At 46.7% G+C, this 70287-nt stretch overlaps 2 protein-coding genes, 1 long non-coding RNA gene and 1 pseudogene across 10 annotated transcripts; 3 read left to right on the forward strand and 1 right to left on the reverse strand.

Annotated features, from left to right (window-relative positions):
- The first annotated feature begins 7254 nt into the window (after nt 1-7254).
- Nucleotides 7255-40556, forward strand: CD177 (CD177 molecule). Of its 4 annotated transcripts, none has more exons than XM_043899332.1 (10): nt 7255-7310; nt 29822-29911; nt 29987-30127; nt 30364-30546; nt 31261-31380; nt 31580-31696; nt 36198-36338; nt 38967-39143; nt 39279-39407; nt 40038-40556. In XM_043899332.1, the coding sequence occupies exons 2-10, from the start codon at nt 29836-29838 to the stop codon at nt 40289-40291; spliced, it is 1338 nt and encodes a 445-aa protein (XP_043755267.1). In that variant the 5' UTR covers nt 7255-7310; nt 29822-29835; the 3' UTR covers nt 40292-40556. The 4 variants fall into 4 exon arrangements, with proteins under 4 accessions (XP_043755267.1, XP_043755270.1, XP_043755269.1 ...); XM_043899334.1 differs by lacking the exon at nt 7255-7310 and adding an exon at nt 12359-12367 and having other exon boundaries at nt 29825-29911; XM_043899333.1 differs by lacking the exon at nt 7255-7310 and adding an exon at nt 16084-16229.
- A 1048-nt stretch (nt 40557-41604) lies between these two features.
- Nucleotides 41605-51580, forward strand: TEX101 (testis expressed 101). Of its 4 annotated transcripts, XM_043899339.1 has the most exons (7): nt 41712-41735; nt 47937-48144; nt 49169-49269; nt 49410-49553; nt 49686-49874; nt 50944-51072; nt 51230-51580. In XM_043899339.1, exons 3-7 carry the CDS (start codon nt 49206-49208, stop codon nt 51463-51465), a joined length of 762 nt encoding a protein of 253 aa, XP_043755274.1. In that variant the 5' UTR covers nt 41712-41735; nt 47937-48144; nt 49169-49205; the 3' UTR covers nt 51466-51580. The 4 variants fall into 4 exon arrangements, with proteins under 4 accessions (XP_043755275.1, XP_043755274.1, XP_043755272.1 ...); XM_043899340.1 differs by lacking the exon at nt 47937-48144 and having other exon boundaries at nt 41605-41735; XM_043899337.1 differs by lacking the exons at nt 41712-41735; nt 47937-48144 and adding an exon at nt 48441-48532.
- A 2873-nt stretch (nt 51581-54453) lies between these two features.
- LOC122692114 lies at nt 54454-55707 on the reverse strand (annotated as a pseudogene).
- A 4240-nt stretch (nt 55708-59947) lies between these two features.
- Nucleotides 59948-68332, forward strand: LOC122690887. 2 transcript variants are annotated; one of them, XR_006340171.1, is made up of 4 exons: nt 59948-60124; nt 62654-62886; nt 67563-67598; nt 68234-68276. It is a non-coding gene; the product is annotated as an uncharacterized LOC122690887 (long non-coding RNA). The 2 variants fall into 2 exon arrangements; XR_006340174.1 differs by lacking the exon at nt 62654-62886 and having other exon boundaries at nt 68234-68332.
- Nucleotides 68333-70287: the final 1955 nt, after the last annotated feature.

A 70287-nucleotide genomic window follows, 5' to 3' on the forward strand; every position in this document is an offset into this window, starting at 1 on the left:
GCTTCCTGTTGCTCTAAGAGTCATTTATTCATACACACAGTCAGTGACACAAGAGACCTAGGAGGAGGGCATGGCAACCCTCTCCAGTATTCTTGCCTGGAGAATCCTATGCACAGAGGAGCCTGGTGGGCTATGGCCCATAAGGTTGCAAAGAGTTGGACAGGACTGAAGCAACTCAGGGAGCATCAGAGTCCCTAATGTATTTGGGTGGTGGCTTCCAAGAAGAAGAAGGTGTGGCGTTTCTCTGAAGGGCTCTCACCCAACACGTAGACCTGTGGAGGGTTAGTCCAACTGCTCCGTGATTTGTTCAAGGTCACGGTTAGTTCGCCTCCAAGCCAGAGAAGAACTCCAGTTTCCCGACCTGCTGGAATGCCTTAGTGGGCAGCTGCCTGGCTGCTATGTGCGCCAGTGGGGGGCGGGGCACCAATACCCTGGATTATCCAGAGGTAAATGTCTGGTTAAACCATGACTGCAAAAATCTGGGACACTTGCATTCTCTCTCTTTTTCAATTTGAACTTGAAATGAGGAATATGAGAGCCTGGAAAACCCAGGGGGCTGATGAGATGCGCCCAGACACCTGTGTTACCTCTTATCAACATGTTTCTCACGTGACTGCAGTGCTCTGATGCTGGGTTGGATTCTCTCCCTCAGTAAGGTCAGGGACCAGGTCTGATTCATCCTTGTGTCTCTAGCGCATCGCAGGCTCTAATAGATATTTCTTTTTAAAAAAATTTACTTATTTTAATTGGAGGATAATTACTTAACAATATTGTGATGGTTTTTGCCATACATCAGTGTGAATGAGCCATAGGTACACATATGTCCCCCCCCCATTCTGAACCCTCCTCCCACCTCCCTCCCTATCCCTCCAGGTTGTCACAGAGCACCGGCTTTGGGTGCCCTGCTCCATACATCAAACTCGGGCTGGTTATCTATTTTACATATGGTAATGTGTATGTTTCAAAGCTGTTCTCTCAAATCATCCCACCCTCTCCTTCTCCCACTGAGTCCAAAAGTCTGTTCTTTACGTCTGTGTCTCCTTTGCTGCCCTGCACGTAGGATTGTTGGTACTGTCTTTCTAGATTCCATGTATATGTGTTAATACACGATATTTGTCTTTCTCTTTCTGACTGATTTCACTAATTACTTCTTAAAAATAAAACAGTACCCTGGAGAAGGAAACGGCAACCCACTCCAGTACCCTTGCCTAGAAAATCCCATGGACGGAGGAGCCTGGTGTCCATGGGGTATCTCAAAGAGTCAGAACTGAGCGATTTCACTTTCATCAATAAATTACAATTTTCAAACTCAGAAAAAAAAAATAAAAAAATAAAACAGTAGAGTTTCCCTGGAGGCTCAGTGGGAATGATAACCTCGGGGTGTGGAGTTGGGAGGGAGGTTTCAGAGGGAGGGGGACATGTGTTTGCCTGTGGCTGATTCATGGTGATGTATGGCAGAAACTATCACAATATTGTAAAGTAATTATCTTCCAGTGAAAAGTAAAAGTTAAAAAAAAAAAAAAAAGAATCTGCCTGCCAATGCTGGAGACATGGGTTCTATCCCTGGCCCGGGAAGATCCCACATTCTGTGGAACAACTAAGCCCGTGCAATCACAACTCCTGAACCAGCGCTCTGCAACCCAGGATCGACAACTACTGAGCCGTCTCGCTGCAACTGCTGAAGCCGGAGCGCCCTAGGGCCAGTGCTCCGCAACAAGAGAAGCCACGGCAATGAGAAGCCTGTGCTCCGCAACTAGAGAGTAGCCCCTGATCGCCACAACTAGAGAAAAGCCCGTGCAACAGTGAAGAGCCAGCACAGACAATAAGTAAAAGAACAAAAAGTATACACGTCCAGAGTTATGGAATGACTGGGGCAGCAGCGTAAGTCAAGACTCCAATCTCCTCGGGTGAACTAAGGTGGAATTTCGCTTCTAAATACAGGAGAAGTGTTCAGTATGAGGACGGGGCTCATCCTATGGCTCTGCAGCTGTGCTTGGAATACTCCCAGGATATGAGTTTCTGCTCTGGTTGACATACTTCACTTGCCCATCAGAAAGTGACCGGAAAGCGTCGGGGAGCTTCAGAATACGTCATTTTGGAAATGGCTCAGGGAAGACATAGGGGGTGCATGGTGATTATTCACAAGCATTTGAAGTTCTGTTGTGTGAAAAGGTTTGAGACTTGTTTCCATGCCTACAGAGAGTAACAGGAGGCTTGGCGAGTCTGCACCAGACACATTTTGGCTCAGGATGAGAAAGAACTGTCAGAGGAAAGTAAATATCCTTGGACAACTACAGGTTTACTGGCAGAGTTCAGGCAGGAGCTGGGTGTCTGAAAATAGCTGTCACAGTGATTTGTTGTTTCTTGAAGATTCCAAGGGTAGAGCTTGGCTTGGAACCCAGGATTCCACTAATACTACATTTTATTAGGTATTATAAAATCTGCCCTTTGAAAAGTGACACTACTCTATGATGTCAGCCCAGGTCTCCGTGATTCTGGCTCCCAATCAGTGTAGATGGTTGTGCTTCTCTTACCTAGGCTGACACTTGGACGTCACGTGCTCTGCCAACCCTCCCGCCGCCTTTATAGCTGAGAATGGTCACCATCAAGTGTATTTACTGCATGTTCATGCCCACAAGGTGGCAGCACTGCCCCACTTGTGTTTCCAACCACTCTATTCTGTTAGACGCTCAGTCGTGTGACTCTGCAATCCCCTGGACTGTAGCCCGCCAGGCTCCTCTGTCAGTGGGGATTCTCCAGGCAAGAATACTGCAGTGGGTTGTCCTGCCCTCCTCCAGGGGATCTTCCAGACCCAGGGATTGAAGCTGCGTCTCCTGCATTGCAGGCAGATTCTTACTCTCTGAGCCATTACAAAGGCTCCACTCTATTCTGGGATGTGGGCAAATCTGAGAGCTCTGATTAGGATTAGAAAAAGGGTACAAGTGAAGTGACTAGGTGAACCTTTTTTTTTTTTCCCCCCTGCTAAGTGACAGACTTGAGGTGAGTCTCAAGAAATTGCTTTGTAAAAGTGGCAGGCACTTTAGGGAAGTGACTCAAGTTTTAAGGTGCTAATTGACCTCCCGATTATCTTGATCAAATACAGATCTGATTCTTCTAGTGGGGCCTGAGAGTCTGCATTTTATTTTTATTTATTTATTTTTTTTATTAGTTGGAGGCTAATTACTTCACAACATTTCAGTGGGTTTTGTCATACATTGATATGAATCAGCCATAGAGTTACACGTATTCCCCATCCTGATGAGAGTCTGCATTTTAAAAAATTATTTGTTTATCCATTTTTGGCTGTGCTGGGTCTTCGTTACTGCACGAGCTTTTCTCTAGTTGCTGCAAGCAGGGACTACTCTCAAATTGCAGTGCAGAGGCTTCTCACTGTGGTGGCGTCTCTCGTGATATAGCATGGGCTCTGGGCACGCAGGCTTCACTAGTTATGGCTCCTGGTTTCTAGGACACAGGCTCAATAGTTAAGGTTCACGGACTTAGTTGCTATGCAGCATGTGGAATCTTCCCAGACCAGGAATCAAACCTGTGTCTCCTGCATTGGCATGCAGATTCTTTACCACTGAGCCACTAGGGAAGCCCAAGATTCTGCATTTTTATTAAGATTTTGAGTGATGCCATTCCTACTGGTTATTGGACCACGCTCTGAATCATAAAGCTTAGAAGTCATTTACCTGGACCTTTATCAAGAAGAAAGTATAATTCAAAAGGATACTTGCATCCCACTGTTCATAGCAGCACTGTTTACAATAGCCAAGACATGGAGGCAACCTAAGAAGATGTGGTATATATACACAATGGAATATTATTCAGCCCCAAAAAGAATGAAATAATGCCATTTGCAACATCACGGATGGACCTAGAAATAACCATACTAAGTGAAGTAAGTCAGACAAAGACAAATATCCTATGATATCACTTACATGTGAAATCTAAAAGAATGATGCAGATGAACTTATTTACAAAACAGAAATAGACTCAGACAAAACAAACTTATATTACCAAAGGGAAATGGGGAAGGGATAAATTAGGAGTTTGGGATTAAAGTATACTTGTAATAGATAAGCAGCAAAGACCTACTGTATAGCACAGGAAATGATACTCATTATCTTGTAATAACTTACGATGGAAAAAAAATCTAAAAAAGAGCAGATTCAAATATATATTTGAATCGCTTTGCTGTATCCCTGAAACTAACACAACATTGTAAATCAACTATATTTCAATAATTTTTTTAAAATAAATTTTAAAAAGGACCACTTGTAAATTGTGAAAGAACAGAGAATGTGAAAAAAGAACAGTAAAAGAACTACGTGAAAGATTATCAGCTGGAAGAATGACTTAATTGCCTCTTAGCCACTCTATCTGAAAAACAAGCTACAGTTTGTTTCCCTTAAACTTTAGAGATTAATGGTGTTTACAGATATTTACTATGATGAGGACTCTGTGCTGGCCTTGCTGTGTGCCGGGTTCATCTGCTTCAGTCCTGTCCAATACTTGGTGACCCCGTGGACAGTAGCCCCCCAGGCTCCTCTGCCATGGGATTTCCCAGGCGAGAACACTGAAGTGGCTTGCCATGTCCTCCTCCAGGGGATCTTCCTGGCCCAGGGATCGAACCCGAGGCTCCTGTGTCTCCTGCGTTGCAGGCAGATTCTTTACCTGCTGATCCATCGGTGTAGTTTGCCATATATTGAAGGAGATGTCGAGACAGAAGCCAAAGTATCAATAATATATTGTAATTGGACTTCGCCGGTGGCACCGTGGATAGGAATCCACCTGCCAGTCCAAAAGATATCGGCTCAATCCCTGGTCTGGGAAGATTCCACATGCTTTGGGTCAAGTCACCACAGTGAGAATCCCACACATCACAACAAAGAGTGGCCCCGGCTCACCATAACCAGGAAAAGCCTCCGCAAAGCAACGAAGGCTCACTGCCGCCAAAAATAAATAACTAAAATAAAAATATTGCAATCAATTGTATAATGTATTCACCTTGTTTAAATTATCTGTATTATCTGTAGATGGCTTATAAAAGTGTTTAGTCTAAGTAATTAAAACTTAAAATTACTCCCCCCTTCCCCCGCCCAAAAACTCATTTAGATTAATTCTCCCTTCCCCCGATTTATGGATGAAGAAAGACTGACATCCAGAGAGAGAGAAGGTTTCTTGCCTGGCATAGCCATGACTTCGGCACTTAGCTTTGTACATTTTAACCCAAGCTTCTCACTCTCTTAGTCCACTTTTTACTCCGCTGTATGTTGTGGCCCTCTTTACTGTTGTGATGGCATCTCTGTAGCCTAAAACTCTCATTTTCACCACCATCCCCTTTGGTCTTTGCTCAGGGCACCACTTTGGTTAACCCGTGTCTATGGAAATAATCAATAGCCTATCTATAATAAGAGTAGAAAAGAGGTGTTTTTTTTTGTTTTTCTTTTTTGAGCCCAAGTGAGGATTGCAGCCTAGGAGACTAGCTACAGTCCATGGAGTCGCACAGAGTCAGACATGACTGAGCAACTGAACACACGCAACTTCCAGGAAGGCAGGCGTTTAATTGTTTTTTTGTTGTTGTTGTTGTTTGTTTGTTTTTAAGTATCCTGTTTCCTTCCTTCCTTTCTTCTCTCTTTTTTATTGAGGTATAGTCCATTTATAATGTTAAATTAGACTCAGGTATACAACTTAGTGATTCGATATGTTTATAGATTATGCTCTACTTATTATGAGGAGCTTACTAGGCGGCTTGGTGGTAAAGAATCCACCTGCCAATGCAGGAGATGTGGACTCTATCCCTGGGTCAGGAAGATACCCTGGAGGAGGAAATGGCAACCTACTGGGCGACAGTCCATGAGGTCACAAAGAGTGGGACACAGCTTAGTGACTGAGTATGCATGCAACCTTGTACAAGGATTCCATTTTCTCCACCTTCTTGCCAGCATTTGCTATTTATGGTATTTTTGATGGTGGCCATTCTGACCAGTATGAGGTGATATCTCACTTTGATTTTGATTTCCATTTTTTCTGATTAAAGATAAAGATATTGAGCATTTTTCATAAGCCCCTTGGCCATCTGTGTGTCTTCTTTGGAAAAAAAAGTCCATTTTTCAGTTGGTTTTTTTTTATACTGAGTTCTATGAGCTATTTATATATGTTGGATATTACTCCCTTACCCGTCATGTCGGGCTTCCTTCGTGGCTCAGTGGTAAAGAATCTGCCTGCAGTGCAGGATTCACAGGAGACGCGGGTTTGAGTCCTAGGTCAGGAAGATCCCCTGGAGGAGGGCAGGGCAACCTACTCCAGTATTCTTGCCTTGAGAATCCCTTGGACAGATGACCCTGCTGGGCTACAGTCCATAGGACTGCAATGAGTTGGATACAGGTGAGGGAGAGCATGCCCTCAACACACCAGCAGGCCTCTAGTGCTGGTCTAACGAGGCCAGGAGGGGCGGGCTGAGGAGGAAGTCGGAATTAACAGCTATGGAAAGAGGCAGATGGGGCTGCTATTGTTGAAAGGCTCCAATCTCTGAGTGTGTTTTCTGATGGTTTCTGCATTTGCAATCTCCTGCTCTTTGTGACCCTTCCGGGGACTCTCCCCACTCCTGCTTCTTCCTCATTACACACTCTTTTCCCAGTGCACCCTTCCCATGGCCAGAGAATGGCTGTGCAAACAGTTGACCGTTCAATAAAAATGGCATTTTATGGGGACGGGGATCCTGCCCCTGTTTCTTCCCTGACAGAGGCTGCAGTTTATAAAAGCAAGCTCTCATGTAGAGTGAGGTGTAATTGTGAGTGTGCTGTTAGGGAACAGGTGTCTAAGTGAAGGGCAAGACAGGAAACAAAAGGCTGAGTGTGGAATCCTGGAAATGGAAGGGGCAAAAATCCCTCTAGAAGGTGGATTTCACTAAGGAGACCTCAGAAATCTTAGGGTGTCCTCTGCAAAGATGGAATCATTAACATTTATTTGGGTGGGAGAGGAGATTAAATTATGTGGTACGATGCTGTCTTCTTCTGATGCTTAACTTCTCTGTCTCATTTTTGTTGTGTTTTTTTTAATTAAATTTTTATAATTAAATTTTGGCTGTGCTGGGGTTTTGTTGCTGAGCACAGACTTTCTCTACTCTTCATTTCGGCACAGGCGCTTCTCATTTCGGTGACTTCTCTTGTTGCAGAGCATGGTCTCTAGAGCACAGTCTCAGTAGTTGTGGCAAATGGGCTTCATTGCTCCAGGGCATGTGGAATCTTCCCAGACCAGAGATCAAACCCGTGACCCCTGCAGATTCTTTACCACTGGACCACCAGGTAAGTCCTGTCTTAGTTTTTTTTTTTTTTAATCTGGCAAAACATGAGTGATAACACTCATGGTATTTGCCTGGCACTTGGTGAGTGTGAGCTCTTATAATTATGGTAACAGGTGAAAGTGTCACCCTAGTCATCCGAGGGAAGGGATCTTGTAGCCGAGGGTCTGGGCAGGCCAGCTGGAGACGAACATGATGGGCAAGTCTTACCTTGCAGGACTAGAAAGACTAGGTAGCAGTAACTCAAGAGTGACATTCTGGAAAATGTCTTAATCTGAAGGCAGGGATATTCAGAAGGCACGGGGCTTGTGTCACAGTTATTGTCTCTGGGGCTCTGGGAATGTGTCCTAGAGTTAAATGGTTTTGCTGAATGCCAAGCCTAGCAACAGTCTTCAGAGGGGATGTCTTACACTCATTGTTGTGGCCCAGGCACTACTTTTGTCTGTGTACTATCCTTAATTATAATATGAAAGAGAAAGACTGAAAAAAGATGAAATAAGAAAAGGCATGTAAAAATTATCAGGGCAGAATTAGGACTGACAGGTATAAGTTATGAAGACGTCTATATAAGCTTCATGTAAACAGAAAAGGACTTTATTAAAAAAAAAACTGGAGTGGGCTGCCATCCTCTCCTCCAGGGGATCTTCCTCATCCAGAGATTGAACCGGCATCTCTTATTTCTCCTGCTGTGGCAGGCGGGTTCTTGACCACTAGTGCCACCTGGGAAGCCCCTTATAAAAAGAGGATCTCTCCATGTAAATGCAGTGAGCTATCTTGAGTGATATCCGACTCCATCTGAAGAAAGATGGAAGCAGAATCCCAGATGGGTTGGCGGATGCAGGGGGCACCAGGGAGTGTGAGCGTCTCTGGAGCCTGGATCAGGAGAGGGAGCGGATTCACTCCTTGGATCTCCAGAAAGAACACCATCTGCCAGACACCTTGATGTGAGCCCAGTGACACCATGTTGGACTTGTAACCTCCAGAACTGTACGAACAGGGGGAAAGTATATCGTCGTTAGGAATTCCCTGGTAGTCCAGTGGTCAGGGCTCTGTGCTCCCACTGCAGGGGGCACGGGTTCAATCCCTGGTTTGGGAATTAAGATACTGCATGTCACATGGACAAAAAAAAGGTATATCATCCTTGCATTCCGGGAGGTTACAGTTTGCCACCCCAGAAAAGGAAATTGTAAGAAACATGCCAAGTTGCTAGATTAAGTCTAGACTGTGGGTAGAAAGGGCTTCTCTGATGGCTCAGACGGTAAATAATCTGCCTGCAATGCAAGAGATGTGGGTTTGATCTCTGGATTGGGAAGATCCCCTGGAGGAGGAAATGGCAACCCACTCCAGTGTTCCTGCCTGGGAAATCTCATGGACAGAGGAGCCTGGGGCGGCGGGGGGGGCCTACAGTCCAAGGGGTTGCAAAGAGTCAGACATGGCTGAGTGGCTAACACTTTCACTTTCTATGGGTAGAAAATGGAATTCTTGGTGATAGTTTTCTGTTTCATACTTCATCTTAGTTTTCTAAAACAAAAAATTAAATATCATTATGGTGTGTAGTTACAAACAGAGGTATGTTCAACGAACTGTGGGCACCCGGCACTACTTGTCTGCGCGTGGACCTCTGAGAGAGCTCGCCGAGGGCCAGGCCCGGAGAAGGAAGGACTTCATGGTGGAGGAGCGGCTTGTGCCAGGGCAGGAAGCAGGGATGGGAGCCTTTGTCTGGGGCTGAGCATGAGACTCTGTTCTTCAGTCTAAACGTTCAATCAGGGACTTCCCTGGTGGTCCAGTGGTTCAGACTCTGCACTTCCACTTCAGTGGGTACAGGTTCAAACCCTGGTCCAGGAACTAAGATCCCGCATGACAGGCAGTGCAGAAAAAAAAAAAGTTCAGTCACTTGAAGGATCAAACCCAAAGGAATGGGTCTCTAGGCATCAAGGAAGATGGTCAGAGACGTTTTACGGAGTGAGACAAGGCATTCCGGCAACTCGAAATCAAATCAAGTGGTCTTGGTGGCTGGGAGGATGTGCTCATGAAATGTTTGTTTAAGGCTCAGGCCTTTCTGCTTTTCCCTCCTGTTTCTTGCAGTACTGAGAGGGGCAGGGCCCTGGTCCCCAAATGCTGCTGCTGCTGCTGCTAAGTTACTTCAGTCGTGTCCGACTCTGTGTGACCCCATAGACGGCAGCCCACCAGGCTCTGCCGTCCCTGGGATTCTCCAGGCAAGAACATTGGATTGGGGTGCCATTTCCTTCTCCAATGCAGGAAAGTGAACAGTGAAAGTGAAGTCGCTTAGTCATGTCCCCAAATAGGGCCCTTGTATTTTGCAGGGGGAGTATTTTTAGGGGTGGAGTGTTTTTTGTTTTTTTCTCTCACCAGCAGTTAGGGAACTGAGAGTGACTTCTTTTTCTACTAAGAAAACATTTCTAAAACAGAGCCATTGAATCTCATCCTGTGTCCTCCACCCTCCAGGGAGCCACTCCTTTTCCTGGTCTTCCTAGATCCTGGGGAACTCAGAGGCCTGTGTGAGAAATGAAAAACAAAACAAAAACCCGACAAAAAACAGACACCAGGGGTGAATAAGAACTATTGCAATCACCTTTATTTTCTTAAAGCATGTGGGTCTCTCTTGCTTCCTCTCCACCCTGATATTGTACTGCTAAGTCCCAATCTCTGGCTATAAAACTGGTTTCCTTGATCCTGCTGTAGTTTGATTCCATCCGTTAAGACAAGGGGCTTATTTTTTCCTCTATAGTCAATGAAGGAGTCTTTTGGGCCTAGAAAAGAGAACAGTCTCAAAGGCCCCTTGCTGAATCATCTAACTTCGGAGAAAACAAAACAGAACTTTAGTTCCACCCTGATGCTCCAGGCCGTTTGCATCTATCTGGGACTTATCAACCCCTGTCCAGAAACCTTCCACCCCCTACACCTGCCCAGAAGACTTATAGCTCCCTGTCTGGAAACTTTGCACCCCCTACACCTGCCCAGAAGACTTATCACCCCCTGCCCAACTACAAATGTCATCTCAACAAAAGAATACTCAAAATATCCCACCTGATTAACATGTCCCTTATCGCTTCCACAAACCTCCCTATAAGTATGAAGCCTCCCTCATCCCTCTCGGCGCTCAGCCTGGTCGTTAGGCCGACTGTCGCCCCTCCTTGCCTGAATAAAGGTAACCTACTTCTGTTGAGGTCGTCTTTCCTTTTCTGCCTCGCCAGAACTATACCCTACAGTCAAAAGCCCTCGTGTTTGTCCTCAGGAGTTTCCACCCTCAACTGGTGCCATGGTTTGAGGTTCCCTGTTCTGTTTCTTCCAGATCATCTTAGAATCTGCAAGCTTGTGGGGTAGGGGGGTCCTGTGTTGCGTCCAGGGAAAGGTTATGGAAATCCCAGACGGTTGCATTTGGGAGCATTTTCTAGGTCTGTTGGCAGAAGCAGCAGAAGTGTGGGCCAAGTAACCTGGGCCCTGGGGCTGGTGACTAAACCCTGACCTTGAATTAATAGATCAACTTTTCTAGGCTTTACCTTTGCCTGGAGCTTCCCAGGAGATGCAGGAGACATGGGTTCCATCCCTTGGTCGGGAAGATCCCCTGGAGAAGGAAATGGCAACCCACTCCAGTATTTGTGCCTGGGATAATCCCAAAGACAGAGGAGCCTGGCGGGCTACAATCCATGCGGTCATAAAGAGTCAGACATGACTTAGCAACTAAGCAACAACAATAAAGTTCAGTATTAATGAACTCTTAGTTTTCGCTTCTCTGAGAAGCTTTAAAAAAAAAAATCTCTCCTTCAATTCAAAATTATAATCTTGCTGAGCAGAGTATCCTAACTGGTAGGTTTTCCTGTTTCAGCAGTCTAAATGTATCTTGCCACTCCTTTCTGGTCTGTACGGTTTCTGCAGAAAAATCAGCTGACAGCTTTATGATGGTTTTCTTGTATGCAACTCTTGGTTTTTCTCTTTGTCTATTCAACTCTTGCCATTTTCATGATGGTATATCTTGGTGTGGGTCTGTTTGCGTTCATTTCGTTTGGGACCCTCTGTGCTTTTTGTCCCTGGATAGCTGTTTCCTCTTTCAGGCTTGGGAAGTTGGCAACCGTAATTTCACCAAGTGGCTTTTGGATAGCTTTCTCTCTTTTCGCCACCTGGGACATCTATAATGCTAATGTCCGTCTGCTTGATGCTATCCTAGAGATACTTTAAACTGCTCTCATTAAATTTTTTTTCTTTTTGCTATTCTGACTGGGCAATTTCCATTATTCTATCTTTTGTATCACTTATGCATTCTTCTGTATCACCTGGTCTACTGGTAATTCCATAGAGGGTATTTTTTCATTTCAGGTATTGTATACTTCAGTTTTGTTTTTTTTTAAAACGTATTTTCTAATTCATTGTTAAAATTCTCACTGTGTTCATCTAGTCTTTGCTTTTTTTTGATTTTTGTTTTTAACTGGAGGAGAATTGCTTTACAGTGTCATGCTGGTTTCTGCCATACAACGTGAATCAGCTCTAAGTATACACATATCCCTTCCTTCTTGACTCTCCCTCTCATTACCTCCCCCCTCCATCTTGTTCCTCTAGGAAGTCACAGAGCACTTTCATAGAACTAGAACAAAAAATTTTACAATTTGTGTGGAAACACAAAAGATCCCAAATAGCCATCTATCCTTTTCTGTAATTGTTACCATGCCTATTACCAATGCTTTGAACTCTTTTTTAAAAAAGTCTTTATTTTCCCACGTGGCACTTGTGGTAAAGAACCCACCTGCCAATGCAGGAGACATAAGAGCCTTGGGTTGGATCCCTGGGTGGGGAAGATCCCCTGGAGGAGGCCATGGCTACCCACTCTAGTATTCTTGTCTGGAGTATCCCATGAACAGAGGAGCCTGGTGGGCAACAGTCCATGTGGTCGCAAAGAGTCAGACACACTGAGGTGACTTATTGCTACTGTTTTATGCTTTGGTTTTTTTGGCCCTGAGGCATGTGAGATCTTAGCTCCCCAACCAGGGGTGGAAACATCACTCCCTGCTTTGGAAGGTGAAGTCTTAACCCCTGGACCACCAGGAAGTCCCTTGAACTCTGTATTTGGTCAATTATTTATTCTGTTTCATGAGTTGCATATCCAGGGATCTTCTCTTGTTCTTTCAAATGAGATATAAATTCTTCTATCTTCTCATTTTGCTTAACTGTCTCTGTCTGTCTGAAATTAAGTGAAACCGTTACCTGTTTAGTCCTCTTGCAGGACCGTCCCTATTTGTTTCACGTGTGTGCCCAGTGGGAGAGCTGAGTCTGATGTGAGCATCAGTCCCGTCTTTTCCCTGGCTGTGCTGACAGCCATCAACTTGGTAGGAGGCGGAGGGGCTAGAACCAGAGCCAGGCCTGAGCTGGGGCTTCTCTGCACAGTGGCCAGCATCACCGTATTCGGGCCGGGGGTGAGTCTCAAGCTGCTGGAGCAGAAACCCCGAGGGCCGGTTTGTAAGCGGCTCCGTTCCCTCTAAGTGTGTGTGTCCCTGCCCTTCCCAGCCCTGACACCCTCGCCCTAGGAGGGTGCCAGGGCTGGAGCAGGAGGAGCTGGGCTGGGCGCTGGATGGGGCAGGGTCACGTGCCCAGGTACTCCTAGGAAACCAGCCAGAGTCCTGGGCAGTTTCAATCTGCCGCCTCCTTCCTGTTCTGGGAGTCAGCAAGCGTGTGCACGTTCTTCAGTGACATTATCGGTTTCAAAGAGCCCCACTGTTAGTCCCACTGATGTTGAATCTTGTCTTCCTAGTTTTGGACCCCACGTCAGCAGCACCCAGAATGTGATTCGAACAGTTTGCTCCCCAGGGACGATCTCTCAGGCCATGTAGCCCCCATAACCCCCATTCTTCTCTGTGTCCCTTCCCAGGGGTGCAGGTCCTGACCTGATTGCTTCTCTTCTCTGCCTACCAGAGTCTGTGTGCATCTTTCTGCCAGCCTCACTATGTAGATGTATTTTTTTCAAACTTTACATTTTTTATTTTATACCGGGGTATAGCTGATTAACAATACCACAGTAGTTTCAGGTGGACAGTGAAGGGACTCAGCCATACATATACATGTATCCATTCTCCCCCAAAACCCCCACCTTCCACCCAGGCTGGCGCATAACCCTGAGCAGAGTGATGTGTGCGCTACGACAGGTTCTGGTTGGTTATCCATTTTGAACACAGCAATGTGTACATGACCTTCCCAAACTTCCTATCTCTTACTCCCACAAGGCAACCATAAGTTCATTTTCTAGGTCTGTGAGTCTCTTTTCTGTTTTGTAAGTTTGTTGGTATCATTTGTAGATGTATGTTTTGATGGGTCGTATGGAGAGATGAACTCCTTGTCCTTCTACTCTGCCATCTTAATCTCCCTTCAAGCTTGTGTACAAGTTCTTATGTGGACAAAGGTTCTCATTTCTCTTGCATATAAATGTGGGGGTAAAAGTGCTGGCTCTTATGGAGGCCTTGGGATCCGTAAGGAGAGACATGGGGGCTTCCCTAGCGGCTCAGTGGTAAAGAATCCGCCTGCCAATGCAGGAGGCATGGGTTCGACCCCTGATGCGTCAGAATAACTAAGCCTATACTCCACAACTGCTGAGCCTGTGCTCTGGAACCCAAGAGCCTCAACTACTGAGCCCATGTGTTGCAACTACTAAAGCCCTTGCACCCTAGAGCCCATGCTCCACAACAAGAGAAGCCACCGTAATGAAAAGCATGTGAACTGCAATTAAAGAGTAGCCCCCGCTTGCTTGCCACAACTAGAGCAAAGTCCACGCAGCAGTGACAACCCAGCATAGCCAAGAATAATTAAATAATTTTTTTTATAAAAAAAGAAGAGACCTTGCCTTAGAGAATAAGCTCACGAACACTTGAAGCACTTTGAATGACTCTTGCTGTTTAACTTGTTAATTTAGTGAGAGTCACATTTTTAGTTGGTTCTTTGAAGAATTGATGTTAATCAAATTTCTCTGTCTAATATAAGTGGGTGCGTGTTAGTCAGTTGTGTCTGACTCTTTGTGACCCCCTAGACTGCAGACTGCCAGGCTCTTCTGTCCATGGAATTTTCCAGGAAAGAATCCTGGAGTAGGTAGCCACTGCCTTCTCCAAGGGATCTTCCTTATCCAGGGATTGAACCTGGGTCTCCTGCATTGCAGGCAGATTCTTTACTATCTGAGCTACCAGGGAAGTCCCCATCTAATGTAAACTAGCCAACAAAGTTTAGCACTCCACTGTAGGGTGATAAAGCCCTTGTTGGGTTTATATGGAAGTGAAAAATTTCAACGGGGGGAGAGGGCCTGCTAGCTGATTTTAGCCATAATTAACTTTCTGCTTCCGTCTTTGCATCATGATGGGAATTTATTGTTCCTTTTGTATTAATCTTTTTTTTTTTTTGGCTCTTCTTTTTTCTTCTTCACACATCTAAGCCATATAGGCATATACTCCGCACACACACACACACACACACATATATATATATATGCACATATATAACCACATATACTCCGATTTTATTCCTGCTTTTCTCTTCTTCTTCAAACTCCTGGTTGCATCAAAATGTTCCTCAGTCTTATGTCAGTTAAGACAATAAAATTATGAGACTCAAATGAGTTATCAGTTTCCTTACAAGTATGTCATATCCAGATAAATATGGGCACCACTGCTGTGCATTTATTCTAAAAGTTCTGTCATTACTGAAGATATTTTGGCCGCTTATCATGTAGTGCATGCTGTGCAAAGTCACCTCCACCTCAGTTGTGTCCTACTCTTTGCGACCCCATGGACTGTAGCCCACTAGGCTGCTCTGTCCATGGGATTCTCCAGGCAAGAGTACTGGAGTGGGTTGCCATGCCCTCTTCCGGGGGAACTTCCCGACCCAGGGACTGAACTCATGTCTCTTATTAAATCTCCTGCGTTGGCAGATGGGTTCTTTACCACTAGTGCCACCGGGGTAGCCCATGTAAAAGTTACTCTCAAAACCTGTCTGAGCCCAATGAGAAAACTAGTTTCTCTTCCTTGTAACCACACTGAATGTTTCAGGAGTATTGCCACTCTGCTTGTATTTGTCTTCCTGTTTCCTGTTCACTTTTTAATGTGTTGCTCTAGTCCCCAAGCAAGACGAGTTCTGGGTTCAGTGGGGCTCAAAGTACAGGGCAAGGCTAATGGTCATGGAGAGCCCATCAGGGAAAGGAAGTTGGCCTGGTTCACAAGACCTTGACCTTTAAACAAAGCATGCTTACGCAGCTCTTTTTAGTCTGTCCTTTCCTGTGCCCCATTTCTGCTCTGTGATTCCTCACCCACCAATATAACAGAAAAGAGCCATCAAATCCTAGGGCTGGGTCATAACCTTGAATTGCCTAACTCTCGGGTAGCAGGGAGAACCATAGAGAGAGGCCCTTCTGAGGCTCCCTTTCCTTCTGCCCCTGGGTGGTTAGTTAATGTTCTACCAGCACTTCCCACTTGTCGGGGGCCAGGACTATACTCCAGCCCCACATCACTACTCAGGACAGAGGGCACTTTGTCCAGACAGCTTTGATTCCAGAGAGACCTGCATCTGAGCTTCACACTTCACCTTCGAGTCTGTGTCCTCTGTGGTCTTGTATCTTCTCAGGCCTCAGGCTCTGGCTCTTCACATTCTCTTCTCTTCCTCATTGTTCTTGGGGGGTGAAAATGAGGATGTCTGCTAATGGTGGAAAAATAAATTAGTTTGCACAGCAAATAACAACCTAAAGCTGGGCTTCCTGCCCATTGTGACTCCCTCTCCTCCCCAGAAGTTTCTGAGCACCCCAAACACCGGTGAGATGTGAGCTGATTGTACAAATCTGTCTCCAAGGTCTCCTCGGTAGTGGGGCTATGTTTGGAGGTTTTATGTCCTGGCTACTATCTTACTTGTGTTTCTCTTTTCCAGAGGAGTCTACTTCTTACTAGTAAGTATGAGGCCGATGGTCTACAGATTCATCCTCCTTTCACCCTTTATCAGTTGCGGAATAAGTGTTGCTGTGTCTGTTTGCATAAAACAGCGGTGGGGAGAGAGCAGGGAGGCAGAGGCTCGCGTGCCAGGGAGGGGAGCAGAGAGCACTTGAGTGGATGGACGGCTCTGCCGCAGAGTGAAGGGTGAGCGGCAAACAAGGAAGGGAGCCACAGGAAGCCGAAGAGTTGTAGGCAGTGAGAGTCTATCCCTAGGGGAACAGAGAGGGGGCTAGACAGAGCCTTTGGGTGGTCCCAGCCCTGCTGCCTGCAAGAAGAGTTGCCTGATCCCTGCCTATTATGGGCACATTCTGGGCTTAGGCTAGGTTCTGGGCTGCAGAGATCAATAGGCATGGCCCCTACTTTACAAGTGTACACTCTAACTAACCAAAAGAAGATAGTAACGAATAGAAATCAGATGCGGTTTTCAAGAAGTGTGGTATCGTGGGCTGAGATTACTTCTTCCATCACTAACAGCTAACGTTTATTCTTCCCCCATTTTCTTCCATGTGCTCTGCATATGGATTAATTCCCTGATTGCCGACAACAGACCTGGTAGGTAGGTATTGTTACAAGTCCCCTTTCATGGTGAAGAATCAGAGGCACAGAGAATACACACAGCTTGCCTGAGGTCTCACAGTAGGGACTCCAGCACGGCTGGTCTGGCTCTAGGACAGGTGCTCGGAAGTAATACAGCTTCTAGTAAGTCATCTGAAGACCACAGAGCTCTGCGACTTCACATTCACATGCCTTTGGGTCCACCTGCCCACCCCTTTGCCTGGAAGACTCTTTCTTACAGACTCTGGTCAAGGGAGACTCCTTTGACATCTTGTCTGACTCCGGTGTATCCCGGGGCGGTCAGTGTCCTCAGAGCTTGACTAGCACTTTGGGATATCTGACGCTTTGTGTTATAAGCTTCTGGAGAGGAAGTTCCTTTTTATTTTGGAAAATTTCAAAAATAGTTGCAAAACTGAAAGCAATAATATAATGAATCTACCTGTTACTTATCATGTAACTACAGCAGTGATCGTCCTGTGGCCAGTGTTGCAGCATCTATACTTCCTCTCCAACCTAGATTGTTTTTTTGTTTTATTTTTGGCTGTGATGGGTCTTTGTTGCTGCGTGCACATTTTCTCTAGTTGTGGTGGGCAGGGGCTACTCTTCACTGGGGTGCATGGGCTTCTCACTGCAGTGGCTTCTCTTGTCACAGAGCACAGGCTTTGGCACACAGCCTTCAGTAGCAGCAGCACACGGGCTCAGTAGTTGAGGCTCACTGGCGCAAGAGCACAGGCTCAGTAGTTGTGGGGCATGGGCTTAGTTGCCCCTCGGCATGGGGGATCTTCCTGGACCGGGGGTCCCCATGACCCCTGCCTTGGCAGACAGATTCTTAAACACCAAACCACCAGGGAAGTCCCAACCTGGATTGTTTAGAAAAAGTCCCAGATATCACGTCACTGCCTCTGTAAATATTTCATTTGTGTTACTAAAATAGAAGGGGTCTTTAAAAAACATAATCCCAGTATCACTGTCCCACTAAAAAGTTATACTTTGTTAAGTATCATAAAGTATTCAGTGTTTGAATTTTAGCAATTTTCTCACCATTTTTCCCTTCCCGTCTCATTCTTCTTTATTCTTTCATTTCCTCTATATCTCCCCTCCCTTTTTTACAGTCGAATTTTTTGAATAAAGATACAAATAAGGGCTTTATTTTGTAATCATCACATTGTTCTCAGCAAGTGACTTAGTGTTTGTCATATAGTAAATCCTCAGTAAATGATGCTGAATGAATGAACCATCAGAAGTCTATAACAAATCCTGGTTGAATTAGTGTGATCTTACTGTCGCTTTTGGTTGGTTGGTCAGGATGGCTTTTGGTTTCTGATGACTTTAACTAGGAGTTAACTTTGGGGCTAGCTACTATCAGTGCCTGTGAACGTTACTAAAGGTCTGAGGGCAATGTATGCACCTGTGACTCAGATTCACAGGTGAGCAGGGAAGGGGCCCTTGCTTTCTCATCTCTATTATTTGTCTTCGGAGTCTTCTAATAACTTGAGTTTGGACCGACCAGGTTTGGCTTTTTTGCTTCTGTAGAACAGAGACCCTGAAGGAGCTCCCTGAGAACAAGAACAGCTTCCGTATGGTGCTGTTGTCGGCAGCATTCTAGGATGGAACCTCAAGACTTACTCCTAATCCCTGGACTGAGAATATGTGATGAGTAATCCTGTGGGTGATTGTTATGTTACGTGGCCAAAGGGATTTTGCAGATATACTGTAAGTAGGGTCAGTCATCAGTTGACTTTGAGTTTAACAAAAAGAGATGTGATCTAAGTGGGCTTAATGTAATCACAGGAGCACTTTAAAAGCAGACTTTTTTTTAGCTGGCCTCAGAAAAGAAGTCAGTGAGATAAGCAGTACCAGAGGGATTGGATTTAAGGGATGTTCTCTGAGTTATTTCTCTGAGTCCCTGAGATAGAGGGAGCCTCATGCCTAGGACCTGAGAAGGTCTTCTAGGAGCTGAGAGTGTTTGTACCATGAAAATGCAGAGTTGCCTTATGGCCTCAGAACAGGCTGTTCCTAAACCGATGTGACTTCTAGCTGAAGGAGGTGGCAGGTGGTGGGAGGGTGGGGGCCCATGATTAAGACTTAAGGATTTCTCTTCCCTCAGTCTGTGGTCCAGACCCCAGTGCATTAGACCGAGGTGGTGGTGGGGCGGGGTGGGGGTGTTGAGGGGAGGCCTCAGTGCACTTCTGAAGATTTCTGCCAGTTCACAAGGCCTGAGTTTTGCCCAGGTGGGTCTCACAGGTGTGTGTCTAGGCGTCAGGCTCCAGAGGCAGGACGGACTGAGGCCCACAGCACCCAGAGCACCAGAGGCAGGGAAAGTCTCACCATAGGAGATGCCCGCATCCACAACAGAGGCAGGAGGGGGAAGGAGGTAGGATGAGGAAAGGGCTCCTGGAAGCTCAGCCATCTCACGGCTGCCTGGCTTGTGTGGCCTCAGAGGGGCCATGTCTCCGGGGGCTCTTCCATGACTAGGAAGGGTGTGAGGACCTGTACCAAATTGAGAATGGGGACTGAGATCACCTCTCATATTTCAGAAGGTAGGGGTTCCCTGGTCAGTCAGGGCACGTGGTGGAACAAACCAGTTCTCACTCAGTTCCAATCGGGCCTTTCGGCGCTCAGATATTTTTGAAGGCTTTGGAAATGCAAGAAGGACTGATGGTTACTGTTGTGTGTTATAACTTCCCACCTTTTCAGGGTTGCAGCTTTCTCTGGGTACCAAGTGTGACAGGTATGAATATGTGCCTCTCATGTGTCTTGGGGTGGGGATTTACTGATGGAAGGCCCTCTGAATTCACTGCCCCTTTGCACAGAGAACACGCTTCACACTGGCTCCCAGTTAGGGATGTGAATTCAATCCCAATCCTGAGAAATGATCTTCCTCCACGATAGGGCACGGATCTTCCCTGCCCTACCAGGGAATCCTGGGTTTCCAAACGAATCTCTACCTCTAGAATTTCTAGTGTTGCAGCCTCAGTTTGGGATAAGTCCTCACACCCTGCCTAGCCATGTAAGATTCCCTGGAGACATGGCCCTGGGAGAGACACTCACCATATTTCTATACATAAACAGTAAACAGTATGAAAAGGAAAATTTCAAAATTCCATGTACAACAGCGTCAGTGAGAATAAAATACTTAGGAATTAATTTAATCAGGTAAGTGACAGACTTGTACACAGAAAAACTAAAAGACAATTTTTAAAAAGGGGAACACATAGTAAAAGAAATTAAAGAAGACATAAATAAGTGGAAAGATATTCTGTGCTCATGTACTAGGAGACTTGATACTTCTAGATGACAATACTAATGAAAATGTAGTGGATGTATATGGGTAATGATTCCCTGCCCAGGAACTGAACCTGATTAGCCTGAATGAAAACCAGGAATCCTAGTAGACCACCAGGGGCTAGAGGCAAAGTTCCCTTGGCTTTACCCCCACTGAAAGCAAGAATGTGTCAAGGAGGCAAAAACTAAAAACAATAACAAGCTTTATTAGAGACACAGCATAATATGTGGCAGAACATACAGAGAAGCAGTTTGTTTATTTAAGATAGAAGCAAGGCAGAAATACACTCCCAGAGAGGAAGGCGGGTGTCCTGAATGAGAAGCACAGTTAAGACATGATTTAAATCAGTTATACAGGATGATCCTTCTGGGTCTATGTTTACCTTTGGCCAGTTATATAACTTCTTTTTCCACATCAGACCTGTCCTAGGATCCTCCCCAAGTCACATGGGTAACTTTTTGCTGAGATGGATCCCACTGCAGAGGCATGTCCACACGTATTATGGGGTGAGGCTCCCCCCGCCTCCCTTTTTGACCCCCAAGGAGCCTTCCTGCACATGTACACACAGGGAAGTTTTCCTTGACCTCAGGAGTGGTCGTCTTATCTCTACTTCAGCAGAGCTCAGCTCCTGCCACTAGCTCTATCCTCAGAGTGTCTGGGTGAGAACAAAGCTTCGATTTTACTCCACCGGACAGACACCAGCAGTTCGGATCAGGGGCCCATCCATCTCCTACATCAACATTGGTAAAAGCAATTTTAGAGGAAGAAGAGGAGGAAAGAAAGCAAGGAGGAGTGAGTGAAAAGTGAAAAAATAGAAGCAAAAAATAAAAAAATGTGGGCTTCCCTGGTGGTCTAGTGTTTAACAATATGCCTGCCAATGCAGGGAACAGGAATTCGATCCCTGGTTTGGGAAGATCTCACATGCCTCTGGGCAACTAAGTCCATGGGCCACAACTACTGAGCCAGCACTCTAGAGCCCATGCTCTGTAACCAGACAAGCCACTGCGATAAGCCTGTGCACTGCAGTGAAGAGTAGCTCCCCTGCTCTCTGCAACAAGAGAAAGCCAAAAGCAATGACGACCCAGGGCAGTAAAAAAAAAAAGTGTCCAGGGACTTCCCCGGTGGTCCAGTGGTTAAGAATCCACCTTCCAATGCAGGAGACACAGGTTTGATCCCTGGTCAGGGAACTAAGATCCCACATGTGGTGGAACAATGAAGCCCTCACGCCATAGCTAAGACCTGACACAGCCAAATAAAATAAACAAATAAGTAAATTAAAAAAAAAAAAAGTGTCCAGAGAGTTGAAGATGCTTGACCCAGAAGGGAAGAAGCAGTGAACAGGATAGAAGATCAAGGAAGTGGGTTTTTTCAGCAGATTGCTTTAGAGGATGTGGGGGGTGGGGGACAAAGCAGATGCAGAGGGGGAAGTTGAAGGCTGGCAGGGCACAGACAGCAATCCCATGAAACCATGAAACCATGTCTCTGGATGTGAATGTCCACTTGGCGAATGATTGTTTTAAATTCGTTAAAGTTCGAGTTCGCAGTGTAGAGGGAACTGGGGTTTAGGGTCAAGGTTAGGACTTAGCCTGGTCAGGATCAGGAGCTGATTGAGAAGATGTTGATAGAATGTGGGCTTGACCTGGGATCAGAGTTAAGAATCAATCTGGTTCTGGGATCAGAGAGGTTGATGTCTAAAAGAGAGAGGTTGATCTTTTGATATCACAAACCTGAACCTCGTTCTGGCTCTAGTATTTTCCCTCCTTCTCCATTCTGTAGCAAATTTTCTTTTGGTTTTATTTTTCATTTCTCTCCCTCCCCTTCTTTCTCTCTTTTTCTTAATCCCTCTTCTTTCTCCTCCACCTTTGCAACTCAGACTAGAAGAATTTAAACAGCTTGAAAAGTTGATTCTTTGCTAACTGAAATTGACTTTAGTCCCAACAGGAATAATTTAGAAACTAAAGGAGCATTAGTTAGTTCAAGGCTCTATTAATAAATAAGTAAAATCTAAATTCTAATACTTGTTTTTTAACCCACTGTTGATTTTTTGTAATGAATCAGGAACTTCTGTTTGATTTTTTTTTTTTTAAGACTAGAACAAAACAAGCTTTATTCAATGCCAAAGAATGGAGAAGCTGGAACCGGTTCACAAATTAACTTCTCTGAAATTGATTTTTAAAATCTTGTAACCTTATTTCACAAATATCCTTGGGCAAAAGCCTTAACTTTCTGTAAGAGGAAATCAGACTTGGCTAATCCTCAACAGGTTCTGAAAAAGTAAAACTGCAAGTTGATAAATGCAGATACATTTTAATATCAAACAGTAGGGATAGTAAGTTGTCAGTCATATAGGAAGTAGCCATAAATTAGAAAAAAGGACAAGCCATTTAAACCACAAAACAGTTATACTAGAAATCGTCCCCTTGGAAATATTAAAATGTTCTTCTAAGTAACTCCTGGGTGATTGTATTCAGAAAATAAAAACCGTAAGAATGTTTAAGTTTCAAATCCAGTATATTACAACATGGAACATCTTACAAAGTCTAATAGGAGACTCACAGTGCAGAACTCCTTGTTTTGGAGAAAATTCATGCCGCCTTCTGAAGATTGCAATCAGACATTTATTTGGAAAGGGACTCTAGGCTTGCTGTTATTGTTGTTTAGTCACTAAGTCATATCTGATTCTTTTAAGACCCCATGACTATAGCCTGCCAGGCTCCTCTATCCATGGGATTTCCCAAGCAAGAATACTAGAGCTGGTTGCCATTTCCTTTTCCAGGGGATCTTCCTAACCCAGGGATCAAACCTGGGTCTCCTGCATTGCAGGTGGGTTCTTTATCATCTGAGCCACCAGGGAAGCCCAAACAGATAAATAGAAACATATGTAGATTTATTATGAAGAATTGGTTCATGCAATTATGGAAGCTAGGAAGTCCCAGGATCTACTGTCTGTAAGCTGGAGGCCCAGAAAATTTGACAGTAACAGTTGAAACTTCAAGCCTGATAACTAGGGGAGCAAGTGGTCTAAGTCCCAGTCTAAGGTAGAAGCCCTGAAACAAGAAGGCCCAATAAGGTTGAAGGTGGGAGGAGAAGGGGATGACAGAGGATGAGATGGTTGGATGGCATCACTGACATGATGGACATGAATTTGAGTAAACTTCGGGAGTTGGTGATGGACAGGGAGGCCTGGCGTGCTGCAGTCCATGGGGTCACAAAGAATCGGACACGACTGAGCGACTGAACTGAACTGAACTGGTGTCCCAGGGCAGGATGCAGTGATGTCTCAGCTCAAGCAGAGAATGAATTCTTCCTTCTGCTATATATTTGTTCTACTCAGGCCTTCAATGAACTAGAAGAAACCCACTTGCTTCTACAAGGGCCATCTTTATTCATCTTTAAAGACACTTGCTCCTTGGAAGAAAAGCTGTGACAAACCTAGACAGCAAAATTAAAAAGCAGAGACATCACTTTGCCAACAAATGTCTGTATAGTCAAAACTATGGTTTTTCTAGCAGTTACATAAGAATGTGAGAGTTGGACCATAAAGAAGATTGAGCGCTGAAGAACTGATACTTTTGAACTGTGGTGTTGGAGAAGACTCTTGAGAGTCCCTTGGACAGCAAGGAGATCCAACCAGTCAATCCTAAGGGAAATCAATCCTGAATATTCATTGGAAGGACTGATGCTGAAGCTGAAACTCCAGTACTTTGGCCACCTGATGAGAAGAGCTGACTAATTAGAAAAAACCCTGGTACTGGGAAAGATTGAAGGCAGGAGGAGAAGGGGATGGTGGAGGACGAGATGGTTGGATGGAATCACCGACTCAATGGGCATGAGTTTGAGCAAGCTCCAGGAGGTGGTGAAGAACAGGGAAGTCTAGTGTGCTGCAGTCCATGGGGTCACAAAAAGTTGGACATGACTTAGTAACTGAACAACAAAAATCTTTATTCAGTACACCAATTCAAATGCCATTGTCTCCTGGAAACACCCTTACAGAAACACCCAAAAATCATGTTTTACCAGCTATCCGGGCACCCCTTACATGTGGCAAGTTGAACATTAATTACCACAGTGCCTTTTTATAAGGAAGGCAGAGCTAGTTGGCTCTCCTCCAGCTATGTGAGGATGCAATGAGAAATCTACCATCTGTAGTCTGGAAAAGGGCCCTCACCAGAACCTGATCACATGAGTACCCTGAGCTCTTCTGGCCCCCAAAACTGTGAGAAATAGGTCTATTCTTTTTTTAAAAAATTGATTTATTTAATTTTTGCTTCACTGTGTCTTCATTGCTGCAGATGGGCTTTTTCTAGTTGCTGCGAGCCAGGGCTACTCACTGTTACAGTGGGCAGGCTTCTCGCTGAAGTGACTTCTCCTGTGGAGCACAAGCTTCAGTAGTTGTGGCACATGGGCTTAGTTGCCTTTCAGCATGTGGGATCTTCCTGGACCAGGGATTGAACCCCTGTCCCCTGCATGGGCAGGTGGATTCTGAATCACAGGACCACCAGGGAAGTCCCCCCATGAAGTATTGCTTCCAACTAGAGGATGTATTTCAAGGCAAAGGAACTGAGGCAATTAACTCCCACCCATGGAGCTCACTGACCTTCCAGATGCCCCACTACACAGACACAGCTGGCTTATCAGAAGGGTCGAAGGGCCATGATGGCTTATCAAGGCACCAGCTAGAGAAGGTACCTTGCCACCCAACAGGAGATGCTCTAGGTCTCAAACTGGCCAGTCTATCGTGCCACCTCCCCTAGAGCCAGAATGCAGGGCTCCATGACACAGGGGAGGATAAGGGAGTGTGCCCCCCCATCAGTACACATGACAACCCACTTAAAGGATTCTGGCTCCTGGTCTCTGTGACCTTGGGCTTGGTGTGGGTGAGAAACCCAATCAGAGCTCTAATGACCCAGAAGCCAGGACTGCCCCCATGCTATCTTGTGTTCCTCGTGCTGCTGAAACAAGAGGCGGAGGAGACCACCAGAGGGAACGTGACCACCAGAGGGAGGCTGGTTTGCTGGGTCAAGGAGGACTACGTTTGGGAGCCAGGGGGTGCACTGGGGGTAATATTTACTTGTCTGTGGCCCTGTTCAGCATAAAGTATCCCAAAGCCAATAAAGACAAGACTATTGAACACTTACTTCCCTTAAGAATGAAACCTTGTGTCTCAACAATGTGGAGAGGCGGTGTTGGCAGGTGGTAAGAGAATGTAGAAGGGGTGGTAGAAGAAGGCGGTTCTCATCACCACCAGCTACACAGTCAGGGCCTTCGTAGCCCTTTTATAGGTTTTCCCCCATCTTCCTCTCACTGTGGTTCATGAAGAACTGATCATCTAAAGCTGTGGGTGTGTGACCCCTTGTCATTAGCACAAGATGATTCTATTATTAAGTAACAGATGGGAATTGTGTGTCTTCTGTATTGAGGACTCTGATTTTCATCTGGACAAAGGCAAGGCACTCTAGCCATTTACCCCAATTTAAATTTAGAAATTACCAGTTTTAGTAATAGCTGAACCTGTTCAAAATGTTAATAAAAGTTTTGTTGCATGGTAAAAAAAAAAAAATTGTGCTGTTTCCTTCTTCACATTCGTTCTCGCCCCTTCTCCCCCTGCCCTGTGCTGTAGGGACTGTTAGTGGGATCTCCCACCTTCCAGCTGGGTTCAGTCAATGCGGAGCCCCAGCAGGAGACCAGAGAGAGGACACTGAGTGAAGTTGGGGTATTAATTCCCCAGCTCCTTCCCTGTACTGTCGCTGTCAGCTGCGTGAATTTTTCAGCCTGAAGTTGGAGCTCCTGTCAAATAGCCATCTCCAGAGAGGGTTCTCTCTGAGTCTCTGCCTTGCAACCCCTCCGTGTTGCAGTAAAACAGCAACAGAAACAGTGGTATCCGAACCAGGAAACTGCTCTAACCCTTGAGTCTCCACAACAGTCTCATGCTCTTGCCAGTTGTCTCATTTAAAATCTCTTTTCAAGTTATGCAGGTGGAATGGGTCCCCTTTTGAGCTGGGGCCCTGACTGCTAGGGAGAATCTATATTGGTTGAAGTATACCTTCACCTCCCAGGTCATGGTCATGGGCACATACTTTTGGCTGCAGCACCCTGGGGCTTCCCAAGGTGGTCCTAGTGGTTAAAAAAAACAAAAACAAAGAAACCCGCCTGCCGATGCAGGAGACTAAGAAATGCAAGTTGGATCCCTGGGTTGGGACAATCCCCTGGAGAAGGGCATGGCAACCCACTCCAGTATTCTTGCCTGGAGAATCCGATGGACAGAAGAGCCTGATGGGCTACAGTCTATGGGGTCACATAGAATCGGACACGACTGAGCAGCTAACACTTTCAGATTTTCACTTTCACTTTTCACAAAAGGGCAGAAATGAGTTCCAGGCAGAGGACCTAGAATGTGCAAAGGCCAGGGGGTAGGAAAGTTGAGTCAAATAAAGTTCAACTGACTCACCTGGGTGATTAAATGAGCTAAGACACCTGATGTGCCCTGTACACAGTGAGTGTTACATAAAGGCCATCAGTTATACTCATTGCACACCAGTGTGGACACATCCAGGGTCTACCAACTTGGGCATATTAGTGGTAGAGTAATATTCTCTCCTCCTGACAACACAGGCAATCCATAACCTCAAGCCTTGATTACAGCTCTAGTGAGCTGTAATGGACAGGCAAGAAACCACACACATTTGAAGTATACAGTTCGATGAGTTTTCATGTGCACACACACTCTGTAAGGTCATCAACACAGTTCAGATAGTGAATGTATCAATTCCACCCAAGTTTCCACATGGGGACTTCCACATGAGGACGTCCTGGGTGGCTCCACGGTGAAGAATCTGCCTCGAAATACAGGGAACTCGGGATTCGATCCCTGGTCTGGGAAGATCCCACATCCCTCAGGGCAACTAAGTCAACTAAAGAAAAAGAGATGGGGAATCTGAAATTTTGAACAAGTTTACATGTTTACCTAAAATTTTTCCACCTGAGCCTTTGTAATCCCTACCTCCGTACTCAGCCCCACCCCGACAGTACCCAGGCACTCACTCACCTCCTCTCCCACCCCGACAGTACCCAGGCACTCACTCACCTCCTCTCAGTTACTATAAATTAGTTTGTACTTTCCAGAGTTGTATACAAATGAAATCTTAGAGTACGTTCTCTTTCTTTTCGTCTGGTTTCTTTCATCCTGTGTAATAATTTTTTATTGAAATGAAATTCACCAAATGGAAACCATTTTCAAGTGAACAATTCCGTGGCATTCAGTTCAGCCACAAAGTTGTATGACCACCACCTAGATAGTCTTAACACGCTTTCATCGCTTCCCAATAAAACTCTACTTATTAAGAGGTTGCTCCCAATTCCCCCATCCCCTAACCCCTGGAAACCACCAGTTATGTCTCAGTGGAGTTACTTATTCTGACTATTTCATATCCGTGAATCATACAATATGTGACTTTTTGTGTCTGGCTTCTTCCAGAAATGGCTACCTACTCCAGTATTCTTGCCTGGAGAATCCCATGGACAGAAGAGCCTGATGGGCTTCCGTCTATGGGGCTGCAAAAGAGTCCAACACAACAGCGACTAACAGCAACAACCTTATGGGCCTCTTTGCCCCCCTTCCTTCTCCCTCCAGGGACATTGCTTCAGTATGCGCACAACTCCAGAGGGCGCCATTCACACAGCAACACAACCCATACACATGTAGTGATGGCTCCCTTGTACCTTTCCTTCCTTCCTCCCTCTCTCCCTTCTTTCAATAAATATTTATTGCGCATCTAGGCTCTGCCATGTTAGTGGTGGAGACGCAGTGGCAGACGACCGGAACATGCCTCTGTCCATGGAGCAGATTTGAAACCTGCAAGACAGAGGCTTCCCTAGTGGCTCAGTGGTAAATCTGCTCTGTCAATGCAGGAGATGTGGGTTCGATCCCTGATCCGGGAAGATTCCACATGCCTCGAAGCAAGGCTGTGTGCCGCAACTATTGAGTCTATGCTCTAGAGACTGGAAACTGCAATTATTGAGCCCATGGGCCCCAACTGCTGAACCTGTGCACCCTAGCACCCATGCTCCGCAACAAGAGAAGCCACCGCAATGAGAAGCCCACACACGGCAACTAGAGAATAGCCCCTGCTCTCCGCATCTAGAAAAAAGCCTGCACAGCTACAAAGACCCAGGGCAGCCAAAAATATAAATAAACAAAATTATTTTTCAGTTAGTCAGTTCAGTCGCTCTCTTTGTGACCCCATGAACCGCAGCTCGCCAGGCCTCCCTATCCATCACTTGCACACGCAGAGAAAAATAGGACATATAAGGATGTTGAAATAAACATGTAATTGCAACTTTCATATTCATTTCTTTCTCCTCTACTGTTGTTCTCACTCTTTTCTCCATTTCCCCTCTCTTTCTCACACACTCACATCTGGCCTCTGCAGTCACGGATACACACCTCCTATTCTTCCCTGTCTCTTCCTACCCAGCATGCTAGAGCTGGTTTGTGCAGGTTTGCAAAAGCCAGTTGTTAAATATTTAGGAATTTTTCGAGCTGGTTGTTAAAATGATTGGTAGCTTAAAACCAGACAGGATAAGAGAATTTACACCATAGAAATAGGCTGATGTTATGATGCTGTTTTTCTGAAAAGCTGATCTTCTAGCACACCACTCTTCCATCTATTTCTGGCAAAGACATTTGCTTTGCCAAGGAATATCCTAATTCTTTGATAGATATTCAGTCTCCAGCACCGCCTGTCCCCTCCCACCCCTGCCTTTCCTCACCTCCCTCCTGGGTGGTGGGAACGCGGAGGTTCTAGGACCTGTGTTGTGCTGAGAGTGGAAAAAAGAGAAGAGGAAGCGTGAAGGAAGTTCGTGAAAAAGAGAATAAAAAGTGCAGCGGTGTAGGAAGGTGGCGCTAGTGGTAAAGAACCTGTCTGCCAGTGCGGGAGACATAAGAGACACAGGTTTGATCCCTGGGTTGGGAAGATTCCCCCGGAGGAGGGCATGGCAACCCACTTCAGTATTCTTGCCTGGAGAATCCCATGGACAGAGGAGCCTGGCAGGGTACAGCCCATGGGGGTCACAAAGGGTCAGACATGACTGAGCGACTCACACGCACACAGGAAGGAAAGAGAAGCAGGAATCCATGGGGGGCAAGGGTTCAGGTAGGGACAGCCAAAGGACCAGGCAAGACTCACCGCGCAGTGTCCTCACAGGCAGTTGGGTCATTTCCCCATCTCGGGCCAGAAGGTGGCCAAGCTGCTAGGAGATGAGGAAAGCGCCTTCTCAAACTACCCTGAAACAGGGTGGGGGTGGGGACCCACAGAGCTGGGCTCTGCAGGAAAGAGGGCTGGGGGCCTGGACCAGTGAGGTCTGGGGGTTAGAAGCCTCAGTCTCTAACTGTTGAGAGGGGCTGTGGGCCCAGACTCTTGGGTCAGAGGGGGAGCAGAGGCCTGAATCCTGGGTCTGAGGGAGGAGGGGCTGGGGGCCTGGACTCCTGGGTCTAGGGAAGGAAGGAGGACACAGGTTCTTCCCCCTGCCGGCTCCCCCCACCCTCGTCCTCCCCCCAGATCCTCACCCTACTCACCTCACCCCACCCCAACACCTTTAAGCTATGGAGACTCAGAGGGAGGCCCAGGCCTCGTTTAGCAAGACCCTTTCCTCCCCACCCTTTCCTGGACTACCTTGGGTGTGACAAGATATAAAAGTGCTGTTTCCTAGGAGAAAGAGTGGGAATGAGCTTTCCCGCCACCCAGACCATGAGCCCTGCCCTGATGCTGGCCCTGCTGGTCATCACCCTCGCCCTGCCCCGTAAGTGAGATTCCCGGCCAGGGAGGGGATCCACCTGGAGGCTGAGCTCAGATGGATTTGCTCCTCCCATTTCAGGAGCCAGGGCCCTGGACTGCCACTTTGGGGTAGCGGAGACCGTGCGGAATGTATCAGAACAGCCCTTGAGGTGGACGACTTCCCAGAAGAACTGTGGGGAAGGTTTGGGCTGCCAGGAAACGGTGATGATCGCCCAGAACGGTGAGACGGGCCCGCTCCTGACTTGCAGCCTCTCTCTTGGAGAGACGCCCCTATCACCCCACCCTCCAGTCCTACCTGCATTCTGTGTACAAACTCAAAAGACCGCTCCCCGAAATACCAGGAGCGGCGCCCACCTTAGCTGCCCAGGGGCCTCCTCTGCACCTTCGGGATGCACACCCTCCCTCTATGACCCTGGAGCCCTGACCCCACCATGGCCTGCTTCTGTCTCCGCGCAGAACTCTTCATGTATCTGGTGCTCCTCAAGGGCTGCACCGAGGCAGCCAATCAGGAGGCCCGTGTCACCGAACACTCTACAGGCCCCGGCCTGTCCATCATCTCCTACACGCGGGTATGCCGGAAGAATCTGTGCAACGATCTCGCCACCAGCCTCCCTCTCTGGAGCCCGCGCCCACCCAAAGGTGCCGGAGGTTGGGGGAGAAAGGCACTGCCCGGAGGAGGGGGGCAATGGGGTTGAGGGGGTTGGGGTGAGCACACAGGCAATGTTCTTTTGGAATCCCTCCCTGCCTCCCCTCAACCCCGTCCAGCCTCACCAGCAGGCCCTCCCCAGCACAGCTTCTTCTAACAGCCCCTTAGCAGCACACTGGACTGATGTTCCCTCATGTTCGACCACCCACCTCCGACTGCGGCTCTGGCCCTAACCTGCTGCCCACTCCTTCTTTTTCCCCTGGGGTTTGGGAACTTGCCCGTTGGGTTTCGGCATCTCCTCTTCCGAACTGAAATTGACCTGTGGTTTCCCATTGTCCTCTTCTGTCTGAGATCGTAAATCGGATTTCCCTCTGCCCTTTGCATTTCTCTACTCTTGGGCATCGCCGGTGGACATGGGCATCTTCCACGGTTCAGTGGAGCCGCTGGGTCCTACAAGGACCCCAAGCACCCCTCCCCTCCCCTTACCAGGCAGCCCTCCGCAGATCTCATGCTCCGTCCCCACCTTGGCCTCTCTCTAGTCGCGGGTCCTAATGCCCTGCTCCCCAGACCTTCCTGAGAGGAGCCCAGGGAGACTAAGGGAGCTGATTCTTGGGAGCTGTGAAAAGCCAAGGAGGGTGGAGGGAAGGCGCCTGGCCTGAATTCAGAGCCCCCTTATTCCTCCCTCCCTTTGTCTCTCGCCTCTCCAGTCCCGGGTTCTGTGCGGTGTCCAGTCTGCTTGTCCGCAGAAAGCTGTCTGTCGGCCCCAGAGCTGACCTGCCCGGCCGAGAGCTCACACTGCTACAATGGGGTCCTCCACCTCACTGCTGGTGAGCCACCGGGAGGTGGGGTCGGGGCCAGGGTTGGGAGAGGCGGGGGTGGCGGGGGGTGGGGGCCGAGGCCCAAAATCTGAGTCTCTTGGGGAGGAAAGGGAGGTGAGGATGGGGACGCTGAGGAGGGCGGGCCTGGCTTCCCCCTGAATGTTGGCTGGTCCCAGTAACAGTGTCTCCACCTTCTCCCACTTTCCAGGGGGCGGCACCACCAGACTCCCAGTCCAAGGATGCATTTCTCAACCAGGCTGCAACCTGCTGAATGGAACCCGGCAAGTCGGGCCCATCAGCCTGCAGGAGACCTGCTATCCTCAAGGTGAATGTCACAGCAGCAAGACCGAGCCAGGGGTGAAAGTTCTGGGGTATAATAACCCTGCGAAAGGCAGGCATCCAAACATATCCCACCAAAACCAGCATCACAGGTCGTTCAGATGTTACTACTCACTCAGGCAGGTGTGATGGGAGGGATTCTCCCAGTAGGCACTTCGGGCGAGGATGCCCGGAAACAGAGAAGGTATGTGGTCCAGGGAACAGATCTATAGGACAGGAGATCTATAGGACAGGTGTTTTTAATGATGCTGAGCCTGGCTCAGTTAGGACAGCCTGTCCAGGTGGGAGAGGAGCAAGGGAGCTAGGAGGAAGGTCAGAGAAGCAAAGAGGGTGGGCCACATCGAATGCCACTCTACCCATTGGCTGCAGGAGTGCCTGCTGGTTTCCCTGCTGGCAGTGACTAGGTGCTTCTGATTCCATTTCTCCACCTCCCTGACTTTGGGGGTCTCTGGCTTCCCCTTGACCCCCACCCCCACTCAGGCATCCCACCCTCGCCCAACCCCCACTCCTGGTACCGGAGGGCCCAGCAGCCCTGCTGCAGAGAAAAAGTGATCAGGAGGATGTCAAGGGTGCTTCGGGTGTGACAGGAAAAGTAAGAGCCAAACGAGGACACGGGAAGGGTTCCCACTCACCCGTGGAAACCCAGTCCAGGTGAAACACCCGTGGATGAGAGTGGCCGGGAGTGTCCTGATGGTGGGGAGCAGGATGAGGAGAGGGATGGGGCACGGAGGGAAGTGGGGTCTGGAGAAAGTGGGAGGAGGGTCCTCCCTGACCAAGCTTCGGGCAGAGAATTGAGTGAGTTCAGCAAATGTTCCTGTTTGGATCTCTCTGGCTGGACTGGGAGCTTTGAGGACAGAACCCAGATGTCCCTGACACCAAGGTTTTCAGCCTCGGGCAGTTCAAGGGCTGGGTAAGGATAGGTTCCCCAGGATGTGTTTGCTGACAGGAGTTCATACAGCATTCCAAGGTCTCCCTGACTCAGGGAGAGGACTCAGGTCAGAGGACTCAGACCCTGGCCCTGCCCTAAAGGGCCTCTGGGACTGGGAACAGAGATATCACACAGGTAGCCATGAGGCTGTCACGAAGGGGGCCTGGGGGAGCTCAGAGGAAGAAGATACTGATGTTCTGGGAGGGGGAATTCAGGGAGGACTTCACAGAGGAGGTGACCTATGACCCATGTCTTAATGATGAGCTGCAGTTCATGCATAGAAGAGGGAAAGGGCACAAACAGGCAGAGAGACAGTATGGGCAAAGGCTTGGAGGTGGGGGCAGCCCGCTGTTTTCAAGAAGACTCCCTGGGCTCTGCCTGAGTAGGGCTCATGGCGAGGATGAGGTACAGCTGGGAGCGGTGAGCAAAGACAAGTTTTCCAGGTGGACAAGGTGAGTGTGGGTGGTGAAGGCAGAGCCCTTCCAAGCAGAAGGAACGTCCTGCTGTGTCTTGGGAATGGATGTTGTTGGGGGAGCTGAGGGGTAGGTGGGGGTCCTGGTGGTGGGTCAGATATCTTCCTAGCCAGACTGATGGGGCTAGCCTTTCTGCTAAAGGCAGGGGAGCCATGATCAGGGAGGGACAGAGCCTGAATCTTTTTTTTAAATTAATGCTAGTTTACTTATTCGGCCCTCGTCTCTGGGACTAGCAGGAATATTAGGTAACATAATCCAGCAGACATTCAGAAACAAATCAGACACATGCCACATGCACCACACAACACACGATACACACGAGAGACACAACCACGCACTACATATTCCATGTACACACCACACACCTGTTTCCTCACCCCTCACACATCCCCCCCACACCACAAACGTCACACACCACACTGCACCACACGCCACACCCAGCACACACCCAACACCCAACACACACACACAGCACGGATATGCAGGACACGCACACACTCATACGACACACACCACACACATCACCAACACACTCTATCACTATACACGCACACCACACATCACATACCAGACACCCACCACACACATTTCACACATTCCCGTGCTACCCCACACACTCCACAGGCCCGCTACATATTCACACACCCCACGCATATCCCACATATGTGTGCTGCCCAAACCACACATGTATTACATAAAACACAGCCATTACACCACAAATGGATATTCCTCATATATTTCCCTATTTTGTTGGCTTTCCGCATCAGAGCCATATCTTTTTTGAAAGTTGTTTATTTATTTATTGATATATGTGGCTGCACTGGGTCTTAGTTGAGACATGTGAACTCTTAGTTGTGGCATGTGAGGTCTAGTCGCTGCCCAGGGATTGAACCCGGGCCTCCTGCAATGGGAGTGTGGCGTCTTAGCCACTGGACCAAAAGGGGGCTAGGGTGGAGCAAGATGTCAGGGAGGAAGTGCAGAACAGAAAGACATCCCAGGGACAGAGAACAGCTCCTGGAAGGCATCGGGGCAGGAGAGGACTGGGTGCAAAATGGGCCGCCTCAGGAGCCCAGACTGAAGAAGGACCAAAGGTCCAGGATTTCAACAGCCTTGACTGTCCCCCTAAGGACTGGATTGTGGTTCCAGCTAGAGCAGTGGGTCGGCCCAGCCGTTAAGAGCTTAGCATCTGAATGGAAAGACATGGGTTTCAGTCTGGGCTCTGCCACTGAACCAGCTTTTGAGGATTACCACTGCTCAGAGCCTCTCTCACTAAGTCCAGGGAGGAGGAGACGCTCACTGATGGTCAGAGGTGGCAGAGCATATGCAAAGGCCCCGGGGCAGGCGTGTGCCTCCATGTGTGGTTCAGAGAAGACCAGAAGTCAGTGGGACTCCAGCAGAGCCATCAAGCGGGAGCAGAGCAGGATGGGAGGACAGTGCAGGGGAGGGAGGGCAACTCAGGTAGAGCCTTTGGGGCCATTTCAAGGACTTAGAATTTTATTCTGAATGGGCTGAGGATCTACTGGAGTTTTCTGAGCAAAGGATCGATGTGAATCAACCTTTCTTTTATGGGCATCATTCTGAATGCCTGGTGGAGAATAGAGTAAAGGGGAAGGGGATATGGGGGAGGGGACCCTCCAGGGAGACTCAGGAAGGAGCAGGTGAGAACCAAGGGGTCTTAGACCCTGGTGGGAGCCATGAAGGAGGTGAGAAGTGGTCAGGTTGGGGAGGGATTTTGCAGCTTCAGTGGACAGGATTTCCTGATGGGCGCAACATGGGGTGTAAGAGAGGAGGGATTGTCGAGAATAACAGCAATGTCTTCAACTTGAGCAACTGCAAGAAAGAAGGTGCCATTGGCCAAGACAGGAAAGATGGAGGTAGGCAGGGAGGGAACCAGGCTGGGAGGGAGGCTGCAGGAGCGGGGGAATGAGTCATTCTCCTTCATGGGGGCTGTTGTGAAAGTTAACACATTTGTGGGTTACTTGCACAGTCAGCCCCGGGGGTTTCTGCATCAGGAGACACATCCCAGCCGATCGTATGATGGTCTCAAGAGACGGTCTAATGGTTTTCAAACTAGACTGCTGAGGGCTACAGGGCCTGAGGTGACCCAGGATGGTAATCAGTCCTCCTCTTCCCCATCACTCCCTGCAAGGAGCCAGAATAATGCCTGAGTTCCAAACCTAGCTCCTAACTCATTCACAGTGGGATATTGGGCAAGCTGCTTTCAAAACTCCGCTGTTTCTCTCTTTGAAAATGGGGGTGATACTCTGGTTTCTTTTCAGATCGAATAAATCTTTCGCCCCTTGAAAATGGGGGTGATGATGATGACAACCTGCTTGGGGTAGGGGGGTGCCAGGAGGAAATGAAGCAATCCAGGTGAGGTGAGCTTCTGGGGAGGGTTCATCCTTGGAAACAGATCACGGCGGCTGGGCACCTTTTAAGTGTTCAGTGCACACAAGGCATCTGAGTATTTCTTTAGAACATAGAGTTGCTCAGTGAAGACATAGATGGTGTCAGGCTACTTTCTTGTTTATCTAGATAAGGACCTTGAGGCCCAGAGAGGGAAGTAGAGATTGACTCAGGCTAAGGAAGAGCCATCTGTCTCCATCACAGCTGAAGGAAAGAGCAGCTGTCCTCAAGGGGGCATTGAGAAAGATCCCTGTAGTGTGTTTGAGCAGAAACAAGGTAAAGAATGAGGATGGGGCTCAGACTTCCAAAATGAAAGAAGTGAAAGTGTTAGTCACTCAGTCATGTCTGATTCTTTTGCAATCCCATGGACTGTAGCCAGGCTCCTCTGTCCATGGGATTCTCCAGGCAAGAATACTGGAGTGGCCATTCTCTTCTCTAGGGGATCCTCCTGACCCAGGGATTGAATCTGGATCTCCCACATTGCAGGCAGGTTGTTTATCATCTGAGCCACCAGGGAAGCCCTGAAGGTCCCTTCTAAATCTGAGGTTGAGGGACCCAGTGGCCCGACGGGCTTGCAGGGTGACTCAAGAATGTGAGCATCTTCCCAAGCGGAGGACCAGGAAGCAAGGCACACAGCAGGTGCCTGGCTCCCACAGACCCTGGTGATTCTTTCTCCACAGCCATTCTGACCTGTCATCGGGGGAGCATGCTGCGGATGTCTCCAAACCTGAGCCAGGACCCTGTCACGTGGTCCACAACTGGGGAGGAGCAGTGTAACCCTGGGGAGGTGTGTCAGGAGACCCTTCTGCTCATAGATGTAGGTGCGTGGGCTGCGCAAGAGGGCAAGACCCCTGCATGGGGTCCTGTGTCTCCCTGCCTTGGATTTTTAAAAAATTGATTAATTTATTTTAACTGGAGGCTAATTACTTTACAATATTGTAGTGGTTTTTGCCATACATTGACATGAATCAGCCATGGGTGTACCTGTGTTCCCCATCCTGAACCTCCCTCCCACCTCCCTCCCCATCCCATCCCTCCGGGTCATCCCAGTGCACCAGCCCTGAGCACCCTGTCTCATGCATTGAACCAGGACTGGCGATCTGTTTCACATATGATAGTATACATGTTTCAATGCTATTCTCTCAAATCATCCCACCCTCACCTTCTCTCACAGAGTCCAAGTCTGTTCTTTACATCTGTGTCTCTTTTGCTATCTCACATATAGGGTCATCATTACCATCTTTCTAAATTCCATATATATGCGTTAATATACTGTATTATTGTTTTTCTTTCTGACTTACTTCACTCTGTATAATAGGCTCCAGTTTTATCCACCTCGTTAGAACTGATTCAAATGCATTCTTTTTAATAGCTGAGTAATATTCCATTGTGTATATGTACCACAGCTTCCTTATCCACTCGTCCGCTGATGGACATCTAGGTTGCTTCCATGTCCTGGCTATTGTAAATAGTGCTGCGATGAACATTGGGGTACACGTGTCTCTTTCAATTCTGGTTTCCTCGGTGTGTATGCCCAGCAATGGGTCCTATCCTGCCTTGGATTTTTAAAAAATACTTATGTTTATTTTTGGCTGCTCTGGATCTTCGCTGCTGCATGGGCTTTTCTCTAGTTGCGGAGAGCAAGGGTTACTCTCTAGTTGCCGTGCTTCGGCTTCTCATTGCTCTCTTGTTGGGGAGCACAGGCTCTAGGGCGTGCGGGCTTCAGTAGTTGAGGCTCACAGGCTTAGTTGCCCTGCGGCTTGTGGGATCTTCCTGGACCAGGGATCGAACCTGTGTCCCCTGCATTGCAAGGAATCCTCCTTAAGTGGTTAAGGAATTTTAACCACTGGAGCACCAGGGAAGCCCCCTGCCCTGAATTCTGTGCACTAAATTTTCTGCCACGGTCCCTTCAGGCTTGCAATCCTAAATCCAATTCTTCCTCTGTCTGTGCCTTGGTTTCCCCTTCTGAAAACCGGGAAAAGACGATGGCAGTAATAGTAATCTACTTCACAGGGTGGTCACTAGGATATAGCCGGCAGTCCAGGCAAAGGGCTGAGAACAGAGCCGGCACAGAGAAAGCTTTGCTGTCATTTCAGTCCTGTCCGACTCTTAACTCATTTCATTCAAAGTCTAAGGAACTGCTGTTATGTGTCAGGCAGTGTTTTAGGTGCAGTAGATCCCGTTACATTTGCCTTCTTGTAGCTTTACAGGCCAGTGGGAAGCTGCAGGCAAAACAAAAGAGTAAGGTATCATGTATGAAGATAAGAGCTGTGGACAGAAGTCCAGTGGGGACGGGAGAACAGGAGAATGATGTGAAGGTTGCAATTTGTGCTCTGAAGGCTCCCTGTCAACTAAAAAACCCCCGAACCTAAAATTTTAGTTATTTATTCGGTGGGAATGTTATACACATTTGCAGCAAGTGGCAGGTAATCTGAATACGAAAAGATCACTGTTAATTAAGAGAAAACTAAATCTCTCTCATGAAGAGATTTAACAATCTTCTATCTTCTATAGGAAGATGCAAGTGTCCAGACTTGCTGAAATCATTTCCTTCATATTTGTGGTTGTCGTTCAGTCGCTCAGTTGTGTCCGACTCTTTGCAACCCCCTGAACTGCAGCAGCACACCAGGCTTCCCTGTCCTTCATTATCTCCCAGAGTTTGCTCAAACTCATGTCCATTGAGTTGGTGATGCCATCCAGCCATCTCATGCTCTGTCACCTCCTTCTCCTCCTGCCCTCAATCTTTCCCAGCATCAGAGTCTTTTCTAGTGAGTCGGCTCTTTGTATCAGGTCCCCAAGAGTATTGGAGCTTCATATGCATCTAGCTATCTGGGGCCAGTCCTGCTTTCTTTATTGTTCACAAACTAATTTCTTGTTTATCATAAGAGATGGCAAATGTGGTGGATGGCTGCCTCAGAATTCTCTCTCTCTCTCTGTCTCACACACACACACACACACACACACACACACACACAGCTCCTCAGTGCTTTCAGTGGGGAGGAAGTAGCTGCTGGCTTCCAAATACATGCCTTTGTTTCACCTGGGCTCAGAAATTTGCATTACACACACGCACATTTGCATTACACACACACACACACACACACACACACACACACACAGACACACCCAGCTCCTGCTGGCTTCCAAAAACCTGGCTTTGTTTCATCTGGGCTCAGAAATTTGCATTTGAAAAAGAACGTGTTGACTGGTAGGGCGTAGAGCAGAAAACATTTCACTTCCCACGGGAAATTCAGAGGACGTTCTACTCCGAAGGTGACATTGAGCCAGAAATGAGGGGCAGCAGAGCTGGGGGAGGACCCCGACTCTGGCCCCAGGCTTCCCCGTGCCCCGGTCGTCGTCACGTACCTGTCCCCTGACTGACGAGCCCCTGACTGCCGCCCTTGGAGCCTCCCTTCTCGCCGCCCAGCTTTCTCTCTCTCACCCCTCAGGACACAGGTCGATCTTGCTGGGGAGCAAAGGCTGCAGCCAGATCAGTACCCCAGCTATCACCATCCACTCGAGGCCCCCCGGAGTGCTGGTCGCCTCCTATGCTCGGGTCTGCTCCTCCGACTACTGCAACTCGGCTGCCGACAGCAGTGTCCTGGTCAACGCCCTCCCTCGTCCAGGTATGTGATGCCAGCGGGCTGGGTGGGGACCAGGGTAGGGAAAGACGGGGCCCCAGAGACACATCTCTGGGCTCAAGGAGGTGGCCGCGGCTAAGTGCAGGGCTGTGTGTTCCCAACTTTCTCTCTGCTCCCCAGCTGCCCCGGCCCCAGGACACCTGCAATGTCCCAGCTGTCTGGTCCTTGGATCCTGCTCAGAAAGCTCTAACGTGATGTGTCCTCAGGGCACCAGTCACTGTTACAAGGGTCAGATTTTTCTCTCCGGAGGTGAGTGCCGAAGGTCAGGTCCTGAGGAGGAAGGGGCTGGGGGCCTGGATTCACGGGGTCCCGAGGTGGGAGAGTGCTTGAGACCCTGGTGTTGTGGTCCTTGCGCGGGTTGGAAAAGGATTTCCAGATATGAGGCAGAGAGGAGAATAAAGTTTAATAGAGTGGGAAAACCAAACAGTGGGCTGGCTCAAGGGAGTGCCAAACCCCTTCTCAGGCTAGCAGCCAATTTTTACAGCCTCAAGACAGAAAATTCCTACTTGAATGGTGGCATTAGGTGATTGGTTAGGATGCTATAGGGTGGGTAATAGGGTGGGTATTTTACCTAATACCGGGTCAGGGAACTGGTCGGTTTAGATCCAGAGGCTCATGGCAACAGTTGCTATGGGGCTTGGTTAGTTCCAGAGATTTTTATCCTGTGACCTTGGTACAGGGCTCCACACCTGGCTCACAAGTTTGGGGGTGGAGGGGCTTGGGGACCCAGATTTTCTAGGTCTGAGGGAGGAGGGGACTAAGAGCCTGGTCTCTTGGTCTGAGGTGGAGTAGGGGAAGGTCTAGGATTAATAGGGTCTAGGAACTTAAGCATGAGGAGCGTTGAACGCTCTGTCTTCACTCTCTCTCTTCACTCTCTAGGTGGGGTGACCACCCCAGTGGGCATCCAGGGCTGCGTGGCCCACCCTTCTAGCACCTTGTTGAACCGTAGGCGGAGTATCGGGGTCTTCAACGTGCTTGAGGAGCGTGAGGGTGATGATGAGGTGGTTCCGCCTCCCATTTCAAGTGGAGCCGCCCCTGGCCCTTCCCTGGCTTGGGTGGTGGGGCTGGGGCTGTCCCTAGCCCTTTGGTGTGGGGCACCCTCCTTGCTGACCCTGTTCCCCCATGATCCTTAGCTCCTGCTGACCCCTACACCCCACCTCTCCCTCTGACCTCATAATTCAACAGCCTTGGACACTGAATCATGTCCCAGTCCTCATCACCACCCTCCCCGCCCCCCCCACCACACACACACACACACACACACACACACACACACACTATCTGACCTGGTGACAGCATATGGAAGGGCCTGGGAACAGCTGAACTGATCCTCTGGGAGGGTGGACATTCAATCAGTGGCCAGCTGTGTGTGATAATAAAGACACTGTTCTTTCCCCACATGCAGGGGTTTCTCTATGTGAGGGGAGGGCAGACTCCCAGAGATCTGACACGAGGGAGGAGAGGAAGCCGGTGAGAGAGTCACCCTCTCAGGTCATCTTTCACTGGTCTGGTCCACAGGCCCCCTGGACCAGTTTGGGTGGTAGCAGAGTCTTCCAGATCTTGCAGGCAGAAGTATTAGGGCCTCCTGGGAGGGCTTTGCAGGCAACTCAGCAGTAAAGAATCTGCCTGCAATGCAGGAGACCTGGGTTCGATCCCTGGGTGGGGAAGACCCCCCAGAGGAGGGCAAGGCAACCCACTCCAATGCTCTTGCCTGGAAAATTCCATGGACAGAAGAACCCGGTGGGCTACAGTCCATGGCGTTGCAAAGAGTCAGACACGACTGAGCCACTGAGCACACACATATAATGACTTGGGAAGTGAAGGTGTGCCAGACCAATGAAGCTTCTATTTTAGTAGCCAGCACCAATAGGGGGCTCACCCCACTTGAATAAATTGACATAATGGTTTGTGTGAAGCAGAGAGATGAGAGGATCGGCACCATTTCCTGAGGCTGATATCATTGGGTCTGTTATCATCCTAGGCTTGAAAGACTAAGAAGTCATTACTGTTGTTAGAATCTGGAAGGGGGTGGTGTTTAGAGAGGGCTGCCTGACAGGAGCCATGATCTCAGGCTGAAAAATCCACCCAACCCACAACGACGCTACAGGGAGGGAGCTGGGGAGTTAATACCCCAACTTCACTCAGTGTCCTCCCTCTGGTCTCCTGTTGGGGCTCCACATTGACTGAACCCAGCTGGAAGGTGGGAGGTCCCACTAACAGTCCCTACAGCACAGGGCAGGGGGAGAAGGGGAGAGAATGAATGTGAAGAAGGAAACAGCACAATCCACCCCTTGAGTCCGCAATACAAAAGACACACAGTTCCCATCTGTTACTTAATCATAGAATCATCTTGTGCTAATGACAAGGGGTCACACACCCACAGCTTTAGATAATCAGTTCTTCATGAACCACAGTGAGAGGAAGATGGGGGAAAACCTATAAAAGGGCTACAAAGGCCCTGACTGTGTAGCTGGTGGTGATGAGAACCGCCTTCCTCTACCACCCCTTCTACATTCTCTTACCACCTGCCAACACCTCTGGACATCGCTGGGACACAAGTCTTCATCCTTAAGGGAAGTAAGTGTTCAATAGGCTTGTCTTTATTGGCTTTTGGATACTTTATGCTGAACAGGGCCACAGACAAGTAAATATTACCCCCAGTGCACCCCCTGGCTCCCAAACGTAGTCCTCCTTGACCCAGCAAACCAGCCTCCCTCTGGTGGTCACGTTCCCTCTGGTGGTCTCCTCCGCCTCTTGTTTCAGCAGCACGAGGAACACAAGATAGCATGGGGGCAGTCCTGGCTTCTGGGTCATTAGAGCTCTGATTGGGTTTCTCACCCACACCAAGCCCAAGGTCACAGAGACCAGGAGCCAGAATCCTTTAAGTGGGTTGTCATGTGTACTGATGGGGGGGCACACTCCCTTATCCTCCCCTGTGTCATGGAGCCCTGCATTCTGGCTCTAGGGGAGGTGGCACGATAGACTGGCCAGTTTGAGACCTAGAGCATCTCCTGTTGGGTGGCAAGGTACCTTCTCTAGCTGGTGCCTTGATAAGCCATCATGGCCCTTCGACCCTTCTGATAAGCCAGCTGTGTCTGTGTAGTGGGGCATCTGGAAGGTCAGTGAGCTCCATGGGTGGGAGTTAATTGCCTCAGTTCCTTTGCCTTAAAATACATCCTCTAGTTGGAAGCAATACTTCATGGGAGGACTTCCCTGGTGGTCCCGTGATTAAGAATCCACTTACCCGTGCAGGGGACAGGGGTTCAATCCCTGGTCCAGGAAGATCCCACAGGCCACATGGCAAATAAGCTTGTATGCCACAACTACTGAGCCCCCATGCCCTAGAGCCCATGCTCCGCAACAAGAGAAGCCACAGCAATGAGAAGCCTGTGCACCACAACTAGAGAAAGCCCATGTAGCAAAGAAGACCTAGGGCAGCAAAAAAGAAATTTAATTAGCTAATTAATTAATTTTAAAAAACTTCATGGGATCCTGTAGCAATAGAGCAGACATTTCCTAAGTCCCCAGATGGCAGTGTTGACAGAAGCACTGAGCACAAGGAAGGTGGAACAGCATCAAAAGCATGTATTACCCTGTGGGGAGAAAGGTCAGTCTCGAGAGTCGGGTGTGCGTCCTGAAGAGTCCTGCTGGAGAAAGACATCGTAACAGGCTGAGATTGGCCTCTGCCTTTGTTGGGTTTGGGTACTGAGTGGAGGCCACAGCCAGGTCACCTGGAGAGAGTTAGCTCATTTGTTGTCACTGCATGGAGACATTAGTTAACTCACTAACCCAATAGAGTAGTAATTATATCCCCAGATGATTGAACTAATACCTCCAATCCTATATTCCCTGAGAAAAATATTGGCCCCATGAAACCTTTCCCTTGGTCCTGTCTAGTCTCACACCCTTAGAATCTGTATCAGTCAGGGTCCAAGCATGTGTCAGGAACCACATGCTAATTTTAACAGGTAAAGTTTTTTGTTTTGTTTTTTTTTTGGCCATGCAGCGCGCAGGATCTAGTTCCCTGACCAGGGATCGAACCCCAGTTAGTATAAAGAATCATTATCGGACTTCCCTGAGAGTCCAGTGGCTAAGACTCTGCCCTTCCAATGCAGGGGGCTTGGGTTCAGTCCCTGGTTGGGGAGTGAGATCCCACATACCACAACAAAGATTGAAGACCCCAAGTGCCACAACTAAGACCTAGCACAACAATATAAATAAAAATAAATATAAAAAAACAGGAAATATTTAGAAATAAAAGAATCATGAGGGAATTCCCTGGTGGTCCAATGGCTAGGGCTCTGAGCTTCCACTGCAGGGGACATGGTTCCATCTCTAGTCAGGAACTAAGATCCACAAGGCCAAAAACGAAAGAAAGAATCAGTATCTAGCAACACGGGGTGAGGATTAAGAGGGAATTGGTTACTAAGCCTAAAGAACACAGGGCTTTCCAGGTGGTGCTAGTGGTAAAGAACGCCTGGAGGATCCCATGGATGGAGGAGCCTGGGAGAATATAGTCCACAGGGTCGCACGGGGTCGGACATGACTGAAGCTACTTAGCATATGACAAAGATAAGAGATAAAAGATAATAGTGGATCTAGGGAGCAACCTTCATACTTGGGGCCAGAAAACAAGCTCTTCAGCCTGCAGTGTCCCTCTACCACCCTCTACCGGCAAAGCCTAACATTGTGCCAGGAGATGATGAAAATTGCTTGCAGGATCCAGCAGGGCAATGAAGAGAGAATCTGGAGCTGAGAGGCCATAACTGGCACAGAATCTGCTCACACACATGCTCTGGGATTCCTGCCTGTGCAAACTGGTGAGGTTCTCTAACGCTCTCAATGTGTGGCATGTTCATGCCAGACCAAGTCCTGCGCTTCTTTGGACTACATTAGAAATTCGTTCTTGTGGGTCTGGAGGAGAAGCAGTTTACTATGAGTGGTGTCTATCCCACATCTGAGGGTCACACTCCCTTAACACAGACTGGCAACATAGAACATTTACCTGGCAGTACATCTCTGCAACCCGTTCACTCAAGTCCTAGGCTTGGTTCTCAGCCATATCTGCCCTGTGACTATTGGAAACAAGAGATGCTCTGCCAAGGGAGTTTTCTGATTGTCCATGACATTTCCATTTGGACAGTCTCATCTTTCCATTGCTCCTCTTCCCCCATGTTTGCTCACTAGGGTCATTCGAAGAAACCAGCTGACTCCCCAATCAACCTGTGCACCACTGTTGCCATAGTAACAAAGTGCCACACCCACTTCAGCTCCCAATACCTTGCTTTCCATCTGCACTTATTTCACTGCTACCCCAGTGATAACTTGACCAACTATGAAATTGCCACAGGGCTTCTCTCACCTGTGCCCTATCTTTTTCCATCAAGGTGGTCATCCCTGTGCCTCTCCCATGTAGTGGAAACCTAACCCCAGAATACAATTTTGTTTGTCTGTTTCTGGATGCCACTGCTGATCCTAATTACTGAATTGGTCAGGGTCCCGGCTTCAGGTTCAGTCGCTCAGTCGTGTCCAGCTATTTGTGACCCTATGAACTATAGCCTGCCAAGTCCTCTAGGCTCCTCTGTCCATGGGATTTTCCAAGAAAGAATACTGGAATGGGTTGTCATTTCCTATTCCAGGGATCTTCCTGACCCAGGAATTGAACCCTCATCTCCTGCATCTTCTGCACTGGCAACAGATTCTTTACCACTGAGCCACCTGATAGCAGGAAATAAATTGTTCACCCAAGTTGGGTAACTTGAGTAGAATTTATTAAGGGGAGCGCTGATTACAACTGTTAATACTGGATCCAGGAAAGCCACAAAGGATGGTGCAGGAGTTGGGAGTAATCATATATTTTATTTAATTTTATTTATTTTTGGCCATGCTGCACAGCTTGCAGGATCTCAGTTCCCCATCCAGGGATTGAACCCAGGCCATGGCAGTGAAAGCCCAGAATCCTAACCTCTAAGCCACCAGGGAACTCCTTCATGTATTTTTAAACATATGATTGCAACAATATATAACAAAGAAGATTGCTCTGACCACAAATGCTCTACATCTGGGAGGTGCCATGCACTTCATAGATTTATAACTGGCATGAAAAGGCCCAGTACTGAAATTGGGGAGAGAGCTCCTTTCTATGTAAATCCATACTTGAACACAAAGCCATGTACACTCATGGTGTGCTGGTAAATAAACAACTGCCTCCCTGAAGGGAGAAATAAAAGCTCTGATCTGTAGCACTTGCCAATGTCCTTGGTGTAAATACTCCCACTGTGGCTGATTTCAAGCTATCACGATGTCCCTGTCTATGGAGTTGGGAAGAAATGACCATGCAGGAGACACAGGTTTGATCGCTGGGTTGGGAAGATCCCCTGGAAGAGGAAATGGAAACCCACTCTAGTATTCTTGCCTGGAGAATCCCATGGACAGAGGAGCCTGGCAGGCTACAGTCCACAGGGTCACAAAAGAGTCAGACATGATTGACAGACTGCGTACACACACACACCATACAAATGCAATAGTTATAAATAGCCTCGAGAGCATAGGTAATAGTAAAATAGTAGAGAGAGAATTTAGGAAGTGATGATTTTTGAGTATTTATTACCTTTGTTTTAAAATTTTTTTTAATTTATGGCCATGCTGGGTCTTCATTGCTGCAGGCAGGCTTTCTCTAGTTGCAGTGTATGTGCTTCTCATTGTGCTGGCTTCTCTTGTTGTGGGGCACAGGCTCTAGGGTGTGCAAACTTCAGTAGCTGCAGTGCACAGGCTCAATAGCTGTGGCACACGGGCTTGGTTGCCCTGAAGCATGTGGAATCTTCCCAGACCAGGGATCGAACCTGGGTCCCCTGGATTGGCAGGAAGATTCTTAACCGCTGGACTACTAAGGAAGTCCTACCTTTGCTTCAATATAATTTAGTTTTAAGTTGACAAAATTTAATCTTTAATAATGGCTGTATTTAGCAACTGGCTTGAAAAACTCCTGAAAATTGACTCTCATGAACCAGGTGGAGTCAGTCCCAGCACAGCATGGCCCACACCCCAGAGAGAGCCAATGAGTATGTACAAATGCTCTTGCACACCCTGCCCTGAGAGCCCTCAAGGATCCCCTGAGCTCTCAATTCTTAAAGAATAGATCCTTATTCTTCCTTCCATCTCTGAACCTGTCAGGGTAACCTCACCCATGGTGGGTGGGTAGGGGACCATATTGGCTCACTGCCGGAAGCATGGGCACCTCAATATCCAAGATTTGTGGTATGTGAGCATTGAAGCCATCAACACTGTGGGTCTCCCTATTATGTCTTGAGAAGTTACCCGAGACGACCAACACCTACAATTCCCAAGATGTGAGAAGGATGGGGACTTCCCTGGTGGTCCAGTGGCTAAGTCTCCACCTCCTGGTGCAGGGAGCCTGGGTTCAATCCCTGGTCAGGTAACTAGATTCCACATGCTGAAACTAACAGATCCCCATGTGTGCTAACTAAGACCCGGCACAGACAAATATAAAGAAATTAAAAAAAAAAAAAAAGAATTTCTACTGAGTTACTGATGGCTTTAAAAACTGAACCCAAAGAAAGATGTACTATATATAAATGATTAACATTTTAAAGCAGCACTAGCTCTTGTTAAAATGTCTGCTTTTAGTTACTTTATTCAGAGGTGGTTTGGGGCCATCTTAACCATGCCAAAAGTTAATTTAAAACACACAAGTAAAATACCATGTCTCCCTACTGGGGCTAAGTGAGCAGACACAGGCAATTTACTTTAGAATAGAGTAGGGGTGGGGGGGGAAGCCCTTTATTTAAGCTTGTGCATTTGGGTGCAAACAACCTTCCAGGGAGAAATACATGGAACAATGTCCAAAGCTCACAGAAAAAACGTCTTCCAGCCTCTCAATTCCATGGTACTTAGCTATGGCAGCCTCAGCAAACTAATTAACAGGCCAATGTGTTATTTAAGATGACCTTCACTACAGTTACTAGATGTCAAGTATGGAGGTAGGACTGAAGAGGCAGGGTGAGTGCTACTCAGAGGCATGGGAAGGGATGAGGGTCTTAAGATTCTGGAGCTCCAAGCAGGTGTCTATGCAGCTTCCAACCACCCTCTCTGCCCTCCAGTTCCCCCTAACTCATTGGTCCCGCACTGGCAATGGTGGCCAAGATCTGAGACCTTGCTCCAGACCTATAGTTACACAATAACCCGGGAAAACCACATATTGCTACAGATCAAAAGAGGTGAGTTCTGGAGGCCTGAGTCCAAAAGAAGGGAGTGTGGCTCGGATTCCTGGGTCCTGAGGGACAAGGTCTTTGGACCAGAATGCTCTCTTACTATGTATATTAACTCTTTCTAATAGTTACATGGATAACAATATTAATAATTATATTCTTAATGTTAACAGTCCCCAACTGGAAGCTTTTCATATATTTTCACATAAAGTTAAGAGTTTCACCAACACCATTCTTACTGTGGCATTTTCTCTGTGAAAAATACTCAGTTATACCACAAAACTCACAGAAACAATATTAAGTCTGAAAGAACACATGGCATCTTCGTTACATCCAGAAAACTTATATGTAAGTGTACATATATGTAAAATATATATATATATATATATATATATATATATATATATATTATATAATGATTTCCATCCATGAACAAGAAATCTGAATGATTCATGATGTTCATGATACTGACACCAATATGCGGGTTACAATGGCATTCTGCCGTTCAGGGTGCGAGAAATAACGCTGAAGCCAGCATCCCTCTATTCAGTCTTCCAGAAGACCACGGAGGAGGCTGGTGCCCTGGTGTGTACAGAGGATGAGGCCTGGGCTGAGCAGGAACCACTGCAAGTGAAGAGTGAGGGGACCAAGTTGACTCCCAATAGATATGGCCACTGGATGGATGCTGGGAAGGGGCCAAGCTGGTACCATGAGAGGAATTTGGGCTAGGAGAAGAGTTCGGGGGATGAAAGCCAAAGGTTTGCCTTCCTAGTGCGGCTGGGGAAATATGAACTCTATAGAACAAACTGAAAAGTTTAAGCAAGGTCATTTGGGAGGCACCGCCCCCGCACTGAGCTGGCCTAGCACAGCCAAGACCAGCGAGTTCTCGGTCCTCCAGTTACCCGCCACTCGCCATTCTGCGCATGTGTACCTTCTAAGCCGGTCAGGGATAGGCCAATGGGGGGGTGGCGTTCCTCCAGGCTCATCCAATGAGCTATCAGACGCTTTCGTGTCAACCAATGGGGCTTCGAGTGAGCTGTCGGGTGAAACAGGTCCCACCTTCTGTGCCTCAGCGAGCTTGAAAGAGAAAACCGGGTTTGGAGAGTGTGGCGTCTCAGGGCGTTACTTCAGCACCAGTATATTCTTGTGAGATTATTTGGAAGTCAGGAGGAATTTTGGTCCCTTAACGGGAAAAAGAGGGGCTGGAGACCCAGTTTCCAGGTTCCTGGGTAAAGATAAGGCTGGGTTGGGATAAAGATAAGGCGGGACTCCTGGAGTTAGCGGGGCGAAGGCTGGAGCCTTGCGCTCGTTGATCTGAGAGGGGGAGAGGCTGGGTGCCCAGAATCACGTGTCCTGCCAGAAAAGGTGGCTGAACCCAAACTCCTGGATCCTTAGTTAGGACCAGGCTGAGATCTCAGAATCCCGGGTTCGGATGAAGACGGGGGCAAGGAAACCTGAGCCTCCAGGGCGTAGGTTTGATTCTGGACTCCGGGGTCTGAGGGACGCGGGGCCTGTAGGCCAGATTATAGCTCAAGAGGTTGGAGGGTACGGGTTGTTGAGCTCGTTGGTCTGGGTGGCCGAGTCGGAGAAGTATAGCTATGGAAACTGAAACTTGTTAACTAGTTAAGTTGCCCAAACTCACAAGCTAGATAGGGACAGACCGACTTAAGAAGTCATCGTTTTATATATACCCGTAAACTCTGCCTTTTAGTCGTGCTTGCTTAGATTTTATCTTATTCCATGTGACTGAAAAGCTTCCTGTCCATGTCCATCAAATCACAGATCCTGCCAATTCTTCCAAACATCTCTAAAAGAAGCCATGGGAGCCTGTCACTTTCAGGGTCTGCTGCTCCTCTTTCTTGTAGGAGCTCCGACCTTGATCAGTATGTATTGGAGATGTGGGGGTGGGGGAGGGCGAGGGGAGTGGTTGGGTCAAGGAGGATGGATTTCTGGTGAAAAAAGAGTGATTTGGGGCCCCAGCAAAGGAGGACAAGTGCTCATCTTTATCTCCTTTTCTCCCCAGTGGCACAGAAATTGTTTTGTCAAAAGGGTACTTTTGTGGGTATCCAAGAGAATCCAGCAAACATGTTCAACTGGACCTCAAAGAAAGTTGAGACTTGTGACAATGGGGCATTGTGCCAGGAAACCATCCTGCTGATCAGAGCTGGTAAAATGAGAAAGGGGCGATTGGGCTGGTGGTGAGGGGGGGGCTATGATTATGTTCATGTTAAGACTGTTCCACCTTCCCCAGGCCAAACAGTAGCGTCCCCACCCACTTTCTTTCCTTTCTGTCTCACAGCAGGGACCAAGGCAGCTATTTTGGCCACTAAGAGCTGCAGCTTTGATGGGACACCGGCAATAACGTTTATCCAGCACGCAGCAGCCCCAGGCCTAGTTGCAATCTCTTACAGTAACTACTGCGAGGATCCCTTTTGCAATAACAGAGAGGGATTAGATGATATATGGAGGACACAAGAGACTGAAGAAGGTACCCTGCGAGGGAAGAGATGGGTGCTAAGGAAAACTCTATACACTCCTGAAAAGAAAATGGGAGGCTTCCTTCTTTGTGTTCTTACTTGGTTTAGGTTCAAGTGGGCCATACACAAAAGGACCTCAGACCTTTTGCTTGTCTCTCTTTTTCTGAATTGTCACCTCAAGATCTGTAAACAGTACTCCAAGCAGAGGGACATCAGTGAAGGCTGCAGTGTAAAGTGGATTTGGGGTTTATTAAGCAATAAGATGTCAGTGGAGGTTTCTGAGCAGGATGGTGGCATTGGTCTAACTGCTCTGGCTTCCCCATTGCCACATGGCCACAGCCCAGTTCCTGCATTTGTCCTCAAAGTCTACAGTAACCTGGCCACACCTACCTTTTCAGGTCATTTTCTTCTCTTCCCTCTCTCATTTATTGTGTTTTAGCTAGGGCAGGATTCAAAATATTTAACAAGGGAGATGGTACTGGCCAATCAGAATGGATGCTGGCTATAGAAAACAGTCCAGCCCTGCCTGTCTGTGCCTACCAGCTGAATATCAACACCTGGTGATTTCTCACAATTCCCAAATCCACCAAGCCAGCTCACACTTCCAGGCCTCTGTCCTTGCTGTTGCCTTTTTTATCCTCACTCAACCCCCATTTCACACAGCTAATCTCTGTTTATCCTCCATCTCAACTGAGGTATCTGTTCTGGGAAAAAAAATCAAATTATTTTAGGTAATTATGCATTCTTCCATTTCTTCACTACCGTACCTTGGCCAAAGTGCCCACAGAGTTGTATGGTAGGTAACTACTTACATGTCTGTCTCTTTCAGGACAATGTTCCTAGATGGCAGAAGCTGTGTCCTTTGCATATCTGTACCTCCACACCTATACACAGTTTGGAAGTCATGTTGGATTGTGTTCTGACAGCACAGATATCAGTTGGAGAGGGATGGGGAGGTGGTAGTAACAGGCCTTGAGTAGAGAGGCATCAGCAGGAAAGACTCGAGGAAGAGAAGGCAGCAAAGAGAGATAACTCCAGAGGCAGGACACATCCTTAACTTTCTCTCTCCTCCCTCTTCAGAAACCAAAGGGACAACAGGCCTCCGCTGCCCCACCTGTCTGGCTCTGGGATCCTGTTTAAGTGCTCCTTCTCTTGCCTGCCCCAACGATACAGATCGATGCTATCAAGGGAAACTTGAGGTCTCTGAAGGTAAGCTGAACATCTGATAATTTCAGAGGCCAGAAAACCTCAGGCATCTGAGTGTAGCCTAAGAGGTTCTGACACTGAGTTCCAGGAATGAGGTGAGGACTGGATTCCTCTCTGATTTCCTCAAACATCTATGTGTCTCCCCATCCTTGTTCCACAGGAAACATAAACTCAGTTTTGGAGATCAAAGGCTGTACATCCATCATTGGTTGCAGGCTGATGGCTGGGGTCTTTAAAGTAGGACCCCTGTGGGTGAAGGAAACTTGCCCCTTCAGGTCCATCTCGGCCCGAAAGGTTGACAGTGGGGCCACGTGGTTTCACACTTCAGTTTGGAAGTTAAAGCTATTGCTGATGATGTTACTGCTTGTCCTTGGAGGGAGTGCTTCTGGTCCCTAATCACCTCTTCAGACTGGTCATCAGCAGCTTGAGGAGCAGGTGGAGATTTGAAGAGCAGTTCCTGTGAATGTATTTGACATTTCTAATAAAGTTTCTGCTGTAATTTGTGTATGCCTCAAGACTAGAAGTGGTGTTATTATGCTAAGAGAGTCCTTAAAATTCATGCTGTCCAACCCACACATTTGCAGAAAGGGAATCAAAGATCTCAAAAACTTGAGTGAATTCCTTACACTTACATAGCTATGGACAAAGCCATAAAGTCTGGTATTCCTTTCACTGTAGTAGGCTTCCTTCTCTTGCTGGCTAGACAGGAGACTAACATTATCCTCCTCTAGAACACTCCCAACCCAGTCATAAGGCCAAAATCATGTGCTTTGGGGTTCTAATAATTCCCGGGGAGGTGTGTCAGAAAAAGCAGACTCCAATTCAGTTACAATGGGCCCTGTCTCCCCTATCCTGTTTGTTCCTTGCCCACTTTGCATCTTTCCTTTTCAACTCTGCTGCCTACTTAATGCCTCCTCAGTGGACAGAGAGAACTTAGGACGGAGCTAGGGCTCTGTAGGTTCTGGTCAGTGTGAGCCAAACAATAATTTGGATGGGGAGATGTTTTTTTTCAAATTCTTACGCTCTTTTATTTATTACTCAAGAATACATAAAGTCTATGTTATTGTAAAAGACTCCAGTGATACAGGAGCTGTATAGAGCAAAGTAAAAGGTAGAGTAAAGAGAAACAGACTTTAAAAAAATTTTTTAAAGCAGCTTTATTGAGGTTTAACTGACATACAATAAACTGCACTGGAGGTGGGAAGAGAGACTTTTATTGTAAACTGTTGACCCCTCCCACAAAGGACGGGGAGCCTGATCACAGCATAGTCCAGCCAAGTTCTTTCTAGAAAGTTCTCTAGTTCTAACTAACTTTTGGAGTTAAAGCCTCCCCACATAATTCTTAGGCATGAAGCTCTCTATTGTGTCAGTTTGGTAAATCTAAAGAGTGAGAAGAAACACCAACAAAATTTTAACTTAATGAGGGGACATAGAAATGTGGGAAATTACAAGCATTCAGAGCCATGACTGGTAAATACTATTCAGGGTAAAACACAAAATCAGAAACAAACCAAATAAATCAAAAAAGCCAAGTAGATGTTTCCCATAGGACACTTGTTTCTTTTTTTTTTTCATGATTAAATAAGTTTTTATTGTCACATTTAACTGCTTTGTCAGATATACATTGTAGATTTCAGTATGGCATAAAAATAAAAATATTTTCCTGAATGTCAAAATCTGAACAGAGGAGATGGCGATGGCACTTAAAAAAACAAAAATTCACACTGGTGCTGAAGCCACTAGAAGGTAAACACTGGAACACATTCGCAGACAAAGCAGTCTGAAGTGAAGTGATGTGAAAGTCGCTCAGTCATATCTGACTCTTTGTGACCCCATGGACTGTACAGTCCATGGAATTCTCCAGGCCAGAATACTGGGGGGTAGCCTTTCCCTTCTCCAGGGGATCTTCCCAACCTAGGGGTCAAACCCAGGTCTCCCACATTGCAGACAGATTCTTTACCAGCTGAGCCACAAGGGAAGACCTGCAACATTTCAAATCAAATGGCAGTGGTATAAGGCCAATAAAACTGGAGAGTAGGAAGATACAGAACCCGTTGAGTGGCTACCTGAAGAATGGCAGTTTGAGCATTTAATTTCCAGTCAGACTAAAACTTCTTTCTTACAAAATAAAACTACTTTTTCAGAACCTGGATTTTAAGCCTTTTTAACAACTTCCTTATTCTTACAGGTTGTAATTAGTCCAAAGAAAAGGCAGTTATAATCCATGGCATTAGCTTTGTGGGCTGACCCTGCCACAAACAGGGAAGGGGGTCTTGTCTTTTCCAAACCAGGAGCATGTCATACTCATGAACATCTGTTCATGAGAATGTCACACATTCTGGGCAAAACTAGAAAAAAGCAGTAAATAAAAATGTTAAGTGCATCCCCAAGGAAAGTCTCTACACATTCTGCAGCTATATGCCGAATGGTAACTTAAAAAAGTATGGTTATTCCAATTGAAAATGAATCTCTATTCAGTAACCAAGCTTCCCAAACAGTTTGTTAAATGTCTTTCTTCCACAAATAAGACTAACACTAGGATTTGTCAGAAGATCTACACAAGTTATCTCCCTTATGTACGAACTTGGCTAAATCCACAGTGTCTGGAGTCTATTCCTCGTAAAACTCAGGCAGGTCTAGAACATAACTCCAGTTATACTGTTGTGTGTCCTTCATTTAAGACTCCAAAACAGAGACTGTAAACATGGCTAGTGCAACATAGCAGTCACTGAAATTCCCCAAAAGAAAAATAAATAATTTATTTTATGACATACTTATTTGGATGATTACTTACTGGTAATTAGTATTCATACTTCTTTTTTTTAAGGCAACCATTTTAAGTGACAATACATATCAGGCTAGTAGAAAAAAGTGGAAACAAAACCCCCTCTTTTGATCTCATAAAGTCATACGGACAGAAGAAGGTACATCTGATTTGTTCCAATCTTTGAATGTTGCTGCTAAACTAGTTTTCCTTTGAAAAAGTAAATTTCAAGGCATGATAGTGCAAGAGGTAAGGTTTTGGTTTATAGAACATTTATAGACTAATTGTGCTTAGTCTCTAATTTCCAAATTATTTCAAAGAACAGAAACTGCATTGATAAATTTGTCTTTGCCTAAATTTACCAGTACATCATGAATTGCACCAGAATTCGGACAATTTGATTATCTTAATGACTGTTGTGAGCCTTGCACACTGCATCTGCAGGCGAGGACCCCGCATGGACCCCTTGGAGGCTCCTCCAAGGTCTGTGCCCCAAAACTCTTGTCTTGGGGAGTCCAGGGATCTGAGTAAGCAGTTCTTCCCCCAGAGGAAGTCCTCAAAAACTCTCTCAATTAGCAGTTAAGAGAAACAGGGCTAACTGGAGAGTTTCTTGCGTTCAGTTAAATCTGGGAGGTCTGAGCATTCCTGGAGCCCTCGTGAGGATGTGTCATGGGTCAAGAATCCCTTGAATGTGAGTATTCGCTATTAGAGGACTCTGTAGGGTCAATCAAATTTTCACAATCACTGTCGTCTGATTACTCAGCCCTGTCTGCAGCTGCTCTGTGGGAAGGAGGGGGTCTGCTCCACTTTCAGGATATTTCAGTCCAGCACTGGTGGAGGCATAACTGGAGGAGTCCATGGCTTGAGGTCGAGGCATAAAGATGCTAGTTTCCATGTGAGAATGACTCAGAGTACTTTCTTGGTTATTTGGGTGAAGATCAGAATTAGGTGGAGGCGGGTCTGAGGCCTCTGCATCTCCAGGTGTACTTTGACCTTCTGCTGTGAACCCTGGATAGCGCATCTGAGGGTTGAAGGTGGGGTCCACACTTTCAGATGGCATCTATCTGCTTACCGTTGCCTGCTGCAATCATCTTTCTTGTTCCTTTTCATTTTTCTTCTGAGTGGTCTGTCTTCTTAATTGGTTCACTTCTGCCTGACAAGATTCAACAACTCGCTCTCTCTTTTCTACGGCTGCACACACTGCCTACACTTTCTCCTGAAGTGCACTATAAACCTGATAAATTGTCCTGATGGCTTTCATTAGTCAAAAAGTCAGTACCATGTTCTTTAATAACTTTGGCATAATTCTGAGACTATTTGCCACTGAAGACACCTTATACTCTTGTTGGCTAGTATTGCCTAGATTGGGGATAGTGAGGGATAGCCTTTATACCTTCTATCTAAAGAGAACATATTCTAAAGCATGAGTGGAATTGTTGGTGTGGCGATGAAGCTGAAGGGGAGGAAGACAAGGTAGGCCGCCCCGAGGATGCGGGTGAGCTGCTTATGGGTCACTTGCTGTCTGTATGACATCTGCTGCTGCGTGTTTCACTGGAATCGGTACCACCCAATAACTTTCATTCTTCGATCTTTAAGAATCCTGTCCAAGTTCTCTTCATTAACTTTGCTTGCATAGTCATAAAAACTAAAAAGTCTTGAACAAGGCTGATGGTTATGGATTTCAATTACTTGCAGAAATTCCTTGTTGCTGATTTGGGAGTCACTGATGCTGAAGGTTTCCTCTTCCCTTACCTCTCCCAGCAAAAATCCTTCCTGAGAGCAATGGAAGAAGAGAGTTGCAGGTGGTCAGCGTAGCTGCTGGCGCTGTGGAAACACACAGCCCTGAAGGGGTAGCCAGAAATGGAAGCCACCATGATTGAAATCTGACACTGGTTTCTTAATGGCACTGAACACAGTTGCAGAAGACATTCCTGAGTGAATGCAGAAGAGCCACCATTTAAAAAAATTTGGCCTGTGAATTGTCTTGGTATTTTAAAAATTACCATATGCTAATAAGCTTGACATGGCATGAACAAATTTCTCGGGCCAAAAACTCAAGCATGCAAACTTTCTAATTTTTGAATGTAAATATATAAGCTATTCAAATGTATGATTTATTTTTATGATACTTTTGTTTATAACAGTCCCCCATTCTACCTAGTGGTAGGTTAAACCTAATCAGTTTGAGACTTCCCTGGTGATCCAGTGGCTAAGACTGTGCTTCCAGTGCAGGGAGCCCAGTTTAATCTCTGGTCAGGGAACTAGATCTCACATGCCACAATCAAGAGTTCTTATGCTGCAACTAAGACCCAGCAGGGCCAAGTAATTATTAAAAAAGAAGAAGAAACTTAACCTGTTTGAATAAATTGTTATAAATGCAGCCAGAGTTTTCTCAGTCATTTCAGATCCCCTGCTCACGCTTAGTCATTCAGTCGTGTCTGACTCTGCAACCTCATGGACTGTAGTCTGCCAGGCTCCTCTGTCCATGTGTTCTCCCAGGCAAGAATATTGGAGGGGGTTGCCATTCTCTTCTCCAGGGCATCTTCCCGAACCAGGGATTGAACCTAGGTCTCTTGCATTGCAGGCAGATTCTTTACCGCCTGAGTCATTGGGGAAGCGTCATTTCAGATCTAATAAATCAATTTAGGGCTTCTTTTCCTTTCCACTCTCTTTACCCACAGCTTTGCAGTAGTGCTGGTGGGAAGGAGGTGACTGTCTAGTTTTCACCCCTCACGCTGCTGAAGTTCAAGTTCTTACTGATGTCTGGTTCTCAGCTTCCATTCCTGCTGGCTTCCACTGGGAAACCTTCGATCTGGTCTGGTGTTCATGGGTTCCATGCAGGCCCTGTGAGCTCTGCCATCCCTCTTAACCACTTTGGAGCCTCTTCCAACTGCTCTCAAATCCCACTGAGGTCCTCCAGGAATCTGAAGCAGCCTAGGAATCCCATACAATTAATGAAATTCCTCCAAGTTCTGGAGAAAAGATAATTTCATAGAGACTTGCTTTTTCCTAAGGTCCTTGGGAAAGAGATGGGACCTAGACCCTGGAATTTATTACCCACCACACACAGGCCACTAGCATACATTCTTCTCATTTCTATTTTTTGTTTTTCAGCAATCATCCCATAAGCATTCCCTGCCAGTCCAGTGGTTGGGGACTTGGCCCTCTCACTGCTGAGGGCCTAGTTGGCAGTGAAAAGGAAAAAAGAGGAATGAGTTTTTCTTTCCCTTTTCTGAGAACAAAGAAGATAAACAGAACAGTGAACAGGCCTGAACATTCCTAGTTTTTACTTTGAAAGTGAAAATGTTAGTAGTTCAGTCGTGTCTGACTCTTTGGAACCTGCATGGATTATAGCCTGCCAGGCTTTTCTGTCCATAGAATTCTCCAAGCAAGAATACTGGAGTGGGTAGCCGTTCCCCTCTCCAGGGGATCCTCCTGGCCCAGGGATTGAACCTGGATCTCCTACACTGCAGGCAAATTTTTTACCATCTGAGCCACCAGGGACGTTTTTACTTTGTTTCTTATTTGTATGGTTTCCCTGGTGGCTCAGATGGTAAAGCGTTTGCCTACAATGTGGGAGACCTGGGTTCAATCCCTGGGTCAGGAAGATCTCCTGGAGAAGGAAATGGCAACCCACTCCAGTATTCTTGCCTGGAGAATCCCATGGACAGAGTAGCCTGGTGGGCTACAGTCCATGGGGTCCCAAAGAGTGGACCGGACTGAGCGACTTCACTTTCACTTTCTTATTTGTAGTCTGCAACTAAATTTTCTTTTCTGACCCCTAATTCTGCATGAGCTACATTTCACACGTACTATCCTTTGATTCTATGCTAATTACATCCCGTATCTGGTGCTTACCACTCTCTGCAAACCAACCCTTGTAGTTTTTCTCTTCTTACATATCAGAAAGAAGGCCTCTGTAACAATACAGAGAAGACAATGGACCCAACTACTGGGTCACCAGACTGCCAGAGGCTACCTGATGCCAGCCTATGACTATTATGAAACAACACAAGAGGAAGAAGACAAGATCCTAACACCTTTGATCCTCATCACTGACCCCTGATTCCGAGCCCTCATCTTGTATAAGCCCCTAGACTCCTCATGGTGGGGTGGGCACAGTTCTTGAGGCATGAGCCTAGTGTTCCCCCTCCGCCAGCTGAGAATTAAAGCCACCTATTTTTTTCAACTCTATCTCTGTATTTTTATTTCTCTTTGGTGGGCAGAGAAAGCCAAGATTTCGACTGCCAACAAACACTAGGGCCCAGGTTCAATCCCTGACCAAGAAACTGAAATTCATAAGATGGATAGCTTAAAAACAAACAAACAAACAAACGAAAACCAATCATGCCATAAAGCCTTCATTCTTACACTGCAACTTAAAAATTCCATGTCTAATAAGCAAAAGTTAGGCCTTTGGAATTACATCGACTTCCATTTCAATTTACATGATCTATTTTGAAACTTCAAGGCTCAACATAAAGGTATTTTTGGTTCTTTGCATTTCTAGGGTAATAGGCCTACTGACTGACTGGAGGAGAAGGGGCAAGAGAAGCAGTATAAAGAATGGAGGGCTTCCCCTTGGTCCAGTGGTTAACAGTTCATCTCACAGCGCAGGGGACACTGGTTCCATCCTTGTTCTCGGAAGATCCCACATGCTGCGGGGCAACTAAGCCCGGGCGGGCGGAAGGAAACTACTGACCCCACATGCCCTAGAGCCTGTACTCTGTAACAAGAGAGCTACCACAATGAGAAGCTCGGGCACCGCAACTAGAGAAAGCCTGTGCGCAACAATGAAGACCTCATGCAGCCAAAAATATGAAAAAAAAAAAAAAAAAAGAATGGGAATGTGGGCAGATAAAAGTGATAGCAAAATATAACCCTGCCATATGGGTACTTCACCTACCCAAATTCAGCCTCCAAGATACTCATTGCTCCCTCCAGGGCTATATTCATGTCCTTTCCTCTCTGAAATTCCATCACCTGTTCCCACTTACCCACCCTGGAGGGTCCCACTAGATGCCTCACTGCAACTCCAGCAGATCTTTCTTGACTTCACAGGCACTGATCTCCCTCCGCAGAGCCCTGGCGTACCTGCTAGCTTCCCTTCAATATCATACTGTTCCCACACAATGTATAACCTCCCCAGACAAGATAACAACACTTCAGGGACAGGTATTGTTTCCGACAGCTTTACGACTTATTAGCATCCATAAAATGTGACTGGCAACTTGATGTTACGGGTCTTTCAGAACTGCTTATTGAAGTGAACCAAACTTCTGCTGTTGGGGCTTCCTTGGTGACTCAGATGGTAAAGAATCTGCCTGCAATACAGGATTTAATTCCTGGGTCAGGAAGATTCCCCTGGAGAAGGGAATGGCTTCCCACTCCAGTATTCTTGCTTGGAGAATTCCACAGACAGAGGAGGCTGGTGGACTACAGTCCATGGAGTCGCAAAGAGTTAGACATGACTGACTAACACTTTCACTTTTCACTTTCAAACTTCTGCTATACATGCACACACATACCTCTCGAACAACAAAACTAGGGACTTCACTGGTGGTCCAGTGGTTAAGAATCTGTCTGCCAATGCAGGGGACATGGGTTCAATTCCTGGTCTAGAAAGATCCCACATGCTCTGGGGCAGCTAAACCTGTAAGATACAAGTACTGAGCTGGCATATAGAGCCCACACACTGCAATGAAGAGTAGCCCCAGCTCATTACAAGTAGAGAAAGCCCACTCAAAGCAATGAAGACACAGTGCAGACATAAATGAATAAATAAATAAAATGCAAAGGCTAAATAATAAAGCCCTAAACTCCTTATTCCTCCAATAACCCTCTCCAAAGAAATCTTTTAAAAAAAGAAAGAAACAACAAAACTAGCCACCACCAACTGCCGCTGATTATCTGAAACTTGATGCTGCTGCTAAATCACTTCAGTCGTGTCCGACTCTGTGCGACCCCATAGACGGCAGCCACCAGGCTCCCCCATCCCTGGAATTCTCCAGGCAAGAATACTGGAGTGGGTTGCCATTTCCTTCTCCAATGCATGAAAGTGAAAAGTGAAAGTAAAGTCGCTCAGTCATGTCCGACTCTTGGCGACCTCATGGACTGCAGCCTACCAGGCTCATCTGTCCATGGGATTTTCCAGGCAAGAGTACTGGAGTGGGGTGCCATTGCCTTCTCCGGAAACTTGATGCTAATGAGGGGGAAAAAAAAAGGCAGTAAGTTCTAGAGAGTAGACAAGAAGAGAGGCAGAAGTCTGAGAAGGATGAGCACTGCAGAAAGGTAAGAATTTGAAAATTCCTCTATTTTGTGATGATGTTTTAGTAGCCAGGTGGGCACATCCTCGTTTAGGGCAGTGATGTCAGAGTGGGAGGTGAGTTTTGATCAGGGGTTGCAAAATTAGTTGTTCAGATTCTTTTATTATTGTTTAATGTTAATGAAGACAAAAATCATTTACTGGGCAATTTATCTGTTTCTTGCTCTACACGAAAAACTTTAGAACTACAATTTGTATAATCCCTCTGGGCATTTTTGTAGGGGGTCAGAGGCAACTCAAATATCCATGACTAGGGGAACAGATAAACAAAATGTGGCAGACATAATCTTTAGGTGTGCAACACATTAAATTTGCACTATATATATTTTTTAAAGTAAGAAAATTATTTTGTAGCAAAATATCACGTATAAATTAACTAGTTCAGGCAGTTCTCTGGTGACCAGTGGTTAGGATTCTGGGCTTTCACTGCCATGGCCCAGATTTAACCCTTGGTCAGGGGACAGAGACCCCAACAGCTGTATGGTATGGCCAAAGTTAAAAAAAAATTTTTTTTTAATGATTTTAAACCATAAATCTTAAAAAAAAAGACTGTTTAGATTATTGAGTCCCTTGAGTTTCCGTACAAATTTTAGAATAAGAAGAAAGCTGGAGTTTTGATAAGGACTGAGTTGAATCTCTGGATCAGTTTGGGGGTTTTGCCGTCTTAACGGCCTTCCCTGGTGGCTCAGACAGTAAAGAATCCACCTGCAATGCAGGAGATGCGGGTTCAATCACTGGATCAGGAAGATCCCCTGGAGAAGAAAATGGCAACCCAATCCAGCATTCTTGCTTGGGAAATCCCATGGGACAGAGGAGCCTGGTGGGCTACAGTCCCTCCCTGAGGTCACAAAGAGTCGGACACGACTGAGCAACTAAGCACAAGGGCAAGAGCCATCTTAACAATATTTCAGGTCTTCCAATCCATGAACATGGGATCTTCCCATTTGTTTAGGCCTTTCTTAATTTCTTTCAACAATATTTTCTGATTTTTTAAAAATAACTCTTGTGCTTCTTTAGCAGCTGAACAAGGGTTTTATTGTTTTTTTTTGTTTTTATTAGTTTTGTTTTTAGAGTATTCATTGCCAGTGTATCGAAATACAATTGATTTTTAAATTTATTTTGTAACCTGTAACTTTGTACAAGAATCATACTTTCTTGTATCATTGTAAGCGTCCAATATTTTTATTGAAACCTGAACATTTTATATAATATATTGTTCCCTACTCTGGACACTGATTATAACCAGCAATAATAATAAACAACAAGGCTTCCTTTTGTTGTTCTTTGCTTGTTTTTTTGTTTGTTCAGTGACTTGGCTAGACTATTTCGGTGATGTCTATTTTCTCTGCAGAGAGCCTCTGATGTTATTCCTCCCAAGGCACCTCCTTTGGGCATACACACAGTCTCCCTGGAAAGACAGTGGTTCTAGCAAAGCCATCTGTCTGTCTTTCCCCCGATCTCTCTGGTTATCACACCCAGCTGTTAGGTTCCACTAGTTTCTGGCTGATTACTCTACTGGTTTTTTAAAAAAAAAATTTTAATTTATTTTTGGCTGCAACGGGCCTTTGTTGCCGTGCACAGGCTCCTGCCTAGTTGCGGTGAGCAGGGGCTGCTCCCTTGTTGCCGTGCACAGGTTTCTCATTGCTGTGGCCTCCCCTGCTGCAGGGTACAGGCCCCAGGGCTCAGTAGTTATGGCCCATGAGCTTAGTTGCCCCACAGCATGTGAAATCTTCCTGGACCAGGGATGGAACCCACGTCCCCTGCATTGGCAGGTGGATTCTTAACCATTGGACCACCAGGAAAGCACCTATCCTATTGCTTTTGACAGTGCCTGGGATATAAATTGCTTTACATTCAGATTCTATTAAATTCAGTCAAGGGTCATTTCTGAGGCCAAGCTTTGAATTTGTCCTGACCCCCGGAGGACTCCTATTAGTTATCTCTTTCCCTAGTTCTCTTTTGTTAGACAGGGAACCTAGGGTTTAATTTGTTGACATGGTAGGCTACTAGTCTCCTCTTCATTGCATACCACCAAAATCCCCATTGTCGGGGATATCCCTGGCAATCCAGTTAAAACTTTACCTTCCACTGCAGGGTATGCAGATTTGATCCCTGGTCAGGGAACTAAGATCCCACATACCTCACAGCCAAAAAAAAAAAAAAAAAAACCCTACTAAAACATAAAACAGAAGCAATATTCCAAAACATAAAATAGAAGCAATATTGTAACAAGTTCAATAGACTTTAAAAATGGCCCTCATCAAAAACTTATTTTTGATCTCCATTGTTTGCGGAGTGTCCTTAGTCATGAACTACCCCCCCCCCCAACCCCACCTCCCTTTCTGTTCCAAATAAAGTCACTTTCTGTGGGAAAAACCTTTAAGCTCTCTGTTCTTATCTGTATCTCTGAGCCACAGTTTGGGAGCTGGAGGCAAGGACAGTGGAGAGACTTTCTCAGAATGCCACTCCTGCTTTATGATTATTATTATTAACAGGACACTTGGCAGGGGTGGTAGCCTCTGGTCTTCTTGGCATGCTTCTTCCGGTGTGGAAAATCTTCACTACAAGCAGGCTGGAGTGAGGCTGATGGAGACCCCCGTATTCTCAGCTTGCTGTTGCTGAATGGAGCTTCGGCCCCATGACTGAAGTTGGGTTGGAGGAGACAGTCCCTAGCCTCTCGATTGCACTTGCCTTCCCTCTATCCATCTGCGACAGGGAATTAAGCGGGGTGAGTAAAGCTGGAAGCCTGCCCCACTGACAATGATGCTATATAGTCGTTGGCTGGAGAAGGGGGATGAGGGAATCCGGCTTTTATTTTTTAATTTTTAATTTTTTTTTAGTTTTTAAGGGTCTTCCTTGTTGAGTGAGGGCTTTTTCTAGTTGTGGCAAGCAGGGACTACTCTCCAGGGCTGCTTGAAGTCTTCTCATTGTTGTGGCTACTCTTGTCACAGAGAGGGCTCTGTGGTGCGACGGCTTCAGTAACTGTGGCCCACGGGCTCGGTACTTGCAGCGTGTGGGTTCAGCTGCTCCGAGGTGTGTGGGATCTTCCTGAACCAAGGATCGAACTGGTGTCCCTTGCATTGCAAGGTGGATTCTTAACCACGGGACCAGAGGGGAAGCCCAGGAACCTGTCTTTTTGCTACACCCAGTTAATGTTCCTTTCATCACCCAGAGATGGAGGTACATGTGGAGCATCATTCCAAATCTCACAGACTTTTGCTGTTCTACTGATATTCAGTGTATTTCCTTAAAGAAATATTTCTTCTTTTTTTTTTGGCCACATAGTGGCTAGCATGCGGGATCTTAGTTCCCCCAACCAGGGATGGAACTTCAGAGTCTTAACAACTGGACTGCCAGGCAGGTCCCTAAATAAATGTTTCTTTGTAATCCGTTTAGAGTGACAAAAATGAAAATTTCTTTCCTGCTTTTCTGGAACCACAGGTGAAGGTTTTCTAGGTTCCTTAACTGGATAGCCCTTAATATCACACAGTTTTTAGTTTTGTGTGCGCTAAGTTGCTTCAGTTGTGTCTGACTCTGCAACCCTATGAACTGTAGTCCACCAGGCTCCTCTGTCCACGGGATCTTCCAGGCTAGAATACTGGAGTGGGTTGCCGTTCTCTTCTCCAGGTTTTTAGTTTTAGTCTAGTTATCAATCTCCACATCACAGAAGCCAAGAATGGCAACCACACCTGAATGGTGACTTAAAGGTCATCACCAGCTCCCATAGCCTCTATTACACTCAAAGATTAGGCTCTGGCTTCCAGGTCCTTCATTATTTCTGACACTTGTGAATTTAACTTTGTCTCATTCAAGTTCAGCTACTAACTCATATATTGCTTTCCAGAATATCTGATTTTTCTAAAGGGCAACATGCCCTTTGAAAAACATCAGGGGACCAAATTTGTGCCAGGTTCTACATTTAGGAATGATGCCAGGGCAGAGAGCCCAATCCATCTGATGTTCTTCCAAAGATTACAGTCCGCTGGGGAAGGGGACAATTTAACCGCAAGAAGGAAGTGAGAAAACTGGCAGGACCTGACCAGTGATCCTCATACTGAGGAGTCCCAATATATTTCCAGAAAGAAATAACATTTCAGATAGGTCAGGAAAGAACAAATCCTTTATTTATTTAATATTTTAATATTTAATATTTTATGGAGCATTGTTGTTTTACCATGTTGTGTGGGCTTCCCAGGCGGCTCAGTGGGTAAAGAATCCACCTGCAATGAAGGAGATGCAGGCAGACGTGATTTCGATCCCCAGGTCTGGAAGATCCCCTGGAGGAGGGCATGGCACCCCACTCCAGTATCCTTGCCTGGAGAATCCCCATGGACAGAGGAGCCAGGTGGGCTAAAACCCATAGGGTGGCAAAGAGTCGGACACAAGTGAGTGAGCACACACCCTGTTGTGTTGGTTTCAGGTGTATAGCAAAGCTATTTAGTTATGCACATACGTGTGCTAACTCTCTTTTAGATTTATTCTCATATAGGTTATCACAGAGTATTAGGTAGAGTTCCCTGTGCTACACAGTAGGTCCTCATGGGTTGTCTATCTTATATAGAGTAGGATGCACGTGCTCATCCCAAGCTCCTGATTTATCCCTCCCAGCCATCATGTTTCCCCTTTGGTAACCATTCATTTTCAAACTCTATACAGTCTGCTTCTGTTTTGTAAATAAGTTCGTTTATACCTTTTAAAAAAAAAATAGATTCCAAATGTGAGTGATATCATATGATATTTGTCTGAGTGAATGAGTGAAAGTTAGTCACTCAGTTGTGTCTAACTCTTTGCGACCCCACGGACTGTAACCTGCCAGGCTCCTCTGTCCATGGGATTCTCCAGGCAAGAATACTAGAGGGGGTTGCCATTCCTTTCTCCAGGGGATCTTCCTGACCCAGGGACTGAACCCTTATCTCCTGCCTCTCATGGGTCTCCTGTAGTGGCAAGAGGATCCTTTACCAATGAGACACTTGGAAATCCTGACAGTACACAGGAAATAATGGGAGGGAAATCGAAAAAGAAGGGGATATATGTATATGTATGACTGACTCATTTTGCTATGTAGTAGAGGCTAATACAACATTGTAAAGCAGCTATGATGCTGTTGTTTACTCAGTAAGCCATAACCGGCGCTTTTGTGACCCCATGGGCTGCAGCCCACCAGGCTCCTTTGCACCTGGGATTTCCCAGGAGAGAATATTGGAGTGGGTTGCCATTTCCTTCTCCAGGGGATCTTCCTGACCCTGGGATCTATTTGTGTCTCCTGCACTGGCAGGTAGATTCTTTACCACTGAGCCACCAGGGAAGCCCAAAGTAACTATACTGAAATAAAAATTATTTAATAAAAAATAAGCTTATATCATAAATACTATATGCTAACAAAAACAGTAGACAAGGACTTCCCTAGTGGGCCAGTGGTTAAGACTCTGAGCTTCCACTACAAGGGGCTTGGGTTCCACCCCTGGTTGTAGAACTAAGAACCCCTGTATCACAAGACGCAGCCAAAATAGGCAAAAAAAGAAAACCAGAAGACAACTTGAGTGACTACGGGTTCAACATGCCTTGCAATCAAGTTGGCAAATTGGCCAATGGCAGGACGAAGTTCTATGTTTGATTTCCAGCAATTTCAGCCCAGCAGCTCTAGGAGAAAGGGGTCAAGAAACTCTTAAGTCATTAAGGCAGCAGTTGGGCTAAAAGTTTGAGTGCCTGAGCTCACCTTTTTCTTTCACCATTTTGTCTGATGACATTAGGAGCAACCAACCAAGGTCATTATATTCCTTAGTTTCTCCCCAGATGTTCAAACGTATTAACAGAGTCACATAGAACCCTGTTATTTTAAGTGGTTGATTAGGCATATCAAACAGATATTTTGCCTAACCCTAAACCATGGACTATCAGTGGTCTTTTTACAACTGGGAGGTCACTAGTGTCTTTTATTTCGGCCACACCACGCAGCTTGCAGGATCTTAGTTCCCCAACCAGGGATCAAACCCGTTCCCCTGAAGCAGAATTCAAAGCCCTAGGTCTCCTTTTAAATGCATTTCAAACCAGAGGCTTGGAAACATTAAACTGCCAGCCAATGTCCTGTACTTTCCATCTGAGAGATAAACTTGAACAGCATGCTCTTAGGTTGAGGAATGATCAAGCATTGACCAGGTGAGGTTGATTCCTATCAGGTTGAAGGGATGTTGGGGTCACCAGTTATTTAAGAAGCAAAATGACTTGGTCAGCCACAGGAGAGCAAGCTACCATGGCACTGCGTTTGGAGCTCTTTCTGCTTTGGGCTGGCGTGTCTTTGTTTCTACAACTGGACCCTGTGAATGGAGGTGAGAGAGGAGAGATGGGCTAGAATTGGTGAGGAAGACCCTGCCCTAGACATGGACTGATAATTAAGGTCATGATACTAATAAGAGCAGTGACAAACCATCTCCCATTTCTTGAGTACGTCCCAAGGGACAGACGTTATGAAGGGCTGCACATTTTATTTAAGATTCAAGAAACTCTATGAAATTGAAACACAGATGAGTTTGGCAGCAAAGCTAAAGGCCTTTTTGAGAGCTGCCTCATTCCTGCATCTCCATTGCACCGTCCCAGACACAGGCAATCTACTCCAGGGTTGGTTATGTTGTTCGAAAGAAGAGCTTTTGATGTTTGTAGAGTTGACTGTTTGAAATATTGGGTAGGCCAAGAAAAAAGTTCACTCGGTTTCGCCATAACATCATATGGAAAAACCAGAACCAACTTTTGGGCCAAGCCAGTAACAGCGACAGTGTGGTCTCAGGGCAGGTCCAATGAACAGTGCACTACAGCAGACCCTGACTTTGTGGTTGAATTCATGTATGTTCATAGGGGAGCAGTGAGAACGTGTCAGGGTCTCCCTCACCTATTCTGCTTAGCTCCCTCGTCTTCGAGTATATTGTTCAGGTAAACAAGGACTTCAAAATATAAAAGAAAATAAAAGTTAGAGATGCAAGGCAGGTCCTACTATAGATAATATTCTAGTCATGGCCCTGCTTTGTTTGTTTGTTGTTGTTGATGTTATTTTTTTGTGTTTTTTAAAAATTTTTAATTGGAGAATAAGTGCTTTACAGTGTTTATATGTGTGTGTGTGTGTGTGTGTGTGTGTATCCCCTCACTCTTGAGACTCCTTCCAACCCCACCCACCATCCTACTCCTCTAGGTTGAAATCACAGAGGGCTGGGCTAGGCTCCCTGCATTATGTAACAGCTTCCCACTAGCTATCTGTTTAATGCATGGTGGTGTAGATATGTCAGTGGTACTCTCTCGATTCGTCCCACCTAACCCTAACTCTGTTTTGTTCCTGCTCCTCCTCCGTCCATCCCCCTGCTCCCACTTTTCTTCCAAATCGGCGGCTGTCTGACGGCTACTTCATCCGTCCTAAAGTAAAGGAAGGCACTGCTTCTGGTGCAGAAACCAAAGGTAATCAACAACGGCAGAGAATGACAACAAACGACAATCTAGTGCAACAAGTGCGGCAGGGTAACTGCGATGGGGATTCTCCAGAGATACTTTACAGGCAGGAGCTAATAGTACCCTCTCAGTCATGGGAGGAGGCAGAGACGCACATTCCCCAAGAGGGCGACCCCGGAGAGCATCAAACATGAACAATGTGTAGATGGCAGGGCTGGAATCTGAACCCAGAATCCAGGCTTCAGAGCTGGCGCTACATGCTGAAGTAGAAACTGTCCAAAGTCACACTTGTACACCAATCCTTACAATTTACATACTTTTAACATGTCAACTAGTCACTTTTAATTTGTATTTCTTTGTATTTACAGGCAGGTGTATATTTCCAAATGAATTTTTTTTTCACTATCAAAAAAAAAAAAAAAAAACAGTAAAGTAGGAACTATCCAAATTTAGAGAAGCCTTCCTCGTCCCCGAGGGAGGGACCACACCACATTGACCTTGACATCCCCCATGCTTAGCAGGGGCTCTGTACAGAGCAGGCTTGGGGGTGATGGGCAGGAGTGAAAGGAGATTTTGCCAGAGTTACCACAGACATCATGAAACCCTAAGTGCCAAGGAAGTGAACAATGTCTTTCTTCTTTCAGATGATAATTGTGTTTTCCCATTCATCTATGGAAACAAAAAGCATTTCGACTGCACATACCAGGGTGCCATATACCCGTGGTGTTCCCTTGATGCAGACTACAAAGGAAGATGGAAATTCTGCACTAATAAAGGTAAGCATGCAGCCTGTCCTCAGACGAGAAGCACCTGGCTTCCCAGATGAAGGGGAAAAGTCCATAATTGTCTCCTAGAGGGAAGCCTCAGGCATCTCCTGATCCAACCCTCTGTGTTCCATCCCTGTCCCTTTCTCTCTTTTTTTGGGGGGGTGGGGGGCTATACTCAGTCTTTGCTGCTGGGCCCAGGTTTTTTCCAGTTGTAGCAAGTAGGTTCTACTCTTTGCTGGTGTGTGGGTCTCTCGTTGTGGTGGCTTCTCTTTTTGGGGAGCATAGGCTCTAGGCACAGGGGCTTTAGTCCTTGCAGCCTGTGGGTTCCGTAGTTGAGGTATCCATGCTTATTTTCTCCTTGGTGTGTGGAATCTTCCTGGACCATGATGGAACCAGTGTCTCTTGCATTGCAAGGCATTCTTAACCACTGCACCACCAGGGAAGCCCCACTTTCTCCTGATAACACTAAAAATAATCCTCCTGCAATTAATGTTTTCACCTATCCCTTCTATTTTTTCAGACTATGCCAAATGTGTCTTTCCCTTTATCTATGAAGGCAAGTCATATGACAGTTGCATAACAATTGGGAGTGTTACTTCGACCTATTGGTGCTCACTCTCTCCAAACTATGACCAGGATGGAGTTTGGAAGCGTTGCTAGCAGTAAAAAGAGGTAAGAGTGTCCAGGGAGGATGGGTAGAAACAGGGGTGAGCAGGGAAGAGAAAGGGCTGGGTAAAGAGGTGGAGTCAGAAGCCAGAGTAAGAAGGAGGGAGGAGGCAGGGGGAGAGAGGGGATGAGGGAGAAAGATGCAGGGCAAAGAGTGAGGAGCAGAGGTTCACGAGAAGAACGATACAGATATGAGGATGAGGAAAAGGGGAAGGAAAGATGGAAACAGAGGAAGAGACAAAGGCAAAATGCCAGAGAAGCGGAGAGGCGAGTCCAGAAGAGAGGTTACAGGATGACAAATGGGAGTATCTGGGGAGGATCAGTAGCAAGAGAAGATGGAGGGAAGGTGAGAAAGGGGTAGAGAGGCCAACAGTCTTAGGAGCAGGCATGAGACAGTAGGAGTCAAGATGGGATGAACAGAAAGCAAAGGAGAAACAGATCTCTGCCCTCTGTGGGGCTGACTGGGAAACAAAACAGACTTCATTAACATTGATCCCAAAATTATGTTCAGTTATGGTCCAGTGCATCCACCCATGGCCATGGATACAATCAAGCCTATGAAACTTCAGTGGAAGAAATCAAGAACTCTCAAGTGAAGGTGAAGCTCTGAGTGACAGAAGTGAAATACTTTCCCTACCTCTCCACCATGTTCCCCCTGTGCATGGGTCCAATCAATAAACACTTTCTCTGCAGGTGTGGTCTTATTTTTTTTTCCTCCACAAAGAAACCTGTGTATCAAATGGGATGGTCTCAGTATGCTCTGGTTAACCAGGCAGGATCTTCTTGTTTTCCTTTCCCTTCCTCGGGGTCCCGATGGAACATCAGAGCACATCACAATTGTCCCTCCTGGGGGTCTGATTGACAGGTGAAGACCTGGTGGTAAGACCAGAAGTGGGGTGGGAGGAGAGTCCCAGAGGGCACCAAGGGCCCGTGCTTATCGTAAGAGATTTTTCTTTTCCCAGCTTAGCTGAAATGTTATTTCTTCCTGGAGTTATTCTCTGATTCCTCTGTATAAGGAGTCCCATCATGTCTTCTCAGTTCATCCTTTCTCTCCTTACAATTAAACTGCCCATCTCTCCAGGGGGACAGTAATTGGGGTGGGGGAAGACAAGATGGACTGTGTTTGCCCTGGTCTCAGTCCTAAATGCAGAATCTAACACATCCATAGGAATTTTAGACAAATATTTTTTCCATCACTAACAGGGCCTGATTGAAAGAAGGTTAAATTCACAGGCGTCAGAAATAATGAAGGGCCTGAAAAGGCC

The sequence above is a fragment of the Cervus elaphus genome, chromosome 4 (genome assembly GCF_910594005.1).
Source record: "Cervus elaphus chromosome 4, mCerEla1.1, whole genome shotgun sequence".
Lineage (NCBI taxonomy): Eukaryota > Metazoa > Chordata > Mammalia > Artiodactyla > Cervidae > Cervus > Cervus elaphus.

Excerpts from the sequence above, each read along its gene's own strand:
- CD177 (XM_043899332.1), top strand. The coding sequence starts at position 29,836 with ATGAGCTTTCCCGCCACCCAGACCATGAGCCCTGCCCTGATGCTGGCC. Across the intron at positions 30,547-31,260 it reads GAGCCCGCGCCCACCCAAAG|TCCCGGGTTCTGTGCGGTGT; the intron begins GTGCCGGAGGTT and ends TCGCCTCTCCAG. Across the intron at positions 39,408-40,037 it reads TCAGATTTTTCTCTCCGGAG|GTGGGGTGACCACCCCAGTG; the intron begins GTGAGTGCCGAA and ends TTCACTCTCTAG.
- TEX101 (XM_043899340.1), top strand. The coding sequence starts at position 49,206 with ATGGGAGCCTGTCACTTTCAGGGTCTGCTGCTCCTCTTTCTTGTAGGA. Across the intron at positions 49,875-50,943 it reads GACACAAGAGACTGAAGAAG|AAACCAAAGGGACAACAGGC; the intron begins GTACCCTGCGAG and ends CTCCCTCTTCAG. Across the intron at positions 51,073-51,229 it reads GAAACTTGAGGTCTCTGAAG|GAAACATAAACTCAGTTTTG; the intron begins GTAAGCTGAACA and ends CTTGTTCCACAG.